The 72,089-nt window shown below is 44.3% G+C and overlaps 1 long non-coding RNA gene and 1 pseudogene across 1 annotated transcript; one reads left to right on the forward strand and one right to left on the reverse strand.

Annotated features, from left to right (window-relative positions):
- Window positions 1-35,796: 35,796 nt before the first annotated feature.
- LOC125546779 lies at window positions 35,797-38,125 on the reverse strand (annotated as a pseudogene).
- A 1,436-nt stretch (window positions 38,126-39,561) lies between these two features.
- Window positions 39,562-40,635, forward strand: LOC125548272. The gene is made up of 2 exons (XR_007300967.1): window positions 39,562-39,774; window positions 40,491-40,635. It is a non-coding gene; the product is annotated as an uncharacterized LOC125548272 (long non-coding RNA).
- Window positions 40,636-72,089: the final 31,454 nt, after the last annotated feature.

Genomic DNA, 72,089 nt, shown 5'->3' on the forward strand with positions numbered 1-72,089 from the left:
CACGTGGATCAACTTGTGTCTCTAGGGGTGCCCCTGCCTCCATATATAAAGGTTCAAGGGAGGGGGGCCGGCCGGCCAAGGTGTGGCGCGCCAGGAGGAGTCCTACTCCTTCTGGGAGTAGGACTCCCCCCTTTCCTAGTTGGAATAGGATTCGTGGAGGGGGGGAGAGGAGAGAGAGAGGAGGAAGGGGGGCCGGCCTCCTCTCCTTGTCCAATTCGGACCAAGGGGGGGGGGAGGGGCGTGCGGCCCATCTCTGGCCACCTCTCCTCTCTTCCACTAAGGCCCACTAAGGCCCATATACCTTCCGGGGGGTTCCGGTAACCTCCCGGTACTCCGGTAAAATCCCGATTTCACCCGGAACACTTCCGATATCCAAACATAGGCTTCCAATATATCAATCTTTATGTCTCGACCATTTCGAGACTTCTCATCATGTCCGTGATCACATCCGGGACTCCGAACAACCTTCGGTACATCAAAATGCATAAACTCATAATATAACTGTCATCGTAACCTTAAGCATGCGGACCCTACGGGTTCGAGAACAATGTAGACATAACCGAGACACGTCTCCGGTCAATAACCAATAGCAGAACCTGGATGCTCATATTGGCTCCTACATATTCTACGAAGATCTTTTATCGGTCAGACCGCATAACAACATACGTTGTTCCCTTTGTCATCGGTATGTTACTTGCGCGAGATTCGATCATCGGTGTCCTATACCTAGTTCAATCTCGTTACCGGCAAGTCTCTTTAATCGTTCTGTAATACATCATCCCGCAACTAACTCATTAGTTGCAATGCTTGCAAGGCTTAAGTGATGTGCATTACCGAGAGGGCCTAGAGATACGTCTCCGACAATCGGAGTGACAAATCCTAATCTCGAAATATGCCAACCCAACATGTACCTTTGGAGACACCTGTAGAGCACCTTTATAATCACCCAGTTACGTTGTGACGTTTGGTAGCACACAAAGTGTTCCTCTGGCAAACGGGAGTTGCATAATCTCATAGTCATAGGAACATGTATAAGTCATGAAGAAAGCAATAGCAACATACTAAACGATCGGGTGCTAAGCTAATGGAATGGGTCATGTCAATCAGATCATTCAACTAATGATGTGATCCCGTTAATCAAATAACAACTCTTTGTCCATGGTTAGGAAACATAACCATCTTTGATTAACAAGCTAGTCAAGTAGAGGCATACTAGTGACACTCTGTTTGTCTATGTATTCACACATGTATTATGTTTCCGGTTAATACAATTCTAGCATGAATAATAAACTTTTATCATGATATAAGGAAATAAATAATAACTTTATTATTGCCTCTAGGGCATATTTCCTTCAAGGGGTCCCACCGTCACCACCCGTGAGGACCGGAGGGGTCGGGGCCGGGGGGGAGGGTGGTTCCAGATCCGATGGAGAGGAGCGGCGAGCGGAGTCGGCGGACGGAGAACGGGGCGATGAGGGGGGCACGACGAGCAGACCAACACTCAAGATGTCACTGGCCGACTCCGAGGCAGGGGGAGAGGGCGCCACTGGGGGTGCGACCAGCTGAAGAGCCACCGCGAGGTCAGCGGCAGACACTCGAGCGCGGCCCTGCCCGGAGCCGCCACGACCCGAGGGGGGGTTGGCAGGCTCACGAGACGGGGAGCGGGAGCGCTCAGAGATGTCGTCGTCCTCCTCGTGGTCGTCGAAGCGGGAGTGGCGGGGGCGCCGGTGGTGGGAGCCATCGGCATCCGCGGGCCCGCCCCCCTGGAGGCTGTCGGCGAAGAGGCAGGGGCGGCCGATGTGGTTCGGCGGCTCGGGGTAGATGGTGAGGTCGTATCCGTCGTCGTTGAAGAAGACCCGAAGAGTGGTGTGGAGCTTGGAGGCGTCCAGGCATTTCACCTTGACCCGGACCTCCTCCTCCTTGCGCAGAGAGAGCTCGTCGACCACCACCACCTTGCCCAGGATCTTGGACATACTGCGAATGACCCGCTCAGACCGGGCCATGTCTGGGAGGCCGGCGATGAGGATCCAAGTAGTGTCGAGGAACGCCACGGCCTTGGGATCCTACCTCGTCTCGGAGATGTTCACCACAATCCCGTTGAGGGCCAAGGTGATGCTATCGCTACGGGTGCAGAGGCCCATGCTCAGGGCGTCGGGGAAGATCACCGAGAAGGCGTTGGGCGCGGTGGAGGTCACCTGCCAATCCCACTTGCATCGGCAGAGGTGGTTGAGCTCGGCCTCGATCAGCTCTGGAGTGGCGACGCCCTCCCCCACGACCGTCACAAGGGCCAGGAGCGAGGGGGAGGGAGGCGGGAGCTCCGGCACCTCAATGTGGAAGAAGCCCATGTCCTCGATGCCGTGGCCGTACATCATGATCTCCTCCGTGACCGGGCGCTCCGGACAAAGAACCGCAGGGTGCCCGGCTTCCTTGCCGAGGTAGCAGGTCGGTGGGTTGGGGCAAGCCACCTGGAAGTGGCCGGGCAGGCCGCAGTTGAAGCACGGCGGACCCTCGGGGGCGGCGACGGCACCCGAGGCTGGGGTCACCACGGCGACGGAGGAGGCAGCAGGTGGAGGGTGAGGCGGCCCCTTCTTCTTCTTCTTCTTCTTAGTGCCCGGGCGCCCACGGTTCCCGTTGCCACCGTTAGATGGCGGAAAAGCGGCTTGGGCGCGTGGGGGCTGGTAATGCCGGTTCTCAGGGGCGGTGGACCCGGAGGCGGGAGGATCCTGACGCGGAGGGGAAGGCCGGCGGGAGCCACGGCCGTCACGGGCCGGCGAGCGCCGGGTCGGTGACCGGCCTCGGGCAGGGGAGCGCCGGGCAGGCGAGTTGGCCCGGTCCCGAGAGTCCTCCCGAGGCGGATCCCGGCGGGCTGGCGAGTGTGAACGGCGGTCATCCCGCGCCGGGGAGCGGCGTGATTGGCGGGGAGGGGAGCGGCGGGGGTCGCGGGAGTCGCGAGTAGGGGAACGGCGAGCCGGGCGGGAGGTGAGCTGGTTCCGAACAAGGAATTAATCATGTTCTCTGCATACGTGTGTCATTCATTATATACGTATATTATACATATCTAATGCAATATAAGAAATCTTTAGAATCTTGACAAGAACTTTGTTCCAGAAAGGACCATGCTTCTTTCTCCTATATCTTATAGGTTGATTTTGTCAACTATGTAAATTAAATCTTCATGCCCTATGCCTCGGGTTTTATACTGTTCTATCCATTTCGAGAAAATCTGTGGAAATCCTAATGTTCAGACCTAGCTATGACAAATAGTTCATGTACTACTATTTCTGTAGTCATACTTCACTAAGAGGACACAAATCTATACTCTGCCAAATTGTAATAATCCTCATAAGCGTACGACACTATATGTCATCTTTGCATATTCATTATAATACGTCTTTAATAATTTATTTTTTTGTCATTACCACAACTAGAGGTTGCTTAGCTTCTCCAACATACTATTTTTGATGTGATCAAACATTTCATGCCGTACATGCCATCTAATGTAACTTCATACAACATGTTTTGCTTCTTCAGCACCCATCTGCTCTTGCTGTTTGTGGAATGGAATTGTATTTGGTTCAAAATAAGAAATTATCACATGTGAGAAGAATAGTGCAGAGCAAATAAAATCACACTACCTTTTGCTTGATGGTTCACCGTTATAACTAAATATGACAAGGCAAAACTATACACATATTTGTTTTTGTTTTGTAAGTACAATTGTACGTGTTATATCTCACATTAATATATCTGTACATGGATTTCATTTATGGCTATATGTATTTGTAGTGATCGTAGAAGAAATCAAAAGCCTTGAGGTTGTGATGGTTTTAAATAATATTCATATATTTACATATTGTTAATTATAAATTTGAAAACATATCTGCAGGAGCAAAGTGGTAATAAGTTCTAACACTTATGAAAATTATTTGTTTATCGGCCAATACTTAACTTTTAGTATTGTATTTTAGGATCCAAATTTTCATATATTTCTATCAACGTCAAATCAGTAAGTTGTCAAGTTGTAGTTTGTCATAAATACTAAAGTGTAACAGCTATTTCTGTCAATTTGTGCATAGTACAATGTAATTCAAAGGTCACCAAGTTACGCTATATAATGTCGGTAATAAGGAACTTCGTGAAAGACTATAGTCATTTTGTCCCATGGAAAGTACTTGATAACTTAATATGTCTCTATAATAAATGTTTGAATATATTTTCCTATATTCTTACGTAAAAACATTTGTAAAAAGGAACATACTTGAAGTGTAACTATTATGCATCTTTTTTAATGCTCCCTTCTCCTGTCTTGCTCTATATAGGTGCACTATGAACTTCAAGTTATTTGTGGTGTGAATCCTCAGTGCGGTCAAGGGTGGAACTGCTGATCTTTTTAAGAAAAAGGGCAAATTTGAATACTCCCACATCACCTTTTGGGCAACACGTGAGGGATCAAATTCTGCTGCCACAGATCCAGTACTGTTCTTCGCTGAATGCAGCAATGATGATGAAGATGACAAGGAAACACCTCCCCTGTGCGTCCCAGTATTTAGTTCTTGGATATCTGATGGTATGCTCTCAGCTCTCTTTCACACAGTAGGTATCTTGTATTCTGTGATTTGCATAGTTAGTTGAAATAGAAGTGGTAAAACAAGAGTGCTTGGCTTGTGAGAATTAGAAGAACCTCCTTACTTTGTAGTGCAATTCTGTTTATGCTCTACATGCATATTCCAGAATTGTGTATAGCCTATGTACTCAAAGCTTCCCTCTTTGCGTACTAACAGAAACTGGTTATAGTTAGCATGATTAAGCCTCATACTTTTTTTAAGTCTCTTAAGGTTTAAAGATGGGCATCTCAAATATTAGAAATTGAAAACGTGAAAGTATTAGACCACTTAAGCATTTTCCTTAATCATTTAGCGATCTGAACTTCTGAACATGTACTAGAAGGATGCCCCCTGTGTTGCTGTGGAAATTTGTAGTTAAAACACTGGTAAACTACAATTAGTGTAGCTGGCATTGTAGAAGCATGAATTATTAGAAATGCCATTTTCCAAATATGTTTGTATAAGATATATAGATTACCCAAAATCTGTGGTGGCTCCTCCGAGAAAATTACATCCAGTCATTGAATTGTTGGTCCAATGAAATCAATGAATCAGAATTAATGAAGCTTTGCTCAATTCTTTTCCGAACACTGGGCCAAACACAGTGATATTTCCACATCCTCGACAGTGATGGCATGTTTGCCTGGTGCAATTTTTAGTCCCACCATAACTATTTTGGTGGATAGTAATGTGTCCCTAGGCAGCTTACGTACTCTAAATTTCCGTATCAATGGGTTCTCTTCATTGGCTTTTAGATCCATCTTTTGCACTTAGCTTTGTGTTTTTCCTTTTTTATGAGAAGTCTGATAATATAATTACTTTTGTTTGGACGAAAGTTCGTTGCTTCCACTGTGAGTTTCTAGGGAAAAAAATTGTTCACCCATATCATGAATCATATTATGGGCGTTACGAGGACTTTGTTGGAATGGCTCATGGAGACCATAGCATTTGTAATGAAGAAATTATCAGTGCATGCGACTTCCATGCTGATATGATGTGCACATTAAAAGAGGATTGGATCTTTTTTGATCCCAACATGGATGCTATGATTGCTCGAGCGAATCCCATTAAGAATTGGGCTACGGAGATGCTGAAATGGGAGAACAGAATCTTTTGACAGGTATGTCTCTTGCCTAACTTGGAAATTTTAGTTTTGTGGTTGCATCGAGGAGGAAATATTTCTCTCAGCGTGTTTCAATAAAACTAGAGATAGCCCTATCAGGATATGGTTTGCACCAATAATTAAATATGTATTAGTTTATCCCATTTTTGTATGATATAACATACTTTGTTCTACTTTGCAGTCATGCTCGATCTTTTTTTTTCTGAGATAGATCAGATGGACTCTTGAAATTGAGATTCTTGAAGAGCTTTCCTGGGAGCACGCGTACAAGCTTAGTTAACATTTGCTAGAACTGTTTATTATATTCTTCCGTTGAAGTGTATCTCAACTTCTTAAGTGTGGTGTTAGTTTGTCAACCATGATGCAAATTATCCTTGATGCTACTCGAGTATGTGGATATCTAATGTCAGGTTTCCATGTGGGCACTTCATCACAAAGCTATACAGAACAACAACAATTTACATGTTGGGCGTTCAGTTCTATTTCCTGGTGCTGCTGGTGGCGGCAGTAGTGGTCGTTCGTCCTGCAGCACCTGTTAGTCACTATATAGGGATATAATGATATGAAGCAGACGTACAACAATGGTCACCAGGTGATTGCCTAGCAGTAGCAGTGTGTTTGATAGCGCGAAAGCAAGGGAATGGGAATTTGCAAGAGATTAAGATAGTCCCAATCTCATGTTTGGTGTGTGATGGGAATTCTAGTCGTGGGAATCTGAAAAGATGTTTCATCCCACCAAAATTAACAATGGGACTAAGAAAGAGATATGTGGGAATTAGCCTCCTTAATTTATTTTTCGTCAACTTTTTTGCACCCACCCCCCGAAATCAAAGGAAACACTTTATATTTATAGTTCGATAGTCCGATAGGAGACCATTGCCAGACCACTTGCTGGCCGTCGATTCTATATCGAAAAAGTCTTTCATCTCGCTTTATATATAAAGCAACATAGCCGAACCGCTACAAGGTGATGAAAAATCAAAGGTAAAGCAAGATTACAACCCTAAGACGAAACACCCGAGGCTACTGACAAGAAGAGACCCCCCCCCCCCCCCCCATGTCCTCTCGCTCCGGGCCGTGGAGCGCTGATCCTGCATGCAGACACCGAGGACCGAGAGCGATGAGATCGACGTCATGTGTAAAAGATAAGAAGCTGCTAGGAACACCTCTTGCCAGATTCGAGGGGGCATAGAGAGAGAGAGAGAGGATCCGAGCTCGCTCGTCGATGTCGAAGAGACGTAATCGAAGGGTGCCTGAGCTCTATGGCGACGTCCCCAAGGGGGTGACGATGCCACACGCCACCGTCGCCGCGGCCGAAATACGATCGAGGGTTTTCACCTGAAGCCCTGACACGGAGAGGGGGACCACAACGATGCCCCCAAGAGGGACGCGACACCCACATGCATCGCCTCCACTGGCACCAAAGCACGAAGCTTTCGCCCAGAGTCTCACCCACTGAAGGAAATATGCCCTAGAGGCAATAATAAAGTTATTATTTATTTCCTTATATCATGATAAATGTTTATTATTCATGCTAGAATTGTATTAACCGGAAACTTAGTACATGTGTGAATACATAGACAAACTAAGTGTCACTAGTATGCCTCTACTTGACCAGCTCGTTAATCAAAGATGGTTAAGTTTCTAGCCATGGACAAGAGTTGTCATTTGATGAACGGGATCACATCATTAGAGAATGATGTGATTGACTTGACCCATCCGTTAGCTTAGCACGATGATCGTTTAGTTTGTTGCTATTGCTTTCTTCATAACTTATACATGTTCCTATGACTATGAGATTATGCAACTCCCGGATACCGGAGGAACACTTTGTGTGCTACCAAACGTCACAACGTAACTGGGTGATTATAAAGGTGCCCTATAGGTGTCTCCAATGGTGTTTGTTGAGTTGGCATAGATCAAGATTATGATTTGTCACTCCAAGTATCGGAGAGGTATCTCTGGGTCCTCTCGGTAATGCACATCACTATAAGCCTTGCAAGCATTGTGACTAATGAGTTAGTTGCGGGATGATGCATTATGAAAAGAGTAAAGAGACTTGCCGGTAACGAGATTGAACTAGGTATTGAGATACCGACGATCAAATCTCGGGCAAGTAACATACCGATGACAAAGGGAACAACGTATGTTGTTATGCAGTTTGATCGATAAAGATCTTCGTAGAATATGTAGGAACCAATATGAGCATCCAGGTTCCTCTATTGGTTATTGACCGGAAGTGAGTCTCGGTCATGTCTACATAGTTCTCGAACCCGTAGGGTCCGCACGCTTAACGTTCGCTGACGATCGGTATTATGAGTTTATGTGTTTTGATGAACCGAAGGTTGTTCGGAGTCCCGGATGTGATCACGGGCATGACGAGGAGTCTCAAAAAGGTCGAGACATAAAGACTGATATATTGGAAGCCTATATTTGGACATCAGAATGGTTCCGAGCAGTTCGGGCATTTTTCCGGAGTATCGGGAGGTTACCAGAACCCCCCAGAGAAGTTATGGGCCTTATGGGCCATAAGAAGGAAGCACACCAGCCCACAAGGGGCTGGTGCACCCCCTTGGGCAGGAGACCGAATTGGAATAGGTTTGGGGGGGTTGTCGGTGTCAAAACCGGCGGATCTCGGGTAGGGGTCCCGAACTATGCGTCTAAGGTCGATGGTAACAGGAGACAGGGGACACGATGTTTACCCAGGTTCGGGCCCTCTCTATGGAGGTAATACCCTACTTCCTGCTTGATTGATCTTGATGGATATGAGTATTAGAAGAGTTGATCTACCACGAGATCGTAATGGCTAAACCCTATAAGTCTAGCCTGTATGACTATGGTAATGAGTCTCTCTCTATTTCTGGACTAAGTCCTCTGGTTTATATAGACACCGGGGGGTCTAGGGTTACACAAGGTCGGTTACAAAGAAAGGAATCTACATATTCGGCCGCCAAGCTTGCCTTCCACGCCAAGGAGAGTCCCATCCGGACACGGGTGCAGTCTTCGGTCTTCGTATCTTCACAGCCCATCAGTCCGGCCCATGGCTAACAGGCCGGATGCCCAAGGACCCCTTAATCTAGGACTCCCTCAGTAGCCCCCGAACCAGGCTTCAATGACGAGGTGTTCGGCGCGCAGATTGTCTTTGGCATTGCAAGGCGGGTTCCCCCTCCGACGACTTCCAAGTAACGTATTCGGCTTTTAATCCCATGTCGCGTCCCTCGGCTTCTGTGTATCTATGACTTCATCTTCCATGTGTCAGGCGAATGCGGACGGTCAGGGTATTTTTTGCAAATAACACCCTAGCCATGCAAGAAAGAGCGTCTATTTAAAGAGATTGGATCTCAGATCCTTTCGGCACCACGCGGAGAAAATCCTCAGAGACTGCCAGGAAAGACCATTCCAAGATGGCTAACATTCCCAGCTCCTCTTCCCATTCCAACCTAGAGAGAGGTGAGTGGGAGAGGTGCTCTGTGTCCCACAACCAATTGGAGAAGTTGCAAACGATGGGATTTCTTCCTCCTGCAGAATTGGTCCCTGTTCGAGCAGGATTGGCCTCCTTCAACAGCAAAACCAAGGCGGAGGATTTCCCCAATCCGTCTGCGGGATAACGAGTGTGCTTCGTCCCCTATCTGCTGAGGGGCATGGGATTTCCAATTCACCCATTCTTCCGAGGGCTTCTGGAGTATTATGCCCTCCTGCTGCACAATTTTACCCCAGCCTCCGTCCTGCACATTGCGGGTTATGTTGCTTTATGTGAACTATTCCTGGGTTGTGAGGCCCATTTTGCTCTGTGGAGAAAGTTGTTTTGCCTTGTCCCGCGCAACCACGAGGGATCGATATTTGAAGTGGGCGGGGCCGAAATATGGCGTATTGCTGAGACTGGATACCTATCCGACACACCGAAGAAAACTTCTAAAGAGTGGACCTCTGAGTGGTTCTACATTGATGACGTCGTACTTCCAGATCCAGTCCGGAGAGGTCTCCCTGAGTTTGCGAGTGTTCCTCTGAAGAAACACCACAACTGGCGCCCTCGGAGCCTCGAGGAGGAAGATAGTGCGGAAGTTCACCAACTCCTGAGCAAGATCATGACGCTTGCCCAGTCCGGGTATATGATAGTCGAAGTGATGGCGACCTCCATAGTACGGGGAGTTCAGCCACTCCAATACAGAGGACTTACCATGTGGAATTACAATGGGGAAGATGACACCTCCCGCTGCGGCAGGAAAGGTCCATACACCCCTGCCGCCCTAGTCAAAATATTGGTCGAACTGTTCAAGGGTGAGGAAGAGGAGTTCACGCGCATCACACACACAGAAGGATGTTCCGTGTACAATCCTCCTAGCTGGGTGAGCCCCCAACCTTTTTTCTCCACTCATTCCCCTCCCTGAGCTTTGTTCACTGAAATATTAACCCGTCCATTTATAACAACACTGGCGAAAGATTTCCGAGGGGCTTTACAGCCCCGCCCCACAGCCCGAGGGCCACAATCAGGACCTTGACCCCGGATTCGAAGAGGATCCAGATATATTTGTGGTGCTAGAGAATGGGACATTTTACCAAACGAGTTATGACGGCACAGAGGTGGCCATCGTCGCCGCCTATCCCGGTCTTCTCCCTGCTTCTCATGTAAGTAATTAGGAGACACTTTGTCTGAGAGGGTTTCCGCATTCTTTCTTGCTCACCGCGGCATCCTGTGCTCAGAAGGGGAGGCATTCAGTGCGTCGGGCCGCCACAGGGGCATCTCCGAAGAGAGAGGCTCCCGCGCCGGGCATGCCTTCGAAGAGGAAGGCAAAAGGAGACACGGTCGGGCCTTCCTTGAAAAGGTATGGGTTTGCAACTATGCTTCTTTTTAGCAGTCGCGTCTAACCATGACTCATATATTCATTTTGTATCAGAAAAAAGGTTCGACAGACTATGTCTGGGGACCTGGCTAGTCGTGCTTCTAATAACCAAGATTCGGTCCCGGCCGAAGAGAAGGGGCCCGATATGGGAGTGGCGTCGGACTGTCCTTCTGCCGAGGGTTCGGAAAATATGTCCATCACCAATTCGGAGGTGGAGAGCACCATGGACCACCGGCGCCGGAAGGCCGTTTTACGAAATCCCCGCTTCTCAAAAGAGGTGTTCGGTGCCTTCAGCTCGGCTGATGCATACATCCGAGCTGCTCGAGACGGGCTTAAGAGAGCCACCGAGCAGCATTTGAAAGATGTGCAAGTAAGTTTACCTTGCCCGAATTTGATAACCATGAGCCAGTAGCCCCCGAGATTTGAAGCAATTGGGAGAAATGTTTTAAGGATCATTGTGTAACCAGGTTCTTATGGAGAAGAACGACTTGCTAGCCCAAGAGCTGGAGCAGTGCCGGACACAGCTAACTGCTGCTGCCACTGAACTGGAGAAGTTCAAGAAGGCATCCTCTGGTAATATTTCCCTGCATCGAGAAACAAAAATTTATACGCCAACTATATTAAAACTGTTGCTTGTCACATAAAATGGTCATCGGACCAACTGGAAGAGGAACTGAAGGCCGCGCAGACGAGCGAAAGAGAGGTGAAGAGACAATGTGCCGCAGGCGAGCGCGTCCTGACCAAAGTCATAGAGGAGAAAAACAAACTCCAAGATTCAAACACCAAACTGGGCGAAGAACTGAAAGATGTACGAGCCCAGCTAGCCGACTGTAACGCCCCGAGACCGTTGCGCCAGGTGTCTTCCAGTTATTCGCTGTCATTGCCATGTCTTTTGCTTGCGTGTTGCATTTCATCATGTCATCATGTGTATTGAATCATCATGTTTTCAAAACTTGCATCCGTCCGGGTTCCCCCAGTTCTCTCCGTTGTCCGTTCTGAGCCCAGACACACTTGCACTAGCCCGCGACACCTCTGAATAATTATTTTATAAGTGGCCGGAAAATGTTCTCGGAATGGGATGAAAGTTGGCATGCAGTGTTGTTATGTTGTCAGTAGGTCGCCTGCCAAGTTTCATCGCATTCAGAGTCCGTTTGACGCCCCAACGGATAACTATAGCGGCAATATAGTCAGTCTAACGTCGGACGTTTTCGGTCTCCGAAAACTGCCCTCGGGTCTCTCTCTTTTCTCTCCTCTCAGCCCGAGGCCTTATGCACAACCCACAAGTTCCAACCGACCCCTCACGTGCACGTCCGAAACTTCCCTGGACCCGACCCGAGCAGTCGTCACCGTTGGATTCGGATCATCCCCAAACATCTATAAAAACATCACCGTTTTCTTATTTGGACTTCCTAGTCTATTTTTCTCGACCACTCAATTTTAATTGGAGGGTCGAATTAGCCCCTAAACCTAGCCTCTTTCCAATAAATAGACCCCCAATCCTAAATTTTAGGATCAATGTCCCATCCATCCGTGTCCGCCGCCACCACTGTTTTCTCGGGATCCATCCCGCATCCACCTCGCCTTTAGCCTCCCACCAACCAGAGCAACGCCCGACCTCCCAGTCCCATCCATCCCATCGATCCATCTCCAGCCAACGGCCAACAAAGCTCAAATCCCGCGAGAGACAGGGCTCCTCCACACACGCGCCCATCCCCGAGCTCCCGCTGCTCCACCCTCCCAAGTGTGCCCGAGCTCCTCCTGCTCGACCTCGCCGTCCTCGGCGCCCTAGCTGGACCTCGCCGGAGCCGCAGGCTAATGAGGATGACCCTGCGCCCCTGTCTTCCTTCTTCCCCTGCTCATGTTCCTCCTTCCCTCTCATGCCTCTCTCTCTGACTTGCCACAGCAGGGAACCGCCGCCGCCCGAAGCTTCCTCGACCCCGTCGCTGACCAGATCCGCGGCTGCCCTGCGCCGCCTTGCCTTCCTGGCCTGCCTCCAGCGCCAAGACCCCTCGCCGCCCTGCTGCCATGTCCCACCACTGCCGCTGCAAGTCCTGCCGTCTTCGTCAGAACACGAGCGACGCGTTGACCCTTCCGATCGAACCAAGCAGGCCGGCCCAGCGCGCCCCTGCCGGTCTCTCCCTCTCCACCGACTTGGGTTTGGCCCAGTGGTGAGCAGCCGCCCACCTCCCCCTGTGAAGTTGGGCCTGCCATTTTTGGCCCATAGTGTTTTTTTCCTGCTACTGCGTTTTTCTCATTTATTTCAGAGACTGCAGTTTTTCAGAAAACCCCTTAATGTTCATGCATATAATAACTTCAGAACCGTGCATCGGATTAAAATAAGTTATATACGAAAAATGCTTAGAATTGTGTCTAGATTCATAATATCCAACTTTCATGCCTGTTTGAAATGTTTAAATTGCTGTTTGTTTAAATTTGTTCATATGCCATGTTAAAATGATTTAATTCATAACTAAATAACCGTAGCTCGGTTTTAAATAAAATTTATATGTAAATGGGGTAGAAAAATGCCTAGGTTAACATGGTGGCTTTACTTCGCATGTTTAATAACTCTAAAATTGTGTATAGGGCAGAACATTACCAACTTTGAAATGTGCATATGGGGATTTACCGGAATTGTTGTTCGTTGTTTCCGGCCTCATTTAAACTTGCCTAGATAGGTAGTTTTATTGTGCTTCACCCTTTTCCATGTTTAATAACATTTAATATTGTTGGGTACATAAACGAGATCGAACTAAATAACTTGCATGTGATGTTTCGTCAATATGCAACTCGTTGCATATTGAGCTCCATTTAATTTGTAGTTTTGTTTGTGCACTTTGCCATGCCATGCCTCATTAAACTGGACATGCATCATACTTGGTTGTGCATCATGCCATGTTTATGTGATGGTTGTTTACTATGTTGTTTGCTTCTTTCTGGGTTACCTCTCATGTTAGCTTCGGTTCCATTCCGGAGTTGTGAGGATTCGTTCGACTACGTCCGTTTTCCTTCTTCATGGACTTGTTCTTCTTGCGGGATCTCAGACAAGATGACCATACCCTCGAAATCACTTCTATCTTTGCTTTGCTAGTTGTTCGTTCTATCACTATGTTGCGCTACCTACCACTTGCTATATCATGGCTCCCATATTGCCATGTCATGCCTCTAACCCACCTTCCTAGCAAACCATGCATTGTTTGGCTATGTTACCATTTTTTCTTAGCCCCTCTTATAGCGTTGCTAGTTGCAGGTGAAGCTGAAGTTTGTTCCATGTTGGAACATGGATTTGTTGGGATATCACAATATCTCTTATTTAATTAATGCATCTCTATACTTGGTAGAGGGCGGAAGGCTCGGCCTTATTCCTGTTGTTTTGTTCCACTCTTGCCGCCCTAGCACTACTAGGAAAAGGGCTACTAATGGCGCACCAGTTTTGCCTACTAATGGCGCACTACTGGTGCGTCATTAGTATCACACCACTAGTATTTCTTACTAATGGCGCACCGCCGGTGCGCCATTAGTATCTGGTATACTAATGGCGCACCGCGCATTGCACCATTAGTATAGAACACCATGCACCATTAGTATCTGGCATACTAATGGCGCACTGTTGGGTGATGCGCCATTAGTATAAATATTAGGTTTTTTTACTTTTCAGAATTTTGCATAGGTTACAAAATATATTATTGGACAGAATATAGACATCACCCCACAGCAAGAGCAGATTCATCGAATACAATAGAAGATTAGTCTCCGAATACAATTCATCATATTAGTCTCCGAATTCAAAAGACCGAACAAAGACAGAACATTACAAGTCTCGAGACCGTGAGTAGCGAGTTTGTTGGAAGTAATACTAATCCTAACAAGTCCTACTAATCATCATCATACAACTTCTACTCATTATTAATAACAAGTCATACGATCATCATCTACCCTACTTAATTGTTCTTAGCACATGATCATCAGTATTAGGCAGGACCTAAATACTCTATTTAAGGTAAAATAGCATAAAACAATATAGACCCTGACTCTCCATTATGGAGAATGGAGAACATCCTGTCTCCAATTCTTGCGCTTCGCTTCCTTTTGCTTCCAAAAACCTCCTTACGACTGTCCATACATTTTTTCCATCCTTTGATTTTCATGTCTCCACTTCTTTTAGAAATCTCGTATGGACAGTTGAGATTCATAGGATGACCTGGCTGTATGTTCAAAACATTAAGACTACCTTTCTTATACATCAAATGAGGCACACAATTCTCTGGGATTATCTGTTGAAAAACATAGTAATAACTTCATAGTTAGCAATGATGTACTAGTTTTAGAAGTATGCAAAAGATGCACAGATGTCGTAATAGTAAAAATCTTACCAGGGTATCTCCACGGTAGTTACCGTAGTTGAACACATGCACTAGTGGCACGTATTTACCATAATGTTGAGGAGTTTAATTGTGGATATCGTAATTCTCAATGTCAGTACAAAATCCGGCCAGATGATTTTTCTCCTTGTAAGTTGTTAATTCGGAGCCATCGGTGTAGTGGGTTTTGTCTACCATCTCCCGCACATTCTTTGAACAATAAAATAAGCTGCCAATGGAAATAAGCTGTCAACTATTTTGAAATAAACAATATAAATTAGCTAATAACTATGTTTGAGAAACTCACATAGCGGTAGAACTGGAGGCATATCAACAAGGACCGAAATGTCCATATTGTCTTGGTCGATGTCAGGATTACCAAGATGCATGGTGATAAGCATACCCTCATCAAAACCATACATCTTGCAAAATACTTCCCAATTTTTGCAACCAAAATGGGTTACGCTCTCAGAATTATATAGATTTACTTCAAAGTCCACATCGTGATGAGTCCTTAGGTGAATTTTCTTTGTTTCAGAAATTTCATGGTCTTCAAAATCCATCCTCTCCAAGACATAGCGTCTTGCATGGCATGGGATAAGCTATACTCGAATTGTAAAAGATGAAAATTACACGTTGAAATAGTTGAAGTCATGCTTAATTATGAAAATAACACTTGTCGTCGTTGTGTACCGTTTCAACTTCGAAGGTCTCCTCGAGCTTAATGCTGAAGCGCCGATCATCGTCCAGGTGAGGCATGTCGCACAGACCTCGATCATCGTGGCACCAGTAGCACTCCCCCGGGAGACTTTCGTCGTCCGATGATGATGATGACATATCCTACGTTCATAATTCAAAACTACATCATTTAGGGTTTGTCGACACCGAGGCATCCTAAAAGCTAAGCTTTTATCATTTAGGGTTCATCGACGCTGAGGCACCCTAAAAGCCTAAGCTTTCATCATTTAGGTTCTTATCGACACCGAGGCACCCTAAAAGCCAAGGTTTTATCATTTAGGGTTTGTCGATGTCGAAGCACCCTAAAAGCCTAAGCTTTCATCATTTAGGTTTTGTCGACGCCGAGGCACCCTAAAAGCCTAAGCGTACATCATTTAGGTTCTCATCGACACTGAGGCACCCTATAGAAGCCAAGTTAAGTTTTCATCATTTAGGGTTTATCGATGCCGAGGCACCCTAGGTTGGGCCTAATCACTTGGCACTAATCACTTGGCTCTGTTGCCACCTATGTTGGGTTTATCATCTAGGGTTTATCGATGCTAAGGAGAATTCTAAGTTGGGCCTAATCACTTGGCTCTATTGCCACCTATGGTTTAATGCAGCAAGAATGGCGGGGCATTTGATCCTACTTAACTAAGTACTAAGATACCCCGGCCCATGCATTAGTCCCAAGTACCCCATGTGTCCTATTTTTAGCAAAGTCATGCTAAAATTCATGGAAAATTTCGTCATGACCTTTGCTGAAAATAGGACCTATGGAGTACCCAAATTTGCCACTTCCGGCAAACTCAAGGGCCTCTCGGGGTACCTGCAAATTCATCACGACACATTGGTCAGAGACAAAACCTAGCAAACTAGCAAGATGATCATCATCTTTGCAAGTCATTACTTGTCAAATACACAAGAAGGAACAATTTATTTGTGACATAGTTGGCCCATACAGAAGAAGCAACACCCTGCACTAGCCTAAAAATAAGTGAAGTTTCACCCATATAAGAACAACTTTATAAAATTAGAGAAGTTGCTATGTTTTTTCTACTGCTAGGAAAAACATCACTCGCTGGAAATGAAAATCTCAGTACCGGCATTTTGAACTTTGAAATGAAATACAATAGTAGTATTAGTAGTATATGGAGTAGTATCTTGTCTAGTAGTAGTATTAGTTGTATATGGAGTAGCAAGTTTTGCCTCAGAGACCGCAAAAGCTATGTTTTTTCTCAATTCAGATAGCTAAGTGGAAAACCACGTCAAGTTCTGTTTTAATACTCTATTTCTCAATGCATGCAATTGGTTTCATAGCTTCGTGTTACTGTACAGACCTATTTAACCCTAGGCACTTTGCATATACAAGCTATATAGTCTGAAATCAAATGCATACAGCTGAGACAAGCATCGACCATAGCACTCCACAGCCATGAACTTGTACAGAGGGGGAGAGAGGCGAGACAAGTGGTCACCTTGGTGACAGGGGAACCAAATCCAAACAAGTCGAACCCACAGCAGCAGCTTCTCTGTATCCAAGTTGAACCAAGTCCTTCCTTCACACAACACAACAACACAACACAGCTATAGATGAGAACGCGTCAGAGATTGGAGGAGATGAAGAAGAAAATCAGCAAGAGACAACCGGAAAAGGGATTCGTACCCTGTTCTCCTGCTGGACGACGGGGAGGTCGCGGGCCTCCTCTCCTGCTGGACGTTGGGCCTCCTCTCCTGGTGGACGTGGGGCGGCTCCGAGGTTTCTAGGGTTTCGAGGGGGGAGGGGAGGCGGGGCTTGGGGGGAGGCGGCGCTCGAGGAGGAGGAAGGGGAGAGGGAGGCGGCGGGGGCGCGTGGGCGGCTGCGGCGCAGTGGGTCGGGGCAGCGGCGGCGGCGGCGCGGTGGAGGGAGGGACGAGGGAGGGAGCGGCGCGGTGGAGGGAGAGGGACGAATCGAAGTAGTCTGGCGAGAGGGAGGGGGGAAGGAGCGGCGCGGTGGTGTATGGATGGGGGAAGATTACTAATGGAGCACCCCCAGGCGGTGCGCCATTAGAATGTTTTTTTCATAGCAATGGCGCACCAGCGCGACAGTGCGCCATAAGTATTCTTTTTTTTAGATAGCAATGGCGCACCAGCCACCCGTGCGCCATAAGTAAGAATTTTTTTAAAAAAATGAATATGAATATGAAACTGTAATATTTTTTTATTAAAACAGTAATAATTGTTGTTTAACAACAATTGTAGTCTACACTTTTTTTAAAAAATGAATATGAACATGAAATAGTAATATATTTTTTATAAAAACAGTAATAATTTTTTTAAAAAATATCATCAAATTTGTTATTTGAAAATATCATCGGCGGCGGCGGTGGAGCGGGGGAGGGTGCGGGGGGTGCTCGTCGGCGGCGGTGGTACTACATATGTACGTGGCGACCGAGAAGCACCACATATACCCTCTCCCAGCTGTGAGGGTCAACCTGGAACATGATCCCTTGGATCTGTTGGTGAAGGCCTTCGAGATGAGCGGGCGGTTATGCCTCGCCGTAAAAGTGCCCGGCTTCCCTCCGACTCTTCAGTTATGGGTTATGTCTCTACCACCGCAGGACCAGTGGGCTGACAATGACGACAAAAAGTTGTGCTGGGATTTGCACTACAGCTTCACCGCATACTACACCAAAATAATGTACCGTCTAGCGTTTGGTTTGACAATGGCGAGAAGACATTGTGCGTCAGGCAAGGGGATGTCTTGTTCAAGCATGGCACGAGAGGACGCTCGCCGGAGCCGTCTCGATATTCTTATTGTCCAGAATGCGACCAACGACTCGAGCTGCCGCCAACACCGTCGAACTACATATGGAACATTTTGGGGGGCTATCGCCCCAGCTTGCAAAGCAAATATATATATATATACTAATGGCGCACCATGGCAGAGTGCGCCATTACTAGTTTAAACTAGTAATGGCGCACTTTGCAACGGTGCGCCATTAGTAGTTTTGCAAAAAACAGAATAAAAAAAATATAGTAGTGGCGCACTCCATGACTGGTACGCCATTACTAGTTAGAACTACTAATGGCGCACTTTGCCCGGATGCGCCATTAGTATGTTTGTAAAAATGAATTTTTTTTTGTTACTTCTGGAGCACCTTGTGCCCGGTGCGCCATTAGTGTCTTCCACACTAATGGCGCATCGCCACATGGTGCGCCATTAGTATATAGTAGTGGCGCACCACTTCTCTGGTGCGCCATTAGTGTCAATTTCATCTATAGCCCTTTTCCTAGTAGTGTAGTTTCCGTTATACCGGTGTTATGTTCCTTGATTTTGCGTTCCTTACGCGGTTGGGTGTTATGGGAACCCCTTGACAGTTTGCTTTGAATAAAACTCCTCCAGCAAGGCCCAACCTTGGTTTTACATTTTCCTAACAACCTATAACCTTCCCTTGGGTTTTCGCGAGCCCGAGGGTCATCTTTATTTTAACCCCGCCCCTCCCCCCGGGCCAGTGCTCCCCTGAGTGTTGGCCCGAACCGAGTAGACTGCGGGGCCACCTCGGGGAAACTTGAGGGTTGGTTTTACTCGTAGGATGTCCCATCCGGTGTTGCCCTGAGAACGAGATACATGCTACTCCTATCGGAATTTGTCGGCACATCGGGCGTCTTTGCTGGTCTTGTTTTACCATTGTCGAAATGTCTTGTAACCGGGATTCTGAGACTCATCGGGTCTTCTCGGGAGAAGGAATATCCTTCATTAACCGTGAGAGCTTGTGATGGGCTAAGTTGGGACAACCCTGTAGGGTTTGAACTTTCGAAAGCCGTGCCCGCGGTTATGTGGCAGATGGGAATTTGTTAATGTCCGGTTGTAGAGAACATGACACTTAACTTAATTAAAATACATCAACCGCGTGTGTAGCCATGATGGTCTCTTTTCGGCGGAGTCCGGGAAGTGAACACGGTCTTGTGTTATGCTTGAACGTAAGTAGTTTCAGGATCACTTCTTAATCACTTGTAGCTTCACGACCGCCCCGTTGCTTCTCTTCTCGCTCTTATTTGCGTATGTTAGCCACCATATATGCTAGTGCTTGCTGCAGCTCCACCTCACTACCTCATCCTACCCATAAGCTTAAGTAGTCTTGATTTCATGGGGGTGAGATTGTTGAGTCCTTGTGATTCACAGATACTTCCAAACAGTTGCAGGTGCTGACGATACCAGTGCAGGTGACGCAAACCATCTCAAGTGGGAGCTCGATGAAGATCTTGATCGTTGTTTTGTTTCATTTCCTGTTGATCAGTAGTGGAGCCCATTTGGGATGATCGGGGATCTAGCATTTGGGGTTGTCTTCTTTTATTTTGGTTCCATAGTCAGACCTTGATTGTACTCTGGATGATGTATGTTTAACTTGTATTTGTGTGAAGTGGCGATTGTAAGCCAACTCTTTATCCCTTTCTTATTTAGTACATAGGATGTGTGAAGATTACCCCTCTTGTGACAAGCCTACCATGCGGCTATGCCTCTAAGTTGTGCCCCGACACGTGGGAGATATAGCTGCATTGTGGGTGTTACAAGTTGGTAATCAGAGCCATCCCCGACTTAGGAGCCCCCCGCTTGATCGAATCACTGACGCTGTTGAGTCTAGAACAAAATGTTTTGAGTCTTAGGATTATATATATTGGAGAGTAGGATTCTTTTTACTTCTCAGTCCCTTCGTTGCTCTAGTGAGCTCTCCTGACTTAGAAGTTTTGACTCTTCTCTCCTCAAATTTCACTAAAAAATTTTAGGATCACGCGGGTATCTTGGAATTGTTCCGATGGTCTTGTGACGAGAACCTTGTTCTTGGTGCCTCCTGACATTTAGGGGTTGTGGCAGTGTCCCGGGGAGTTAAGCTCTGAGGTGTTGTTGTTACAATTTTATCGTTGCAGTTCTGGAATACCCGAGTTTCGCCGACATCGAAAATCTCTTTTATGTAGTTGTTGGTGAGATAACCTCGACGCCACCCAGTACTGGGGCGGGAGTTCGGGAGTATTGCCATAACTCGTATAACGGATGCTTTTCGAAGGTTGAGGTACATGATTTCCGAAGGTTTCTTGGTTATGTGTTGAAGGATGGATACAGATGGATGTAGGAATTGTTAGTTTGGGTGAGATATTATGCTTCCCCCGTATCCCCAACACCGGATTTCATAACCAGAAAGTTTCGGGAGTTTATAAGTGGGAATTTAAGTATCACGTAGGATATCCTTCCAACAGACACATGATACGATATGGGGTCTATCATATGTTTGTTTCCAGCTCATTTTCTAAGCCAATCCTTTGTTTTGTTTTGAGTTGTGGTATTCGAGTTGCTTCAATGTAAGTGTGGATTCCATACCTTTCCTGAGCGGTGTTCTCATATTCCTATGTGAACACTAATCCTTCTTATTTATCGAGATTATCATCCCAATTCTATTTCCAACTGGTGCACTTCTCTTCAAGATGATCGCATCATTTTTCCCATCCACAAGATCAACTCAAAGTCTTCTCAATGTTATTTGTTTCATCCGTCCCAAGTTGCCTTTGTTTTCCCTCCCTCCCACCCTTTTTCTTCGAGGACTCAGATTTCTTAATCAAATATCCATCTTAGTGATGGGAAGTCTCTCCATTATTTTCCGTCAATGTTCTTATCCGGTGATTCTCAAGAAGATACTAACGGAGCTTCAAGTTCATCATTCTTTGTTCTCTTTCTTCTCTGGTGGATTCAATTCAAGCCTTGTCGATCATGTCTTTTCCTCGGTTCAAATGCTTTCTCATGTCGGTGCACCTATTAATCATCCACTTCTCGCTATTCAATTGTTCCGGAGTGCTCAAGATATCTCAAATATTCGTGTTTCCACTCTGCATTCTCTCAAGTTCTTTCGAGGATGTTATCTCATTCAAGCCATTTAATTCAACCGGCGCATTATCTCTTTTAAATCGTTCAACAGTATTTCTTTTGAGTGGGCCCTAACCCACAGGTCTTTTACCAGGATCTTACCTAACTCTTCTAATTTTCTCGGAGTTACTCTCAAATTCTTCTCCAAGTTTGACGTAAGAATGAATTATCATCAGTCAAATGTCTTTCTCCAAAATCTTTCAAATTCTTTTCATTGTTGATTCAAACTTTATATTCTGCTTTATTTTGGAGTGCCTCAACAATTCATGGTGGTGTTTCTCGTCATCATTCTCGGATTTGAAGACCGAAGAAGATTTTTCTCTGAATCTTGTCCACTCTCTTGAAGATTCATGGTTCTAGCTTTATGCCATCCTCTCATAATTGTTTTTTTGATTGTGAGAATTATTTTCAACCATCCAGAGCAATTCAGGAGTCTTTTCAGTTTGATTCTCCCGAGCCCATCATCTCAGAAGTATTCATTCCAGCTTCCAGCTCTCGTTCTTGAAATCTTACCAGTGCATCATTCAAGTATTCTCTAATCAGCTCGTGATCTCTTCGTTCTCATGTATCTAATGTCCCTCAAGTATCTTCATTCATTCTCTAATTCTTCCCGGTGTTTCTTTATCTTTTCTTCGTTTTTTTTCAATTCTTATGGTGGTTTGTTCAAGATTCTTCTTCCTTCGTTTTCGTATTAATTTATTCGTTGTTTCGAAATCCTACCGGTGATTCGTTGAAGACCTTACCAAGTTGGCGCTATATCTCTCTTAATCCTTTCTATGAGAATAAGTAGTATGCTAAATCCGTTGCTTGTCATCAATTTAAATTGGTGAAGGATACACATAGTTTAATTCTTATTCTTGTTTCATCCAAGTGATTAATTCCTTATTCCGGAGGTTCATCAAATTCTCGGTTTCAATTGTTTCATCTTTTCTTTTCCCGGAGTTCCAAGCTCTCTCAGTTATATCATCACAAAGATCCATCTAAATCATTGCAAGTCTTCACCTCGTGTTTTCAACTTCTCTTTCTTTTTGTTATCCTTTTATTTACCGGAGTTCTTCGATAGTTTTCTTCATGGTGGTTTGTCAAGGGTTCTTTTCATTCTTCAATTGTCCTCAAGATTTCTCTCGAGGTTATGATCCGCCAAGCTTTACTCTAAAATAAACATGGTGATCAACACATGCTTTGTTTTGTGGAGTTCAAGCCTTCTTCATCTTGCATTTCAAAGTGCAGTTTTTCCTATCTTATCTTTTGAGTGGTGTTATGTCATTTTTGACAATTTCACTTCGTGTTTCATGATTCAACAGTTGTCAAGAATGAGATAGTTAAACCCATCAATTTCTTCGAGCATGAGTTCTTCTCAATCCATTAATCTCTTCATTGGAGTTATCTTGGGTTATATTTCACCTAAAGCCTTCTCTAAGGAATGTTGCTATTGTGGTGCTTATCAATGATCCAAGTTATCTCTCTATCATCTTGGTGGAAGAAGTTTTTCATCTCGTTGGTATTATGAATTATTTCATTTGTTTCCATAATGGCAGAATTACACCTCAATTTTGAGATGTTTTCCATAAGCCCACTACAAGCGTTTTCGCTTTATTGTTGGTTTTCCAACAACTCCATTTTAACCTTCTTCGAAGGGTGCTTTCCTAGTTCATCGGTGACAGAAGCTGACTTTTCTTCTCCATTCTGTTATTCCAATGATCTATCTTCTATTCCTTCTTTCGGAGGCTTTGTTATGTTGCTATCTTCACTCATCATCTCGAATTGTGAGGATCGTGTTCTTTTCGTGCTTATCCTTTTAACCGGAGTGTTGTGTCCTCTTTTCAAGTATCCTCTCATCTTGTCAAGATCATGTTCAATTCCTTCCATTTACATCGGAGTGCTATCCAAATTATATCATTCTTATTCCTTCTCTATCTTGTTTTAACCGGAGTGTTGTGTCCATCATTTATCTTCTAACCGGAGTCTCATCCAAGTGCTTTCATTTTGCCAAGTTCACATTATTGCCTTCCATTTCCAACCCGAGTGTTTTCAACCTTGTTCATCTTCATTATATTCTTTTCTCGAAATTGTTTGACCTCGCAAGGTTCTTTGGTTTCACTCATTGGTCAAAGAAGCAACTTAGTTTTACCTCTTCCATTTCCCTCCGGTGCCATCCTAGATCTTGGGACGAGATCCTCTTGTAGTGGTGGAGTGTTGTAATGCCCCGAGACTGTTGCGCCAGGTGTCTTTCAGTTATTCGCTGTCGTTGCCATATCTTTTGCTTGCGTGTTGCATTTCATCATGTCATCATGTGCATTGCATCATCATGTTTTCAAAACTTGCATCCGTCCGGGTTCCCCCAGTTCTCTCCGTTGTCCGTTCTGAGCCCAGACACACTTGCACGCGCCCACGGCACCTCCGAAATATTATTTTATAAGTGGCCAGAAAATGTTCTCAGAATGGGATGAAAGTTAGCGTGTGGCGTTGTTATGTTGTCAGTAGGTTGCCTGCCAAGTTTCATCGCATTCGGAGTCCGTTTGACGCCCAACGGATAACTATAGCGGCAATATAGTCGGTCTAACTTCGGACGTTTTCGGTCTCCGAAAACTGCCGTCGGGTCTCTCTCTCTTTTCTCTCCTCTCAGCCCGAGGCCTTCTGGACCTCGCCGGAGCCTCCGGCTAACGAGGATGACCCCGCGCCCCTGTCTTCCTTCTTCCCCTGCTCCTATTCCTCCTTCCCTCACATGCCTCTCTCTCTGACTTGCCACAACAGGGAACCGCAGCCGCCCGAAGCTTCCTCGACCCCGTCGCCGACCAGATCCACGGCTGCCCTGCGCCGCCTTGCCTTCATGGCCTGCCTCCAGTGCCAAGACCCCTCGCCACCCTGTTGCCATGTCCCGCCACTGTCGCAGCAAGTCCCGTCGGCTTCGTCAGAACATGAGCGACACGTTGACCCTTCCGATCGAACCAAGCAGGCCGACCCAGCGCGCCCCTGCCGGTCTCTCCCTCTCCACCGACTTGGGCTTGACCCAGTGGTGAGCAGCCGTCCACCTCCCCCTGTGCAGTTGGTCCTGCCAGTTTCGACCCATAGTGTTTTTTTCCTGCTGCTATGATTTTCTCATTTATTTCCGAGACTACAGTTTTTCAGAAAACCCCTTAATGTTCATGCATATAATAACTTCAAAACCGTGCATCGGATTAAAATAAGTTATATATGAAAAATGCTTAGAATTGTGTCTAGATTCATAATATCCAACATTCATGCATGTTTGAAATGTTTAAATTGTTGTTTGTTTAAATTTGTTCATATGCCATGTTAAAATGATTTAATTCATAACTAAATAACCGTAGCTCGGTTTTAAATAAACTTTATATGTAAATGGGGTAGAAAAATGCCTAGGTTAACATGGTGTCTTTACTTTGCATGTTTAATAACTCTAAAATTGTGTATAGGGAAGAACAATACCAAATTTGAAATGTGCATATGGGGATTTACCGAAATTGTTGTTCGTTGTTTCCGGCCTCATTTAAACTTGCCTAGATAGGTAGTTTTGTTGTGCTTCACCCTTTGACATGTTTAATAACATTTAATATTGTTGGGTACATAAACAAGATCGAACTAAATAACTTGCATGTGGTGTAATTTGTAGTTTTGTTTGTGCACTTTGCCATGCCATGCCTCATTAAACTGGACATGCATCATACTTGGTTGTGCATCATGCCATGTTTATGTGATGGTTGTTTACTATGTTGTTTGCTTCTTTCCGGGTTGCTTCTCGCGTTAGCTTCGGTTCCGTTCCGGAGTTGTGAGGATTCGTTCGACTACGTCCGTTTGCCTTCTTCATGGACTCGTTCTTCTTCCTTGCGGGATCTCAGGCAAGATGACCATACCCTCGAAATCACTTCTATCTTTGCTTTTCTAGTTGTTCGTGCTATCGCTATGTTGCGCTACCTACCACTTGCTATATCATGCCTCCTATATTGCCATGTCAAGCCTCTAACCCACCTTCCTAGCAAACCATTGTTTGGCTATGTTACCGCTTTTGCTTAGCCCCTCTTATAGAGTTTCTAGTTGCAGGTGAAGCTGAAGTTTGTTCCATGTTGGAACATGGATTTATTGGGATATCACAATATCTCTTATTTAATTAATGCATCTATATACTTGGTAGAGGGTGGAAGGCTCGACCTTATGCCTGGTGTTTTGTTCCACTCTTGCCGCCCTAGTTTCCGTCATACCGGTGTTATGTTCCTTGATTTTGCGTTCCTTACACGGTTGGGTGTTATGGGAACCCCTTGACAGTTCGCTTTGAATAAAACTCCTCCAGCAAGGCCCAACCTTGGTTTTACATTTGCCTAACAACCTATAACCTTCCCTTGGGTTTTCGCGAGCCCGAGGGTCATCTTTATTTTAACCCCCCCGGGCCAGTGCTCCCCTGAGTGTTGGTCCGAACCGAGTAGACTGCGGGGCCACCTTGGGGAAACTTGAGGTTGGTTTTACTCGTAGGATGTCGCATCCGGTGTTGCCTTGAGAACGAGATACGTGCGACTCCTATCAGGATTTGTCGGCACATCGGGCGGCTTTGCTGGTCTTGTTTTACCATTTTCGAAATGTCTTGTAACTGGGATTCCGAGACTGATCGGGTCTTCTCGGGAGAAAGAATATCCTTCGTTGACCATGAGAGCTTGTGATGGGCTAAGTTGGGACACCCCTGCAGGGTTTGAACTTCCGAAAGTCGTGCCCGCGGTTATGTGGCAGATGGGAATTTGTTCATGTCCGGTTGTAGAGAACTTGACACTTAACTTAATTAAAATACATCAACCGTGTGTGTAGCCGTGATGGTCTCTTTTTGGCGGAGTCCGGGAAGTGAACACGGTCTTGTGTTATGTTTGAACGTAAGTAGTTTCAGGATCACTTCTTGATCACTTGTAGCTTCACGATCGTGCTTTGCTTCTCTTCTCGCTCTTATTTGCGTATGTTAGCCACCATATATGCTAGTGCTTGCTGCAGCTCCATCTCACTACCTCATCCTACCCATAAGCTTAGATAGTCTTGATCTCGCGGGTGTGAGATTGCTGAGTCCTCGTGACTCACAGATACTTCCAAACAGTTGCAGGTGCCGACGATACCAGTGCAGGTGACGCAACCCAGCTCAAGTGGGAGCTTGATGAAGATCTTGATCATTGTTTTGTTTCGTTTCCTGTTGATCAGTAGTGGAGTGCAGTTGGGACGATCGAGGATCTAGCATTTGGGGTTGTCTTCTTTTATTTTGGTTCCATAGTAGGACCTTCATTGTACTCTGGATGATGTATGTTTAACTTGTATTTGTGTGAAGTGGCGATTGTAAGACAACTCTTTATCCCTCTCTTATTCAGTACATAGGATGTATGAAGATTACCCCTCTTGTGACAAGCCTACAATGCGGCTATGCCTCTAAGTCGTGCCCCGACACGTGGGAGATATAGCCGCATTGTGGGTGTTACACCGACTCCATGAAGGAGAACAAAAGGCTGCGAGGCCGCATATTCATTATGTGGACATATTTACCTTATAACAGTTTGGAAGTAAAAGTAGCTGATATAGCTATGATTGCAGGTATATTGACGGGCCGTCCCGAAGAGGAGGTGTCCAGATCATCAGGTGATCTTCTGCAAGGGCTATCACAGTTGCACAAGCAAGCTCGGCAGGCAATGTGGAGTGTAGCCAAGGCCTTATGGCCATCCGACTCCCCTCCAGGGAGTATGGAGAAGCTTGTAGAGCTGTTCAAGGGAGCGCGGCAGCGTATCCGACCATGGAAGATATCGGCCTGCCGAGAGGGTGCGCGAGAGGCCTGGGCCATGGTAAAAACACGATATACCAAGCTGGTTCTGAATCACATGGCCTGTGTCGGTCCGCTAGGGTCAAATGGGGAAGAATTCCCGTTAGTTTAGTATATGGCCAAGTAGAGGTGGCTGCTAGATACTCCCAACAGGATTGTAAATTAGACCGCCTGTTGGACGGATAGAGGAGGAAGTTTTTGAGTCCTAAGTGACTATGTATTTTCCTTTAGTTGGATTGTAAAACGATTGTCATGGCCGACCTTTTCTCTTCGATCTCTCGACCTGAAGGTCCGCAGTGTTTCCGAATACCTATGCGGCAAAATAAACTGGGGTATGCGTGGAAACCAGGCGTAGGGGTCATAGGTGCTTGAACAAACAAGTTGTATCCGGCTAGTTATGCTATATTACATTGAAATTGTAAGAAACATCTTCCAGAGAGAATAGTTCCGTTAAGGGTTCCTTTCCCTTGGTGTGCATGCATCTATGTGCATGTCCGGACTGTGATGAAAAAATCGCAGTGTGTATAACTTCCAGGGGTTCATAATGGAGCGAGTGCAAAAACATCTTTAGTTCACCAACCGAATATTCCCTTAAGAATGCTAGCTTTTGGCTTCACCCAGTCTGAGGTACACATCCGGATGACCCGGCAGTAACAATCGCAGAGGTGCTCCCTTTATGCCCTAGCCGAACTAACGGGAATGTAGGGCATAAGCATAGGAGCCAGGCAACCCATCTTGGCCAAAACTTAAGTCATATCGATGCATATAATGGCAAAGAAAAGGTACATATGGGAGAAAAGGCATATGTGATGAGATTTATGCTCGGAAAATAGAAATAGCAAGCTTCTGTCCAAGAAGCCCCCAGGTATGATAGATGTACATACTTGAAGATGTATGCATCGGGTGTACACGGTCTAACCGTACGAAAGCCTTTAAGGCTAAAGAGAAAAAAATGAAAAGAGAGAAAAAATGATGAAAACAATAAGAGGAAGGAGACGAACAAAGAGTTCGGCGCTAGGCAGAGAATCTTCGGAGTCTGGCCATGTTCCAGGGATTCGGCCCTAGTCGATTGTCTGACGCATCACGCAAGCGGTATGCTCCTCCGGTGAGAACTTCGTCGATGATGAAGGGACCCTCCCACTTGGGCTTGAGTTTTTCCTTTTTCTTCTCCGACAGGCGTAGAACGAGTTCGCCGACGTTGTAAGTTTTGGCCCGCACTTCTCTGCTGTGATACCTGTGAGCCTGCTATTGATAAAATGCAGAACGAGCTTTTGCGACATTGCACTCCTCCTGCAGGGCGTCTAAGCTATCCTGACGATCGAGCTCGGCCTCTCTCTCTTCGTACATGCGCACTCGAGGTGAATCATGAATAATGTCGCAGGGTAGTACTGTCTCTGCATCGTACACCATGAAAAAGGGTGTGTATCTGGTAGTGCGATTGGGAGTGGTCCACAGCCCCCAGAGTACGGAGTCGAGCTCCTCAACCCGGTGCTTGTCTGATTCCTTCAAAGACCGCACTATTCTAGGCTTAATACCGCTCATAATAAGACCATTGGCTCGTTCGACTTGGCCGTTTGTCTGTGGATGATAGATAGAGGCGTAATCGAGCTTGATGCCCAGATTAGCGCACCAGGTTTTCACTTCGTTAGTTATGAAATTGGAGCCGTTATCAGTGATGATGCTATGCGGAACACCATAACGGTGTACGATGCTGGATATAAAGTCTATTACTGGCCCGGACTGGGCTGTTTTAACTGGTTTGGCCTCTATCCACTTGGTGAATTTATCCACCATGACTAGCAAATATTTTTCTTATGGCTTCCTCCTTTAAGGGGTCCAACCATATCCTGTCCCCAGACCGCAAAAGGCCAAGTGATGGGGATTTCTTGTAGGGCAGTGGGGGGCATGTGGCTTTGGTTGGCGAAGAGTTGGCATCCAACACAATGTTGGACAAGGTCCTGTGCATCCGCTCGGGCCGTCAGCCAATAAAACCCTGTATGGAAGGCCTTGCTAACAAGGTCTCGAGCTGCAGCGTGGTGCCCGCCGAGACCGGCATGGATCTCAGCCAGGAGCTGCCGCCCTCCTCCTCGGAGATACATCTTTGAAGGACTCCGGTAGCACTTTTCTTATAGAGCTCTCCGTCGTGAACCTTGTAGGCCTTCGAACGCCGGACAATGCAGCGGGCCTCATTCTGGTCCTCGGGAAGCTCCTTCCTGTTAAGGTAGGCCAGGAAGGGTTCGGTCCATGGGGCAATGACTGCCATGATGAGATGCGCCGACGGTGTTATTTCGGTGGCTGAGCCTCCGATGATGTCGGTGTTTTCGGAATCTGGGGTTGTGTTCGGATCCGGACTAGTGTTGCCGTTTCCCCTTGCCACACCACAGATGGCTTAAAAAGCCTTTCCAGAAAGATATTAGGTGGGACAGGGTCGCGCTTGGCGCCGATACGAGCAAGAACGTCCGCCGCTTGATTACTTTCTCGAGCCACATGATGGAACTCGAGCCCCTCGAACCGGGCCAACATTTTTATGATGACATTATGATAAGTTGCCATCTTCGGATCTTTGGCGTCGAAGTCTCCATTTATTTGAGATATTGCAAGGTTTGAGTCCCCACGCACTTCTAGGCGTTGTATGCCCATGGAGACAGCCATCCGGAGACCATGCAATAAGGCCTCATATTCGGCTGCATTGTTGGAGTCTGTGTATAGTATTTGGAGTACGTTCTGAATGACGTCTCCAGTAGGTGACGTTAAAACGACGCCCGCCCCTAGCCCTGCCAGCATTTTGGAGCCATCGAAATACATAACCCAATTTGAATATGTGCCATACTCTTTAGAGAGTTCGACCTCTGTCCATTCGGCGACGAAGTCAGCCAGTACTTTGGATTTAATAGCTCGATGTGGTTTGTATGTAATATCAAATTGAAGGAGCTCAATGGCCCATTTGGCAATCCGGCCCGTGGCATCGCGGTTGTTTATAATGCATTGAGTGGTACTTCGGAAGCCACCGTGATCGAACACTCCTGGAAGTAGTGATGGAGCTTTCGAGATGCCATGAAGACCTATCTTTTGATAATGGGGGTACCAGGATTTGCATGGTGTAAGGACAGTGGATACGTAGTATATTGTCTTCTGAAGCGGGAATTTGTGTCCGTCCTGTTCTCATTCAACGATGAGCACGGCGCTCACCACCTGATGTGTTGCCGATATGTATAATAACATCGGTTCACCAATGTTTGGCACAACCAGGATTGGGTTGCTCGCAAGAAGGGTTTTTATTTCCTCCAGGACGGCTGTTGCCGTGTCCGTCCACTCGAAGTGATCGGTTCGCCGTAGAAGGCGATAGAGTGGCAGTGCCTTTTCTCCCAATCTAGAGATAAAGCGGCTTAGAGCTGCCACACAACCCGCGAGCTTTTGGACTTGTTTAAGGTCTGTTGGCATAGCCAATTGTGACAGAGCTCGGATTTTGGCTGGATTTGCTTCAATTCCTCTGTTGGAAACGATGAAGCCCAGCAGTTTTCCAGCGGGGACGCCGAAAACGCACTTTTCCGGATTGAGCTTAATGTCATACGCACGGAGGTTATCAAATGTGAGACGTAAATCGTCTATTAGTGTTTTGACGCGCCTAGTTTCTGGATTGACTATTTCTTCTGCCGGTTTGAAGGAGGTGCATTTGGGTCGTTTGTCTAAGATCACATCGTCCATATCCACCATGGAGTGCAGCGCGATTAATTCTTCGGCCGCGAGGGCTTCAGTTAATGCCTCAAGGGCCAGGGATGCAGTTTTGTTTTCGGCACGGAGTGCTATGTCCGGATCACTAACAAGAGTGATTATGCCGTTTGGTCCGGGCATTTTGAGCTTCATATACCCATAATGAGGTATAGCTTGGAAGCGTGTAAAAGCATCCTGCCCCAACAGGGCGTGGTATCTGCTGCTGAAAGGAGCCACTTGGAAGGTGATTTCTTCAGACCGATAATTCTCCGGCGTGCCGGATACCACATCAAGTGTGATTTTTCCTGCACACCGCGCCTCCCGACTGGGAATGATTCGTCGGAAGTTCGTGCTGCTTTGCTTGATGCGGCTCCTGTCTATTTCCATTTTGTGGAGTGTATCCTCATAGATGAGGTTTAGTCCGCAGCCACCGTCCATGAGGACCTTAGTGTGTCGAAAGCCGTCCATGATGGGACTGAGGACTAAAGCGGCTGGTTCTCGGACTATCTTGTATTTTGGTTCGTCGCCGGCATTAAAGGTTATAGCCGTGTGGTTCCAAGGGTTTACTATGGCGATTTGACAGACTTCGGCGAGGCCGAGAAGTGCCCTTTTGCTCTTATTGTTTGAAGCGAATGTCTCAAAGACCGTCAGTACTCTGGGGTCGTCGTCTTCTGGAGGGTGTTGCTTTGGGGTGTTTTTGGTAAGGATGTCCTCGCCGCTTTTGGCTACTTGCCGGAGTATCCAACATGCTCTAAGGCTGTGGGTTGGTATGGTATCCGGTGTTGTGTGTATTTTGCATGGGCCATCGAGCCATCCCTCCAGAATGGTTCCGTGCCGCGTAATGGGTTTGTGTTTCTTGCCTATTGGACTAGGCGCGTTAGGGGATGCGCCCTTTTTGCCTGGACCAGTGGTTGAGTTGGGACCGATGGCTCCCAACAAGCTGCCTGATCCCTCCAGGCGCTTTCCATTATGTTGTAATTCTGTATGATAGTTGCCAGGTCAGCGAGGTGTAGTATGCGGTGGCGATTAATGGCGTTGAGGATTCCTTCATTCGTGCAATTGTTGTGGAACACTGATATCACATCCTCGTCGCGGCAATCTTTAACTTTGTCCTTGACAAGGAGGAATCTGGCCCAGAAGTGGTGGACCGTTTCCTGAGACTGCTGTTGTATGCTCGTGAGAGCGCTTATGTCTGGGTGGGTGGGTGGAATTGGATCTAGACCCTTACCTGATCTATGATCCGGAGTCTGAAGTTTTTCCAGACTTAACAGTCCGGGCTCCGGAGTATCTTCTGGTTGCCTTTACCCGCCATCCGATTCTATGTTCAGAAGGCCCACTACAAGAAATATGTCAACTAGTGACCTTCTCTCAGCAACCCTGGAAGAATTGGTCATAGATCTATGACCATTTCAGATCAATTGGTCAAAAGCTGTTCGGGGGGCTCCAAACCCTAAACTATAACGACCATTTTGGTCAGAAAGGTCGTAATTTCCTTCCACGAAATGGTCATAAAGCAGATAGCACTGGTCCGCTGCCTTATTTCTAGCTGATCACGACCAATATAGATGGTCATAACCTTGTAAAATGTGGTGGGTTGCTATGACGAGGCGCCACCTCATCGGTTTTGCCTATGTGTCATGTCCATGTGGCATTTTTTGCCCCAGGTTGTGAAGCAACCTATATTTCTGTCATTCCCAAAATTTCCAAAAAAATCTCATAAATTTTTTGGGTCATATCTTTGTCAAATATGTAAAAAACCTTCCTTGCCTAGGTCAAAAATAATTCAACAATATTCATTTTCCTATTATGTTCAGAACAACACTTTGTGAAGGAAGTACCACTTTGGCATGTCCAAATAGTATCTATTTTCTACAGTGCTTTCCTATGCCCAAATAACTATCCTCCACCAAATTCCAGCTCAATCCAGTTATTATTTTGAGCCCAGCTTCAACATTCGTATTTATGTCCAGTGTGGTACTTTGCAAAGCAAGTGCCACCTAGGCTCCTCCTTTTGAGCTGAAAATTTGTGAAGACGGTTCTCAGTAACTGATCATCCTCAGCTAGAACTCACGCCCATTAGCCATGTACATTTTCCGTACCGCTAATCAAACACTTGGCTGCTAATTCATGTTTGAGCATCGACCGGTCTCCTCATGAGAATCTTTTATTGTAATTTTCTTCCTAGCACCTACCTGGGGAGTGCCCAACCCACTAGACATGCCTAGAACACCCAAAACACATGGAAACGCCACAGTCAGGCGGTGACCACGCGACGGGCATGCAAGTTTACGCGCTCTAGAGTTGGGGCCCTCGGCCACCGCCCAAACCTCGATGTATCGCCACCAAACCATGTATTTATGGTTAAATAGGTACTTATGTAACTATAAATGATTTTTGGAAAAAATAAATAGCGAGCTATGAGGCAGCCGCAGTTCAAATTTGACCCGCTTCCAACTAAATCGACGGAAATTTGTCTTTTTCATGAGAGGTGGATCAAAACTTTTTACACCTAACCATTTTGTCAATTGTGCATTAAATATGTCCTAGTATTTTATAAAATTGATTTGGTCCAATTTTGCAACAATTATTTGGGAGGTTCTTCACAAAAAAACCTCCTTTTGGGCACTCGGAAAATGGAAAATGGTTTTTTCGTCCAAAGAAAATGAAAACTTCCTTAGGCAACATTGTTTTCCATTCCAATATGCACCCTTGTGTACAATATGAGATCATTTGAACAAACTATGCCATGAATGTGGCCATAAGATCGATCATTTGGGTTGAAAGCCATGAATCTTCACACATGATAGCTCATTTCTGAGAACACTTTTTAAAAAGAATTGCCGTATTACAAGTTTATTATTTTTCCGGGTAACTTTGCCACATATAATGACATAGTGCGAAGGTTTTCCAATTTTTTGATTTTTTTGAATTTTGTATGCCCGTTTCAAAATGCGGTCTAAACGGCGGGAATGACCGTTCCTAGCTAGTGGTTGAATCTTGGAATTTTTTTGGTGTTTCTCTGATTAAATAGATACTTATGTACCTAGAAATGATTTTTGAAAAAAATAAATAGCAAACTATGAGGCAGCTACAGTTCAAGTTTGACCCACTTCCAACTGAATCGGCAAAAATTTGTCTTTTCACGAGAGGTGGATCAAAACTTTTTACACCCAACCATTTGGTCAATTGTGCATCAAATATGTCCTAGTATTTTAGAAAATTGATTTGGTCCAATTTTGCAACAATTATTTGGGAGGTCCTTCACAAAAAAACCTCCTTTTGGGCACTCGGAAAATGGAAAATGGTTTTTTCGTCCAAAGAAAATGAAAACTTCCTTAGGCAACATTGTTTGCCATTCCAATATGCACCCTTGTGCACAATATGAGATCATTTGAACAAACTATGCCATGAATGTGGCCATAATATTGAGCATTTGGGTTGAAAGCCATGAATCTTCATACATGATAGCTCATTTCTGAGAACATTTTTTAATATAATTTCCATATAACAAGTTTATTATTTTTCCTGGTAACTTGATCACATATAATGACACAATGCAAAGATTTTCCAATTTTTTGATTTTTTTGAATTTTTTATGCCCGTTTCAAAATGCGGTCAAAACGGCGGGCATGACCGTTCCTAGCTAGTGGTTGAATCTTGGAAAACTTTTGGTGTTTCTCTAATTAAATAGATACTTTTGTACCTAAAAATGATTTTTGGGAAAAATAAAGAGCAAACTATGAGGCAGCTGCAGTTTAAATTTGACCCGCTTCCAACTGAATCGGCAGAAATTTGTCTTTTTCACGAGAGGTGGACCATAGCTTTGGACACCCAACCATTTGGTTAATTGTGCATTAAATATATCCTAATATTTTAGAAAATTGATTTGGTCCAATTTTACAACAATTATTTGGTAGATTCTTCACAAAAAAACTCATTTTGGGCACTCAAAAAATGGAAAATGATTTTTTCATCCAAAGAAAATGAAAACTTCCTTAGGCAACATTGTTTGTCATTCCAATACGCACCGTTTCTTTCTTGTCACATATGATGACACAATGCAAAGGTTTTTCATCTCGAGGAGGTGCTAGAAGTGGCGAATGCTACAACTAAAGCACGTATGGGTGATGCCGGCGGTGAGGCGGTAAACTGCGGTTGTGCGCGACAGCGCAACGACGGGAGGGTCAACGATGTGTTCTATTTGAGGGAGAACAAGGAAGATGGGGAAGAAAGTATAACGTGGGAGGTGAATCAAATGGTTAGAGATGAAAAAATCGTAGGGTCACGAGGCGATCGACCAAAATTTAGGCCAATTGATCGACACCTATCAGCCGCCTTTTGGAAAATGGCATGATCCAAATTTGCAACACAGATTTGTAGGCATTTAAAAAACCCGGAGATTTTTGAGTCCAAATTTTGGATATTCGAGCGCGAGACAGCCGGCCAATGAGAAGCGAGGAACCACCTCCACGCGGATCACCAAGCTGGACACGATCTGAGCCGTCCACCACGCACCCATCCAACTGTGGATCTTTTGAAATACCAAAACCCTAATCCACCTACCCACCCACCCTTTCTTTCTCCAGATCGGATCGAGGCCGCCCCGCCTACTCTCGCTCGTCTCCGCCATCCCCATCCACCACCGCCGCCACCATCCCGATCCACCACCGCCGGCACCAACCCCATCCACCACCACTGCCCCCACCCACCGACGACCTCGTCTCCGTCACCCCCCTCATCTCGTCTTCATGGCGCGACCATGGCACCCCCTCCTTCTCTGCTAGGGTTAGGATTTCCGCCTAGCCGTCCCCAGATCTGGCAGCCGTCGGCTGCTCCGGTCGCTTTGCTGCTCCTCCTCCACGCCCACCTCGTCCGCGTCCTCCCGCCGATGGTGGCGATCTCCGTGCGGACCGCCCTGGCACTGATGGAGTGCACGGCGCGCCCCAGCTCAGACATGAGCCTCGGGCGGTCGGCGCAACACACCGACGCCCTGACGCGCTTGGCGCCCCAGCGCTCCTCCTCCACGCCCACCTCGTCGCTCTCCCCCGGCACGACCACGTCCGCCACCACACAACTGATACGTCCATTTTGCATCATGCTTTCATATCGATATTTATTGCATTATGGGCTGTTATTCCACTTTATGTCACAATACTTATGGCTATTCTCTCTTATTTTACAAGGTTTACATAAGGAGGGAGAATGCCGGCAGCTGGAATTCTGGGCTGGAAAAGGAGCAAAAATTAGAGACCTATTCTGCGCAACTCCAGAAGTCCTGAAACTCCACGAAACATCTTAAAATAAATAAAGAAAAATCCTCCCCAAAGATGAAGGCCAGGGGGCCCACACCCTGCTCGGGAGGGTGGGGGGCGCGCCCCCCTCCTAGGGCGCGCCCCCTACCTCGTGGGCCCCCTGGTGGCTCTCCGACGTCTATCTTCTCCTATATGAAGTCTTTCGATGAGAAAAAAATAAGGAGGAACTTTTCGGGACGAGACTCCGCCGCCACGAGGCGGAACCTTGGTGGATCCAATCTAGAGCTCCGGCAGAGCTGTTTTGCCGGGGATACTTCCCTCCCGGAGGGGGAAATCATCACCATCGTCATCACCAACGCTCCTCTCATCGGGAGAGGCCAATCTCCATCAACATCTTCACCAGCACCATCTCATCTCTAAACCCTAGTTCATCTCTTGTATCCAATTCTAGTCTCAAAGTCTGGGATTGGTGCTAGTAGGTTGCTAGTAGTGTTGATTACTCCTTGTAGTTGATGCTAGTTGGTTTATTTGGTGGAAGATCATGTGTTCAGATCCTATATGCATATTATTACCCCTCTGATTATGAACATGAGTATGCTTTGTGAGTAATTACGTTTGTTCCTGAGGACCAGGGAGAAGTCTTGCTATTAGTAGTCATGTGAATTTGGTATTCGTTTGATATTTTGATAAGATGTATGTTGTCTAGCCTCTAGTGGTGTTATGAACGTCGACTACATAACACTTCACCATTATTTGGGCCTAGAGGAAGGCATTGGGAAGTAATAAGTAGATGATGGGTTGCTAGAGTGACAGAAGCTTAAACCCTAGTTTATGCGTTGCTTCGTAAGGGGCTGATTTGGATCCATATGTTTTATGCTATGGTTAGGTTTACCTTAACACTTTTGTTGTAGTTGCGGATGCTTGCAATAGAGGTTAATCATAAGTGGGATGCTTGTTCAAGTAAGAACAACACCCAAGCACCGGTCCACCCACATATCAAATTATCAAAGTATCGAACGCGAATCATATGAACGTGATGAAAACTAGCTTGACGATATTCCCATGTGTCCTCGGGAGCGCTTTTCCTATTATAAGAGTTTGTTCCGGCTTGTCCTTTGCTACAAAAAGGATTGGGCCACCTTGCTACACTTTATTTACTTTTGTTACTTGTTGCTTGTTACAATTTATCTTATCACAAAACTATCTGTTACCACTTATTTCAGTACTTGCAGAGAATACCTGGCTGAAAACCGCTTATCATTTCCTTCTGCTCCTCGTTGGGTTGGACACTCTTACTTATCGAAAGGACTACGATAGATCCCCTATACTTGTGGGTCATCAACAGCCGTCCGCATCTTCCCGCAGCACCCGCACATGCCGCACCACCTCGCCGAGCTCACCTGGGAGGCCGACGGGAGGAGGCTGCGCAGCGTGGCGAGGTGGGTGTTGATGCGCTGCCACTGCTTGCACTCCGCCTCGCTATGGCTCCACCACCGGCACAACCTTCCCCTCTGCGGCCGCCGCGGCGCCGTCCTCCCGAGATCCCGACCATGATGAGCCTCCCCCTCATGCCTCTCCCCCTACCCCCTCCAGATTTCTCTCTTAATTTCTGTGTCTCTCTGCAGGTACCCCGGACGCGAGGGTGGAGCGTTGACCGGAGTTAGGAGATGTGGTTGGACAAGCACGACGAGGATCGGCAGTAGGTCAGCAAATACCGCTCCTACTATATATGCTAAGCTGCTGCCAATGTTTGTGCGATGGTGCCGGCTTAGAGCATCATATCCAATAGCTGCTGCCTGTAGATGTGCTTGTTGTGGTGTCATGTGCTTCTCCTGAACCTGTTGTACGCTTAGCTGATTAAACGTGCAGTTTTTTTAGTATTTTGGTCTGAAGGCTTTAATGTTTCTTTTTTTTGGCTCAAGTGCTTAACTGATGAGCTTATGTTGAACTTTAGTTTCCTCTTGTCCGAGATGTGCATGTCTTTGGCTCATGTGTGGATAGTAATTTATCAATGAGCTCGAGACCATAACAGTGTAGACTGGCGCTGGTTTTGTTTAATCTGGACAGTGTTGTGTTTAAGACTGTTAGTCCAGGGTCTGTGTAGTTGTAGAATGGAGCTATTTGATGTCAGAACATTTCATTTACAAGGTCAAATTTATACTCTCTGTATGCCGATCAGTTTGTTACTTAATGTTCGTGTAGGATCGGCGACAACAAGAAGGCCTGGAAGACCGAACACTGCAGGTATGTGCAGTCGCTGCCAAGCTTTCTGATATTATTAGCCTACCAGATAATTTCTGATATTGCCTTTTGGTGATTACAGGGCACTGAAGATAAAGCTTACAGAAAGAAATAAAGATGGCCATATTCTCACATACTCCTGGATTTCATTTACATCAACTTCTCAAGAGAGGAGTACTCCTTTTTAGTAGTCTCAGTTTAAAGTAAATTAAATGAAAGGAAAAGGAGTACTCCTTTTCAGTTGTCTCAGTTTAAAGTAAATGAAAGGAGTACTTGATCCCTGTACTAGTTACTTCTACTACTTATTTTTAGCTGTTTAGTACTACTCTGTAGATCTGTGATACTAGTCTAGTCGCTTGTATAATTTTGTTTATTAGTGTAACCTGAACCATGGAGTAGTACCCTGTTCGCATATGTGTGATTATGTGTGTTCTGTAGTCTCTAGCTCCAGTACATGTGAACTATATGTTGTGGTGTAAATCATTTTCATTCTATCTTATAAACGTGTTTCTTCAATAGCTATTTCTATTCAAGTCTTGTTGTCACTGATGTTAGCATTTAGTTTGTCTCAAGTAAAAAAATACTGAAAATACAATGTACAAATCAGCCCAAATATGTGAGCCTCGGTTCTAAAAACTAAAGAGTTCATATATTGGTAGATAGACTATGATTTAGGATATGCTAAACAGAAAGCTTTATAAGATGGAACTCTCAATATCATGACTTCACTTTGTCCTTTAATTTAATATGGTTAGAACTACCATGGTTTTTTAAGTAGTTGGGGCATTAAGAAACAATATGCTGGATGTTTGGCCTTGCATCCATCCTTCCATGAATTCATGCTTGTGCATTGCTAGTTATTGCTTTTTTGCAGGTCTTCTTCTTCCTCGATCTGGTGCAGCAGCAACAATTCAAGGTCATGGTCATGGAGCAGCAACCATATATTTTTCTTCTTCTTATTCTTCCCTGAGATGACATGAGATGAGGTTTGTTTTTCTCAAGGTCAAGGTACAGCAGCTTGATTTGATTTGATGTGATTGGATTCAGTTTCCTCATGCCTCTCTGTTTGCATTGCAGGCTCTGTTGGTCGGTCTTCAATTCTTCATGCTGCTGCCGCTACTGCTACATGAGGACCCTCTTCAATTCTGCATCCGTTGCGGCCGCCGCAGCTTCCACCTCCAGAAGAGCACCTGCTCCTCGTGCGGTTACCCTGCCGCCCGCATCCGCAAGTGTAAGCTCCCCCTCCCTCCGTCCTAGATCTCTAGGTCTGCTGCTGTCATGCGCCATGTTCTTGATGTTGCTCGACCTCATGTGGATGCCATGAAAGGCGCTGCTCCTGCGTGCAGATTTGATTCGCCGCATTAGTATGCGGTTGTTGTCTCGCCGTGGTTGTTCAAACTGAGATGCACCCAGTTGATTCATCATCTCGGGTCGTAAATTTTTCTGCATTCCCTGTTGCTGTAGCTTGTTGGATGCATAGTTTGATCTCCCAATGGGAATTATTAGTGAATGGTGATGTCTGTGGTCACGAGAATGGTGATGTAGTAGCTGGTATGCTTGATGCGTGTATGTCCATCTCTTTACTGTTTTGCTAGAACCATAAATCCTGATGCGCATGATGATCATGGTCTGGTTTGTTAGATCTATTCTGCTGGTGCTTAAAATTTGACATGCCTGGATTCTAAAACTCGTTCTTACAGTTTTCATTTCTATGATCAATTTAGAGAGTTGGACATGTCAGTATATTATATACCAAAAAAATTCCTAGCTAGTGAGAACATTTTAGTCACTCCATGAACGCATACTGGTTAGTGTTAGTCATATTATTTATGTACATGGCATTTGCTGTCAATTCTTGATTATAAGTTATTGGATCCCTCATTGGCTACTATTTGATGTTCTGTACCTGTTCTTATTCTTATATGTTCATTCTTATTTTTTGCACAGGTGAAGTGCGAATCCATGTCCGAAGCTGTGAAGCATATCAGCAAAGAGTAGCATATTATGTGTTGTAGTTGTAGGCAGTAGTAGGCATATCTGGGTTGTAATATACTGTAACGATTGTAATAGATTAATGCAGTATTGTTTTGGACCAATTTCATTTGCTCTCTGGTCTGTTTGAAACAATGATTGTGTATGTTCTTTGAATACCCGTGAAATGGAAACCTGACAAGTTATAATGGTTGTTTGACAGATTTTGAAATTTTTGATCTGTGGGATCAATTTTGTGATAAGCATGACAAGTGGGACCAATCTGATTGGTGGGACTAGTGGCAAAAAAAGGACGAAAATAAAAAACCAATGACCTTTCAGTGACCAATAGTCAAGGTCACAAGTTGACATATTTCTTGTAGTGGCCGATCACCTCCTTTTGCGGGTGGGTATCCGGCTCTGTAGGGTCAGCGATTCGGACGTAGTCCGTCTTCAGTATAGGGGAAGGGTCGCCGTCTTGCTCCTCGACTACCACTATCTGGTGGGTTGCTACCTCTTGAGCACTGCGTTGCATTTCCCCGAAGAGGAAGGGATGATGCAACAAAGTAGTGTAAGTATTTCCCTCAGTTTTTGAGAACCAAGGTATCAATCCAGTAGGAGGCTACGCTCGAGTCCCTCGTACCTACACAAAAACAATAGCTCAACGCAACCAACGCGCTTAGGGGTTGTCAATCCCTTCACGGTCACTTACGAAAGTGAGATCTGATAGAGATGATAAATAATATTTTTGGTATTTTTGGTATAGAGATGCAAAGTAAATAAAGTAAAAGCAAAGTAAAAGCAAAGCAATAATAAAGTAATGGAGATTGATATGATGAGAAAGAGAACCAGGGGCCATAGGTTTCACTAGTGGCTTCTCTCAAGAGCATAAGTATTCTACGATGGATGAACAAATTACTGTTGATCAATTGACAGAATTGAGCATAGTTATGAGAATATCTAAGTATGATCATGTATATAGGCATCACATCCGAGACAAGTAGACCGAAACGATTCTGCATCTACTACTATTACTCCACTCATCGACCGCTATCCAGCATGCATCTAGAGTATTAAGTTAAAAACAGAGTAACGCCTTAAGCAAGATGACATGATGTAGAGGGATAATTTCATGCAATATGATAAAAAACCCATCTTGTTATCCTCGATGGCAACAATACAATATGTGCCTTGCTGCCCCTTCTTTCACTGGGAAAGGACACCGCAAGATTGAACCCAAAGCTAAGCACTTCTCCCATGGCAAGAACAACCAATCTAGTAGGCCAAACCAAACTGATAATTCGAAGAGACTTGCAAAGATAACCAATCATACATAAAAGAATTCAGAGAAGATTCAAATATTATTCATAGATAGACTGGATCATAAACCCATAATTCATTGGTCTCAACAAACACACCGCAAAAAGAAGATTACATCGAATATATCTCCACGAGAGAGGGGGAGAACATTGTATTGAGATCCAAAAATAGAGAAGAAGCCATCTAGCTACTAGCTATGGACCCGTAGGTCTGAAATAAACTACTCACACTTCATCGGAGGGGCTTGGATGATGATGTAGAAGCCCTCCGTGATCGATGCTGTAACGCCCCGTGACCGATGTGCCAGGTGTCGTCCAGTTATTCGTTGTTGTTGCCTTGTCATTGCTTGCGTGTCATGCATTGCATATCATGTCATCATGTGCATTTCATTTGCATACATGTTCGTCTCATGCATCCGAGCATTTTTCCCGTTGTCCGTTTTGCATTCCGGCGCTCCGTTCTCCTCCGGTGGTCATTTCTACCTTCTTCTCATGTGTGGGGGTTAAACATTTCCGGATTGGACCGAGACTTGCCAAGCGGCCTTGGTTTACTACCGGTAGACCGCTTGTTAAGTTTCGTACCATTTGGACTTCGTTTGATGCTCCAACGGTTAACCGAGGGACCGAAAAGGCCTCGTGTGTGTTGCAGCCCAACACCCTTCCATTTTAGCCCAAAACCCACCTAAACCTGCTCCATCATCTAGAGCGTTCGATCACGATCGCGTGGCCGAAAACCACATCTCATTTGGACTCTCCTAGCTCCCTCTACCTATAAATAAGTGATCCCCTCCGAAATTTCGCGGTCTAACCCTAGCCCCCTCCCTCTCCTCGCGCGCCGGACACATATCCCGCCGACGGACATGTCCGCTCCGTCGTCCACCGCCACATGGCATCCACTGATTCGCCGCCGCCCGCGCCCACTTCACCGCGGCGCCGCGGCCCGCCCGGCCCACGGCCGGCCCGCCCGAGCCGCGTCCGGGCCCGAGCGCCCGAGCCTCCGCGCGCCGCCCGCCTGTGCCTTCGCCGCCCCGCCGCCGTCCACCACTCGTCGCCGGCGTTCTTCACCTCCACCTCGCCGGTGCAACTTCGCCGGAGCTGCACTCCGCTCTGGCCCTCCTCCGCACAACGTGCTTGCCCTCATCCCGCGCGCCGCCGCCGCAGCGCAGCGCCATGCCCGAATCCGGCCGCGGCAGCTTCTTCGGAGAGCGCCGCCCTGCTCCCACGCCGGCAATGGCGCTGCCGCCCTCTTGCTCATTGCCGGAGAGGCGAGCTTCGCCAGATCCTATCCGGCCCAGGTGGATCAGATCCATCGGGTGCCCAAACCAAACGCTTGGACCCCGCGCCTGGATCTCGTCGTCCCGCACAACCTCGTCCGCCCGTTGACTTTCTCGGAGAGGTCCAATTTCTACTAAGTCCCCGAAGATTTCCATGTTTCATATGTCCATGTTCATCATGTCGTAACTTTGCATCCGTAGCTCCATTTTGCACGTTTAGCATATCAAAATGTTCGTCTCAAAGAGTACATCATTTCATCTCACTGCATCATTTCCATTTGGGTTCATCTTGATGCCCGAAATGCTGTTGGAAGAGTGCTATTTGAGTTAATTGTCAGATCTGCTGCTCCATTTAGCTATTTGTCATTTTTGCCATGATTATTGTGTGCATGATATGCCCCTGTGCTCTACATGAGTTTTGTTATATATTTTGCCATCTATCCAGAGGTGCAACCCATGTATTTTTGTGATGTGTGTGGTGACTAGCACAAGCTTGCAAAGTGGAGCATTCATTAATGCTGATTTCAGGGACTTAGCATTTCCACTAAGTCCTTGATCTGTTTATTTCAATATGCCATATGTTCATGTTGTTTCCTAGTGATCCGTGCCTCTTTTGAGGATGATCAGTAAGGATGTTTTCTTAATCTTATAGTGCTCTATCCATCCATGTCTTTGTTTGCAATTATGGAGCACCCTAGCTTGAGTCAATCGAGCTCTACTTTTGCTACTTCGTATATCTGGGCAGATTGTCTACTTGTTAGCGATTTTGCCGAGGATGTTGTAGTTGATCCGTGCATGCCATGGTATTGTTCTTGCCATGTCTAGCTTGTATTTTGTGTATTCTTGATGGGTGTATGCTTAGATTGTCATGCCTTGCTCTGTAGTGAGTGCATCGAGCTCGTAAACATGCCTACTTGATATCTGTTTCAGCATGCTCCAGTTTTCACTAAGTCTGAGAACTGATTATGTTTTTACCATGTTCACATGCTTGCAATTGTATTTTCTGATCCATTTTGGCTCAAGGTCACTAAGGGAATTTTGCTAAGCTCTTTGAGTAGCTCCATGCCATGCTTTACTTTGCCATGTTCAGGTCCTGTAGCATATTGTTTTCATGCTCCGAAGTGTGCTACCTGATCTGAAATTCCAGGCTTGTGTTAATTTCACCAAGTCTGAAATCTGTTTACCAAATGCATTTTTGCCATGCTTGTTTGGACCTGTTAATGGATGAATTGGCCGTAGCTCAGTGCTAGTCTTTTGTTAAGCATTGTGAATGGATTCTTGCCATGTATTTTGATGCCATGTTTGGGTGCTGTAGGATGTTCATCTTGTTGCATTTAGATGGTCACTTGCTGTATATCGCAGACCGGTGCCATATTTGTTTTGCTCGCCATTTCCAAACCGTGACTCCGATTCCGGCGTTCTCTATATCATTTTCAAGCGATTTCATCTCACCTTTCCAGTGGCACACTTGGATTTCCAATTTGAGTCCAGGTTCATTAATTCCCTTGCAAATCATGCATATGCATCGCATACCGCATCCCGCATATCATATCATGTTCATGTGTGGTTTGTTTACTTTGCTGTGTGCTTCTTTCCGGTGTTGCTTCTTCGGGTTGGTACCGATTACGTCGCGTTTGTGAGGACCCGTTCGTCTACGCCCGTTTGTCTTCTTCATGGACTCGTTCTTCTTCCTTGCGGGGTTTCAGGCAAGATGACCATACCCTCGAAATCACTTCTATCTTTGCTTGCTAGTTGCTCGCTCTTTTGCTATGCCTATGCTGCGATACCTACCACTTGCTTATCATGCCTCCCATATTGTTGAACCAAGCCTCTAACCCAACTTGTCCTAGCAAACCATTGTTTGTCTATGTTACCGCTCTGCTTAGCCCCTCTTATAGCGTTGTTAGTTGCAGGTGAAGATTGAAGTTTGTTCCTTGTTGGAACATGGAGAGGTTGTTCCTTGTTGGAACATGTTTACTTGTTGGGATATCATAATATATCTTATTTAATTAATGCATCTATATACTTGGTAAAGGGTGGAAGGCTCGGCCTTATGCCTGGTGTTTTGTTCCACTCTTGCCGCCCTAGTTTCCGTCATATCGATGTTATGTTCCCGGATTTTGCGTTCCTTACGCGGTTGGGTTATAATGGGAACCCCTTGACAGTTCGCTTTGAATAAAACTCCTCCAGCAAGGCCCAACATTGGTTTTACCATTTGCCACCTAGCCTCTTTTCCCTTGGGTTAGGCCAGCCCAAGGGTCATCTTATTTTAACCCCCCCGGGCCAGTGCTTGTCTAAGTGTTGGTCCAACCCAGAGCATCATGCGGGGCCGTCCCTTGGCAACTTGGGTTACGTTGGCTCCTGTACGCTTAGCTTTTATCCGGTGTGCCCTGAGAACGAGATATGTGCAGCTCCTATCGGGATTGTCGGCACAGCGGGTGGTCTTGCTGGACTTGTTTTACCATTGTCGAGGATGTCTTGTAGAACCGGGATACCGAGCCTGATCGGAATGTCTCGGGAGGAGGTCTATTCCTTCGTTGACCGTGAGAGCTTGTGATGGGCTAAGTTGGGACACCCTTGTAGGGTTTTGAACTTTCGAAAGCCGTGCCCGCGGTTATGGGCAGATGAGAATTTGTTAATGTCCGGTTGTAGAAAACCTGAAGTTGACCTTAAATTAAAATGCATCAACCGCGTGTGTAACCGTGATGGTCTCTTTCCGGCGGAGTCCGGGAAGTGAACACGGTGTTTGTCGGGGATATACCCCGTGGCGTAAACCGGCCGGAAGTATAAACCGGCCGGACTGGATGACTCACTGGTAACCCGCCCGGAGCTTGGCGATTCACGGGCTACCCGTCCGGTCTTGGCGGTTCATTAGTAACCCGGCGGGCGGGTCAGATGGATGACAAGGCCCATGGCCCAGAAGGCCGGTTCACGTTTAAAGGTGGGCCGGTTTAAGAGAAAGGCAGGAATATTTACCTTACAAGGAGTTAAGACCATGACTCGTATCCGGTTTGTATTAGAGATAGACTAAACCTAATCTTAGTAGGACTCCACATGTAAACCGCCCCTTCAACATATATAAGGAGGGGCAGGGCTCCCCAAGGAGGGAGAGGCGACAAGCAAGAAGAAACAATCTTAGGGCTAGACACAAAGAGCCGGTTTACCGGCGACTCTCTCATGATCATAATGAGACCTAGCCTCAAACAGCATGTAGGGTTGTTACCGGACGATGTTTTCCGGGGCCCGAAGCTGTCTAAATCCTTGTCTTGTGTTGTGTCTCTCGATTCCGCTCAACCCCTCTCAAGTTACCACATAGATGCGTTGGCCTCGTGACTAAGTCCTGACATTAAGGACATCTGCTGTGACAAAACCACGACAGTTGGCGCCCACCATGGGGCCTGCGCACGATGGTGTTGAGTTCTTGGAGGGATCTCCCCAAGAATCGAGAAGTTCGTGATATACCGGAAAAAGAAGAGAACTCGCGGAAGGATCTGCGGGCTCGACGAACAGTCATATTGGCATGTACGAAATTGAGATCAAGAGTTAGGGTTGCATCTGTGATCCGTTTAATCCGACATCAATTGATTTTCGCTGCTACGCAACCTACGAAGCCGCCAGTGTCACGCGCGCCTGACCGCTGCTGCATATTCCAAGAGTAATCTGCTGGATCAGATACCGAGGTGTGTGGGTCCTGAAGCAACAAGGATTCACCGCAATGAGTATTACCGCTACTTCACGTCAATTGATTCAAGCGGGAGTACTTCTCATGTGAAGACAAGGACAGGGTTATTGATTGGACTTTATGGCTATTGCTTATGTGAAGGACAGAAGACCCGTACTAGATAAGCATTAGATCGGATTTGTTTTTCTACATCCAGCCAAAGCATATTACCAGCGGTTGAAAGTTACTACGAATAGCAACTGGAAGGATTGATCTCCGCCTTGGTTTTTGTTTTCGAGCCGGTCGCAAGTCACCTAGCCCTGACCCTCCTTCTGCCACTGGATTTCTCGGCCTCCACTGCTGCTGAGCCGCCGCGATCGACAATGGTCTTTGCCACCACAAACCGCCCGCGGGCCGAGCCGGCCGTCGCGCGACCTTGTCTCGCCCTGAATGTGAGCCGCCGCCACCGCGGCTTTACTTCGCTTCCACCTACGTCGGGCTCCGCTTCGGTTTCCGCCACCTCCTGCTCCGAGTCAGCCGCAAGACAGCACACAGCCGAGCCGTACTCCGTTCGCTGGTTCAAATGCCTGAGCATCCGCTCGCCCGCACGGCCTTGGCTTCGGCCGGCCCTGGCCGCAGCCGCGAGCCCTGGCCGCCCTCCGCTCCACTCCGGCCGGTTCCCGCGCCATCTTCGAGCCGCCGCGACCGGCGTTGAGCCGCCCGGCCACGCGGACGCCTCAGCTGTTGCCTTGCGCCTTGAGCCGTGGTGCGGGAGACGCTGGGGAGCGGTTCTATTTACAATCACATCAAGCATGCATATTCGCTTTCAAGAAAAGCTTGCAAGGTATTATTACCATATAGTAATTTCTTTTTAATACTAACTATTTGGTTGTGTTTGCATCGCACTATCGACAGTGAGCAGGGCAAGGCGGTGCTGGTCGTCCGAGGCTGAGTGGGCTGTACTACCATCGCTAAGCCGCCTTCACGGATCTACCTCGCTGCTCCGACCGTGCAGCTGAGCTGCCCCCGCCTCTGTTGCGTGGCCGCAACTCTATCTCTGCTCCGGGTCGCTGAACGCCCCGAGTAGTCTCTGCCAGAGTCGCCTCTGTCGCGATAAACGGATCATCCGTTGTCCAAACCAATCAGGTGATGTCCATCCAATTTTGATTTATTAGCACATGTTGTTTTTGTCAAAAAACAAGTTTATCTTTGCTTTGGTCTGCAATATTATTTATGTAGGGCGACAAAAAGTGATATTATACCGCGGAGATGGAGGCACGCCAACAGGTGGTAGTCGTTATTTAACAAACAACCGCACCGGCCTACAACGTCGTGGCCATCTCTCGCGACCGCACCGGTTTACAACGCCACGACTGACTCGCCCGTCCGTGCCGGTTTATGACACCGGTGCTGATTTTCCCCGTCCGCGCCGGTTTACAATGTTACGGCCAAATCATCTATCTGAGTCGCCTCTGATGTTGCGGTTGTCTTGGCGTCCGTCTCTCACGGCTTGGTCTACATCAACATACCGGGCCGCACCTGTCTGCAGGAACTGTTTGAGCAAGTCACAGCTTGGATAGCCCGGTTTTCTTTCAACAAATTGGAGGGAAATTATTATATACTATCAACTGCCTTCTGCACTGTCGGTTCAATGGACATGCACACAAATTGCTGCCACTACAGTTTGGTCAACTTCAAATAGCCAGTTGGAAGGAACCATTGGCCGAGTTGCTGACACGGCTCATACGGGATCATTTATAGCCCGCCGCAGTCACCTCAACCTTCTGTGGATTCATATCACGTTATCAACACCAATGATATACAAGTTATGCTGGTTTATATCATGGTCAAATCTGGAGAATCTCAAGCCAACTCCTCGAGTCACCTTGAGACTTGGGGGCTACAATGATATGACTTAGCAAACGTTGCCGGTTTTTAGTGAATTCAAGAACCCCAATACGTTGGAGGGAAAGATAACCCGGTCCCGGATTCACATCGTGCTGTCAGAAGATTTCCGGATTAGAAAGTATATGACAGTTACAAAATCACGGCTCAATGAAGAAGTTCCGGGTCATCAGAAAAGGATTCCGGTTTACAATCCGGTACAAGGGAAATTTGTTCTGCGACAAAGCTCTGAAGCTCTCAAATCCGGTTTAAGAATTTCTGGTTCAAAAAGGAATTAACTTCTCGCAAGTTTGAGTTTAAAGGCCGTCAGAAAATTTCCGGCTAAAAATGAAGATTCCGGTTTAAAATCCGGTTCAAGGGAAAGATGTCTCCCACAAAGCTTTGAAGATCTCAATATCCGGTTCAAGATCCTGGTTCAAGAAGAATTTATCTCTTGCAAAAAAAAGTTAAAAGTTTCCAAAGAGGACCTGCTGCCATGATGCGCGGTCCAAACATGGGTATCCCGCCTTACTGGCCTGACATATTATCGATCACATGGAGGCTTCTGCTTCATAAAGCGGGGTCTCTGTTCTTTTACATCATGTGAGGTTACACGGAGTTGCTCTAAAGCGGCCTCCGGTTTACCCCTTGAGTTCGCTTTGCTAAAAGCATCGTATTATATCACTTGGAGGATTGGTCGTGTCCGAACCAATACCATGCCTCTTAATAGGCGAAAGCCACCAGATCACTTGGGGACTTGGTCATGTCTGAACCAGTCATGCCTCTTGGTCGGCCTAAGGCCACAGAATCAGTTGGGGGCTTGGTCGAACCCGAACCATGACCACGCCATTTGGTCGGCATAAATGCCACAAGAATCACTTGGGGACCTGGCTAACTAGAACCATAGTTACACCTAACGGGAGCTTGGTCGTGTTTGGCCATGGTTACGCCATTTGATCAGCTTAAATAATTTTTTTGGCAAACGTTTTTGTCGTTGCTTTTGCTTCACACTTTTCTTTGAAGGGTTTTTTTGCTTTTCATTATGTTTTTTAAACCGACAAAGTTTTTAACCAATCAATTGACGGAACACAGTTCACGTCAATCCGGAGACTATTTGCCCGGTTTGATCCTTGTTGTTAACATCCTCTTATGGAGTAACACGGTGTTTATCACAACCCGACACGGTTTTATTATAAACCGGCACAATATGGAAGGAGTTATCAGTACTCAAGATTTGGGTTATCACCCTTACTAAAAGAAGTTGGTAAACCAACGATGTGATTCAATGTCACAGGTATGATATATTTCATATTTGATTATTCTAAATGCAGCCTTGGTTATAAACCCAGGTTATATGTTGGGCATTATGTAAACCGCCAGGACACTTTAAACTTGTTGTATGCAGAAACAGGTTGAATAAAGCATGATTATAAATCACCGGTGTTTATTAAACCGGCCTGGCTTAGGACTATAAGTCGCCAGTATATATTTGGATTGCGCCATTGGAATCATGCGCTTATAAATCATTGGGTTATATTATTCAAATAGCCAAACTTGGCTGAAATTTCATTATGATGTTGAATGAATAAGGTTTTCATACCGGATTATATTATCTTGAATAGCCAACATGGCTGGATTTTTATTATTAAGGTTTTCAAAGTCGCTATAGCGCAATGTCTACTCTTTTATCAAAGGATATGATTTATTCTACAATGGAAGGAATAGTCCCGAGTCGCTGCAGGCTTACAACCCGGCACTTGGGGACTACATTATTCAAATTGAGATTACATGCAAGTATCATGTCGCTGCAAGCATGCACCATGACACTTGGGGGCTAATGCAAAGTCATTTTTACTAGTCTTATTGAAGACCCGACTCATCATATTATAATGAGCCGGCCCTTGGGGGCTACATGTTGCTGTTCAAAGTTTACAAGATTATACTTACAAAGTCCCTGCTCATTATTGCATAATGACCCGGCCCTTGGGGGCTACACTGGTTGAAGTTTTTATGAGCATCAAGTAATTACATGTCCCAGGTTGCTGCAAGCATGACAACCCGGCACTTGGGGGCTACATAAATGGAGTATTCAGTTTTGAGATGAACAAACCGGATTTCTTCAAGGTTGAAACACTTATTGGAGCAAGTCTTAAGTTATCATTATGTTCTCCTCTTAAGACTTGGGGGCTACAGATATTATGCATATAAAGGAGGAACATCATCATTTTATTAGTTTTGAGCAAATCAGGAAGATCAATTACATGACCCGGTGTCGACAACAATTATGACCCGGCGCCATCAATATTTATAAACCGGCCATTTTGGTAATATTAAACCGACAAGTTTTACATCTTCAAACCGGCTGAATATCAGATAAGTATTTTCAGACCCATATTTCTTAAACCGGCGGAGCTGAATCAAAGGAGTTATTCTTCACAATATTTCTCGGTGACAAGCCAATGTCGGCAAATTGATTATGAAGCTGGTCTGTTGACCCGGATTTCCCAGAAGGAGGAAATAACAAGTACTTAAGGATGATCAGGTACCGGTTTACAAAAATTCTTAAACCAAAGCATAACCTATCAAATTTACTCTTGAGTTTATGTTGAAGATCAGTTTAACATGGATAAATCCAAATTAAACTGGGGGCTAATGTCGGGGATATACCCCATGGCATAAACCAGCCGGAAGTATAAACCGGCCGGACTGGATGACTCACTGGTAACCCGCCCGGAGCTTGGCGATTCACGGGCTACCCGTCCGGTGTTGGCGGTTCATTAGTAACCCGGCGGGCGGGTCAGATGGATGACAAGGCCCATGGCCCAGAAGGCCGGTTCACATTTAATGGTGGGCCGGTTTAAGAGAAAGGCATGAGGAATATTTACCTTACAAGGAGTTAAGACCAGGACTCGTATCCGGTTTGTATTAGAGATAGACTAAACCTAATCTTAGTAGGACTCCACATGTAAACCGCCCCTTCAACATATATAAGGAGGGGCAGGGCTCCCCAAGGAGGGAGAGGCGACAAGCAAGAAGAAACAATCTTAGGGCTAGACACAAAGAGCCGGTTTACCGGCGACTCTCTCGTGATCATAATGAGACCTAGCCTCAAACATCATGTAGGGTTGTTACCAGACGATGTTTCCCGGGGCCCGAAGCTGTGTAAATCCTTGTCTTGTGTTGCATCTCTTGATTCCGCTCAACCCCTCTCAAGCTACCACATAGATGCGTTGGCCTCGCGACTAAGTCCTGACATTAAGGACATCTGCCGTGACAAAACCACGACAGTGTTGGAGTAATGCTTGACGTAGGTTGTTCTAGGATCACTTCTTGATCATAGTTGTTCGACCATGCTTTTGCCTTCTCTTCTCACTCTCATTTGCGTACGTTAACCACCATATATGCTAGTCGCTTGCTGCAGCTCCACCTCATGCCTTTACCTTACCCATAAGCTTAAATAGTCTTGATCGCAAGGGTGCGAGATTGCTGAATCCCCGTGGCTCACAGATACTTCCAAAACCAGTTTGCATTTGCCGTTCAGTCCGTGCAGATGACGCAACCAAGCTCAGGAGGAGCTCGATGAAGATCTTGTCCGTTTTGTTGTTCCATTCTAGTTGATCAGTAGTGGAGCCCAGTTGGGGTCGATCGGAGACCTTGTCGCTTTTGGGGTTCTTCTTTTATTTTGGTTCCGTAGTCGGACCTTGATTGTAGTTGGATGTTGTAATGCTTTATTCATGTAATTGTGTGAAGTGGCGATTGTAAGCCAACTATGTATCTCTTTCCCTTATGTATTACATGGGTTGTGTGAAGATTACCTCACTTGCGACATTGCTTTCAATGCGGTTATGCCTCTAAGTCATGCTTCGACACGTGGGAGATATAGCCGCATCAAGGGCGTTACAGATGCCCCCTCCGATGGAGCTCCAGAACAAGCCTCAAGATGGGATCTCGTGGATACAGAAAGTTGCAGCGGTGGAATTAGGTTTTTGGCTCCGTCCCCGATCGTTTGGGGGTACGTGGATATATATAGGAGGAAGAAGCACGTCGGTGGAGCTTCGAGGTGCCCACGAGGCAGGGGGCGCGCCCTAGTGGGGGGGGGGGGCTCCCCCTACCCTCATGACCACCTCGTGGCTTTCTTGACGGAGGGTCCAAGTCTCCTAGATCTTATCTGATGAGAAAATCACGTTTCCGAAGGTTTCATTCCGTTTGGACTCCGTTTGATATTCCTTTTCTTCGAAACCCTAAAACAGGCAAAAACAACAATTCTGGGCTCGGCCTCCGGTTAATAGGTTAGTCCCAAAAATAATATAAAAGTGGAAAATAAAGCCCAATAATGTCTAAAACAGTAGATAATATAGCATGGAGCAATCAAAAATTATAGATACGTTGGAGACGTATCAAGCATCCCCAAGCTTAATTCCTGCTCGTCCACGAGTAGGTAAATGATAAAAACAAATTTTTTGATGCAGAGTGCTACTTGGCATAATTTTAATTTAATTCTTCTTAATTGTGGTATGAATATTCAGATCCGAAAGATTCAAGACAAAAGTTCATATTGACATAAAAATGATAATACTTCAAGCATACTAACTAAACAATTATGTCTTCTCAAAATAACATGGCCAAAGAAAGTTCATCCCTACAAAATCATATAGTTTAGTCATGTTTCATTTTTATCACACAAGAATGCTATCATCATGCACAACCCCGATGACAAGCCAAGCAATTGTTTCATACTTTAGTAATCTCAAACCTAGAAACTTTCATGCAATATATGAGCGTGAGCCATGGACATAGCACTATGGGTGGAATAGAATATAATGAGGGGGTTATGTGGAGAAGACAAAAAGGAGAAAGTCTGACATCAACGAGGCTAATCAATGGGCTATGGAGATGCCCACCGTTTGATGTTAATGCAAGGAGTAGGTATTGCCATGCAACGGATGCACTAGAGCTACAAATGTATGAAAGCTCAACAAAATAAACTAGTGGGTGTGCATCCAACTTGATTGCTCACGAAGACCTAGGGCACTTGAGGAGGCCCATTGTTGGAATATACAAGCCAAGTTCTATAATGAAAAATTCCCACTAGTATATGAAAGTGATAACATGAGAGACTCTCTACTATGAAGATCATGGTGCTACTTTGAAGAACAAGTGTGGTAAAAGGATAGTAACATTGTCCCTTCTCTCTTTTTCTCTCATTTTTGGGGCCTTTTTTTGTATGGCCTTTCTCTTTTTTGCGTCCTTCTCTTTTTTATGGCCTTTTTTATTTATTCCTCACTTGGGATAATGCTCTAATAATGATGATCATCACACTTCTATTTATTTACAACTCAATGATTACAACTCGATAGTATAACAAAGATGACTCTATGTGAATGCCTCCGGCAGTGTACCGGGATATGCAATGAACCAAGAGTGACATGTATGAAAGAATTATGAATGGTGGCTTTGCCACAACTACTATGTCAACTACATGATCATGCTAAGCAATATGATAATGATGAATGTGTCATGATGAACGGAATGATGAAAAGTTGCATGTCAATATATCTCGGAATGGCTATGGAAATGCCATAATAGGTAGGTATGGTGGCTGTTTTGAGGAAGATATAAGGAGGTTTATGTGTGAAAGAGCGTATCATATCACGGGGTTTGGATGCACCAGCGAAGTTTGTGCCAACTCTCAATGTGAGAAAGGGCAATGCACGGTACCGAAGAGGCTAGCAAGGATGGAAGGGTGAGAGTGTGTATAATCCATGGACTCAACATTATTCATAAAGAACTCACATACTTATTGCAAAAATCTACAAGTCATCAAACACCTCGGCACTACGCGCATGCTCCTAGGGGGATAGATTGGTAGGAAAAGACCATCGCTCGTCCCCGACCGCCACTCATAAGGAAGACAATCAAATAACACCTCATGTTTCAAATTTGTTGCATAACGTTTACCATACGTGCATGCTATGGGACTTGCAAATCTCAACACAAGTATTTCTCAATTTCACAACTACTCAACTAGCATGACTTTGATATTATTACCTCCATATCTCAAAACAATCATCAAGCATCAAACTTTTCTTAGTATTCAACACACTCATAAGAAAGTTTTATTATTAATTTTGCATACCAAGCATATTAGGATTGTAATAAAATTACCATGCTATTAAGAATCTCAAAATAATCTAAGTGAAGCATGAGAGATCAATAGTTTCTATAAAACAAATCCACCACCATGCTCTAAAAGATATAAGTGAAGCACTAGAGGAAAACTATAAAGCTAGAAAGATATAAGTGAAGCACATAGAGTATTCTATCAATTTCCAAATCATGTATGGCTCTCTCAAAAGGTGTGTACATAAAGGATGATTGTGGTATACTAACAAGCAAAGACTCAAATCATAAAATACGCTCCAAGCAAAACACATATCATGTGGTGAATAAAAATATAGCTCCAAGTAAAGTTACCGATAGAAGTAGACGAAAGAGGGGATGCCTTCCGGGGCATCCCCAAGCTTTGGATTTTAGGTGTCCTTAGATTATCTTGGGGGTGCCATGGGCATCCCCAAGCTTAGGTTCTTGCCACTTCTTGTTCCATAATCCATCAAATCTTTACCCAAAACTTGAAAACTTCACAACACAAAACTTAAAGTAGAAAACTCGTGAGCTCCGTTAGAGAAAGAAAACAAAAGACCACTTCAAGGTACTGTAATGAACTCATTCTTTATTTATATGTGTGTTATACCTACCGTATTCCAACTTCTCTATGGATTATAAACTATTTTACTAGCCATAGATTCATCAAAATAACCAAACAACACACGAAAAACAGAATCTGTCAAAAACAGAACAGTCTGTAGTAATCTGTAGCTAGCGCAAGATCTGGAACCCCAAAAATTCTAAAATAAATTTATGGACTTGAGTAATTTATCTATTAATCATCTTCAAAAATAATTAACTAAGTAGCACTTTCCAAATAAAAATTACAGCAGTTCTCGTGAGCGCTAAAGTTTCTGTTTTTTTACAGCAAGTTCAACAAGACTTTCCTCAAGTCTTCCCAACGGTTCTACTTGGCACAAACAATAATTAAACACAAAAAACACAACCAAAATAGAGGCTAAATAATTTATTTATTACTAAACAGGAGCAAAACGTGAGGAATAAAAATAAAATTGGGTTGCCTCCCAACAAGCGCTATCGTTTAACGCCCCTAGCTAGGCATAACAAGCAAGAATAGATCTAGGTATTGCCATCTTTGGTAGGCAATTCTTAAATGATGCATCTATTTCCCTTAGGAATTTCTTTCTTTCTAGTGATTATCAAACTCTTAGGCACAAGATCGAAAAATTCATTTGTAGCAATTGGTTCCTTAATGATAGCAAAAAGATTGGGATGAATACTTATAGATTTAAGATCCACAGTTTCCTTACTAGATGATTCACCCTTATTTTTAGGAACATACATAAGCTTGGCAATTTGAGTAGGAGGACTTGGAGCATTCTTTACGGAAGAAAAGGCGGTTCCCAAGTTTGTAATGATACCCTCAAGTTTATCAATTCTAGTAGAATCTAAGTTTATCTTCTCATTAACTATGGGTTCCTTTTCCTTAATATTTTTCAAAGTCATTCCTACCTTAGATCCATATTGACTAATTTGATTGTGGACCTTTTTGTCTAGATTTTCAATCAATTCAATAGTAGCAACTTTATTTTCAATAATTTCAAGTCTTTGCATAACATGCTCCAAAGTTAACATAGTTCCATTAACCAAAAGAGGTAATGAGCCAAATAAATCTAACATAGCATTATAAGAATCAAAAGTATGGCTACCCAAGAAATTCCCTCTGGTAATGGTATCAAGGATATATCTATACCAAGGATTAACACCTACATAAAAATTGCGGAGAAGAACTGAAGTAGATTGCTTCGTGGTAGATCTATTTTGAGCATTGCAAATTCTATACCAAGCATCTTTTAGATTTTCTCCCTCCCTTTGCTTAAAATTTAGAACTTCATTATCGGGAGACAATGGAGAAGATATGAGACTAGCCATGACGACAAGCAAATAAACTAACACACGAGCAAACAAAGAGCAACGGGAAAAAGAGGCAAATAGAGAGCGAGGAAAAAACAATTGCTTGGCTTGTCATCGGGGTTGTGCATGATTTAAATATTTTGTGTGGTGAAGATAGAGCATAGCCAGACTATATGATTTTGTAGGGATAACTTTCTTTAGCCATATTATTTTGAGAAGACACAATTGCTTTGTTAGTATGCTTGAAGTATTATTATTTTCTATGTCAATATGAACTTTTGTCTTGAATCTTTCGGATCTGAATATTCATACCACAATTAAGAAGAATTACATTAAAATTATGCCAAGTAGCACTCCGCATCAAAAATTCTATTTTTATCATTTACCTACTCGAGGACGAGCAGGAATTAAGCTTGGGGATGCTTGATACGTCTCCAACATATCTATAATTTTTGATTGCTCCATGCTATATTATCTACTATTTTGGACAATATTGGGCTTTATTATCCACTTTTATATTATTTTTGGGACTAACCTATTAACCGGAGGCCCAGCCGAAAATTGCTGTTTTTTTTGCCTGTTTTAGGGTTTCGAACAAAAGGAATATCAAACGGAGTCCAAATGGAATGAAACCTTCGGGAACGTGATTTTCTCACCGAATACAACTCATGAGACTTGGACCCTACGTCAAGGCATGTAACAGGAGGCCACGAGGTAGGGGGGCGCGCCCTACCCTACCAGGCGCGCCCCCACCCTCGTGGGCCCCTCGTTGCTCCACCGACGTACTTCTTCCTCCTATATATACCCACGTACTCCCAAACGGTCATATACGGAGACAAAACCCTAATTCCACCACTGTAACTTTCCGTATCCACGAGATCCCATCTTGGGGCCTGTTCCGGAGCTCCGCCGGAGGGGGCATCGATCACGGAGGGCTTCTACATCAACACCATAGCCCCTTCGATGAAGTGTGAGTAGTTTACTTCAGACCTACGAGTCCATATTTACTAGCTAGATGGTTTCTTCTCTCTTTTTGGATCTCAATACAATGTTCTCCCCCTCTCTTGTGGAGATCTATTCGATGTAATCTTCTTTTTATGGTGTGTTTGTCGAGACCGATGAATTGTGGGTTTATGATCAAGTCTATCTGTGAATAATATTTGAATCTTCTCTGAATTCTTTTATGTATGATTGGTTATCTTTGCAAGTCTCTTCGAATTATCAGTTTGGTTTGGCCTACTAGATTGATCTTTCTTGCAATGGGAGAAGTGCTTAACTTTGGGTTCAATCTTGTGGTGTCCTTTCCCGGTGACAGTAAGGGCAGCAAGGCACGTATTGTATTGTTGCCATCGAGGATAACAAGATGGGGTTTTCTTGATATTGCATGAGTCTATCCCTCTACATCATGTCATCTTGCTTAAGGCGTTACTTTGTTGTTAACTTAATACTCTAGATGCATGCTGGATAGCGGTCGATGAGTGGAGTAATAGTAGTAGATGCAGGAAGGAGTCGGTCTACTTGTATCGGACGTGATGCCTATATACATGATCATACCTAGATATTCTCATAATTATGTTCAATTCTGTCAATTGCTCAACAGTAATTTGTTAACCCACCGTAGAATACTTATGCTCTCGAGAGAAGCCACTAGTGAAACCTATGGCCCCTAGGTCTATCTTTATCATATCAATCTCCTACTACTTAGTTATTTACTTTGCTATTTACTTTGCCTTTATTTTACTTTGCATCTTTATCATAAAAATACCAAAAATATTATCTTTATCATATCTATCAGATCTCACTCTCGTAAGTGGCCCTATAGGGATTGACAACCCCTATTTGCGTTGGTTGCGAGGATTTATTTGTTTGTGCAGGTACGAGGGACTTGCGTGTAGCCTCCTACTGGATTGATACCTTGGTTCTCAAAAACTGAGGGAAATACTTACGCTACTTTGCTACATCATCCCTTCCTCTTCGGGGAAAACCAACGCAGTGCTAAAAGAGGTAGCAAGAAGGATTTCTGGCGCCGTTGTCGGGGAGGTCTACGCAAAAGTCAACATACCAAGTACCCATCACATACCCTCATCTCCCGCATTACATTATTTGCCATTTGCCTCTCGCTTTCCTCTCCCCCCAATTCACCCTTGCCGTTTTATTCGCCCTCTCTCTCTATTTTCCCTTTTTGTCCGCTTGCTTTTTGTTTGCTTGTGTGTAAGTTTGCTTGCTTGCCGTTATGGCTAGTCCCTTATCTTCTCCGTTGTCTCCCGAGAATGAAATTCTAAATTTTAAGCAAAGGGAGGGTGAAAATCTAAAAGATGCTTGGTATAGAATTTGCAATGCTCAAAATAAATCTGCTAGGAAGCAATCTACTACCATTCTCCTTCGCAATTTTTATGTAGGCTTTACTCCTTGGCACCGTTATGTTCTTGATACTATTACCGGAGGGATTTTTTTGGGTAGCCATAATTTTGATTCTTATAATGCTGTGTTAGATTTATTTGGCTCCCCCCTCTTTTGGTTAATGGAACTATATTAACTTTGGAGCATGTAATGCAAAGGCTTGAAATTATTGAAAATAATGTTGCTACCGTAGAGTTAATTGAAAATTTGGATAAAAAGATCCACAGCCGTATCTCTCAATATGGATCTAAAGTAGGAGTTACTTTGAAAGATATTAAAGAAAAGGAACCCATAGTTAATGAGAAAATAAATCACGATTCCGTTAGGATCGATAAACTTGAGAATATTATTACCAACTTGGGAACCGCTTTTTCTTCCGTAAAGAATACTCCAAGTCCTTCTACTAAAGTTGCCAAGCTTATGTACGTTCCTAAAAATAAGGGTGAATCATCTAGTAAGGAAAATGCGGATCTCAAATCTATAAGTGTTCATCCCAATCTTTTTGCTATCATTATGGAACCATTTGTTACAAATGAATTTTTGGATCTTGTGCCTAAAAGTTTGATAATTAATAAAAAGAAAGAAATTCTTAAAGATGGTAGATGCCTCATTGAAGAATTTCCTACCAAAGATGGCAATACCTAGATCTATTCTTGCTTGTTATGCCTAGCTAGGGGCGTTAAACAATAGCGCTTGTTGGGAGGCAACCCAATTTTATTTTTATTCCTTGCTTTTTTCTCCTGTTTAGTAATAAATAAATTATCTAGCCTCTGTTTTGGTTGTGTTTTTGTGTTTAATTAGTGTTTGTGCCAATTAGAACCGTTGGGAAGACTTGGGGAAAGTCTTGTTGAACTTGCTGTAAAAAACAGAAACTTTAGCGCTCATGAGAACTGCTGTCATTTTTATTTGGAAAGTGCTATTTAGTAAATTATTTTTGCAGATGATTAATAGATAAATTCCTCAAGTCCAGAAATTTATTTTAGAATTTTTGCGGTTACAGATCCTGCGCTAGCTACAGATTACTACAGACTGTTCTGTTTTTGACAGATTCTGTTTTTCGTGTGTTGTTTTCTTATTTTGAGGAATCTATGGCTAGTAAATTAGTTTATAAACCATAGAGAAGTTGGAATACAGTAGGTATAACACCCATATAAATAAAGAATGAGTTCATTACAGTACCTTGAAGTGGTGTTTTGTTTTCTTTCGCTAACGGAGCTCACGAGATTTTCTACTTTAAGTTTTGTGTTGTGAAGTTTTCAAGTTTTGGGTAAAGATTTGATGGATTATGGAACAAGGAGTGGCAAGAGCCTATGCTTGGGGATGCCCATGGCACCACCAAGATAATCTAAGGACACCTAAAATCCAAATCTTGGGGATGCCCCGGAAGGCATCCCCTCTTTCGTCTACTTCTATCGGTAACTTTACTTGGAGCTATATTTTTTATTTACCACATGATATGTGTTTTGCTTGGAGCGTCTTGTATTATTTGAGTCTTTATTTGTTAGTTTACCACAATCATCCTTGCTGTACACACCTTTTGAGAGAGCCATATATGATTTGGAATTTGTTAGAATACTCTATGTGCTTCGCTTATATCTTTTGAGTTATAGAATTTTACTCTAGTGCTTCACTTATATATTTTAAAGCACGGTGGTGGATTTGTTTTATAGAAACTATTGATATATCATGCTTCACTTAGATTATTTTGAGAGTTTTAAATAGCATGGTAATTTGCTTAAAATCCTAATATGCTTGGTATGCAAGATTAATAATAAAAATTCTCTTATGAGTGTGTTGAATACTATGATAAGTTTGATACTTGATAATAGTTTTGAGACATGGAGATGGTGATATTAAAGTCATGCAAGTTGAGTAGTTGTGAATTTGAGAAATACTTGTGTTGAAGCTTGTGATTCCCGTAGCATGCACGTACGGTGAACTGTTATGTGATGAAGTCGGAGCACGATTTATTTATTGATTGTCTTCCTTATGACTGGCGGTCGGGGACGAGTGATGGTATTTTCCTACCAATCTATCCCCCTAGGAGCATGCGCGTAGTACTTTGCTTCGATAACTTGTAGATTTTTGCAATAAGTATATCAGTTCTTTATGACTAATGTTGAGTCCATGGATTATATGCACTCTCACCCTTCCACCTTTGCTAGCCTCTCTAATACCGCGCACTTTCGCCGGTATCATACACCCACCATATACCTTCCTCAAAACAGCCACCATACCGACCTATTATGGCATTTCCATAGCCATTCTGAGATATATTGCCATGCAACTTTCCACCGTTCCGTTTATGACACACTCCATCATTGTCATATTGCTTAGCATGATCATGTAGTTGACATAGTATTTGTGGCAAAGCCACCGTTCATAATTCTTTCATACTTGTCACTCATGAATCATTGCATATCCCGATACACCGCCGGAGCATTCATATAGAGTCATATCTTGTTCTAAGTATCGAGTTGTAATTATTGAGTTGTAATAAAAATAAAAGTGTGATGATCATCATTATTAGAGCATTGTCCCAAGTGAGGAAAGGATGATGGAGACTATGATTCCCCCACAAGTCGGGATGAGACTCCGGACAAAAAATAAAAAAAAGAGAAAGAAAAGAGGCCAAAAAAGGCCCAAATAAAAAAAGAGAAAAAGAGAAAGGAAAAAATGAGAGAAAAAGAGAGAAGGGACAATGTTACTATCCTTTTACCACACTTGTGCTTCAAAGTAGCACCATGATCTTCATAGTAGAGAGTCTCTCATGTTATCACTTTCATATACTAGTGGGAATTTTTCATTATAGAACTTGGCTTGTATATTCCAATGATGGGCTTCCTCAAAATTGCCCTAGGTCTTCATGAGAAAGCAAGTTGGATGCACACCCACTTAGTTGTTTTTGAGCTTTCATATACTTATAGCTCTAGTGCATCCGTTGCATGGCAATCCCTACTTAGTCACATTGATATCTATTGATGGGCATCTCCATAGCCCGTTGATATGCCTAGTTGATGTGAGACTATCTTCCCCTTTTTTTGTCTTCTCCACAACCACCACTCTATTCCACTTATAGTGCTATATCCATGGCTCACGCTCATGTATTGCGTGAAGATTGAAAAAGTTTTGAGAATGTCAAAAGTATGAAACAATTTCTTGGCTTGTCATCGGGGTTGTGCATGATTTAAATATTTTGTGTGGTGAAGATAGAGCATAGCCAGACTATATGATTTTGTAGGGATAACTTTCTTTAGCCATATTATTTTGAGAAGACACAATTGCTTTGTTAGTATGCTTGAAGTATTATTATTTTCTATGTCAATATGAACTTTTTTCTTGAATCTTTCGGATCTGAATATTCATACCACAATTAAGAGGAATTACATTAAAATTATGCCAAGTAGCACTCCGCATCAAAAATTCCGTTTTTATCATTTACCTACTCGAGGACGAGCAGGAATTAAGCTTGGGGATGCTTGATACGTCTCCAACGTATCTATAATTTTTGATTGCTCCATGCTATATTATCTACCGTTTTGGAGAATATTGGGCTTTATTATCCACTTTTATATTATTTTTGGGACTAACCTATTAATCGGAGGCCCAGCCCAGAATTGTTGTTTTTTTGCCTGTTTTAGGGTTTCGAAGAAAAGGAATATCAAACGGAGTCCAAACGGAATGAAACCTTCGAGAACGTGATTTTCTCACCGAATACAACTCATGAGACTTGGAACCTATGTCAAGGCACGTAACAGGAGGCCACGAGGTAGGGGGGCGCGCCCCCACCCTCGTGGGCCCCCTGTTGCTCCATCGACGTACTTCTTCCTCCTATATATACCCACGTACCCCCAAACGATCAGATACGGAGCCAAAACCCTAATTCCACCGCCATAACTTTCTGTATCCACGAGATCCCATCTTGGGGCCTGTTCCGGAACTCCGCTGGAGGGGGCATCGATCACGGAGGGCTTCTACATCAACACCATAGCCCCTCCGATGAAGTGTGAGTAGTTTACTTCAGACCTACTGGTCCATAGTTAGTAGCTAGATGGCTTCTTCTCTCTTTTTGGATCTCAATACAAGGTTCTCCCCCTCTCTTGTGGAGATCTATTCGATGTAATCTTCTTTTTGCGGTGTGTTTGTTGAGACCGGTGAAGTATGGGTTTATGATCAAGTCTATCTATGAATAATATTTGAATCTTCTTTGAATTCTTTTATGTATGATTGGTTATCTTTGAAAGTCTCTTCGAATTATCAGTTTGGTTTGGCCTACTAGATTGATCTTTCTTGCAATGGGAGAAGTGCTTAGCTTTGGGTTCAATCTTGCGGTGTCCTTTCCCGGTGACAGTAAGGGCAGCAAGGCACGTATTGTATTGTTGCCATCGAGGATAACAAGATGGGGTTTTCTTCATATTGCATGAGTCTATCCCTCTACATCATGTCATCTTGCTTAAGGCGCCACTCTGTTTTTAACTTAATACACTAGATGCATGCTGGATAGCGGTCGATGAGTGGAGTAATAGTAGTAGATGCAGGCAGGAGTCGGTCTACTTGTCTCGGACGTGATGCCTATATACATGATCATACCTAGATATTCTCATAACTATGCTCAATTCTGTCAATTGCTCAACAGTAATTTGGTCACCCATCGTAGAATACTTATGCTCTTGAGAGAAGCCACTAGTGAAACCTATGGCCCCCGGGTCTATCTTTATCATATCAATCTCCTACTACTTAGTTATTTACTTTTCTATTTACTTTGCCTTTATTTTACTTTGCATCTTTATCATAAAAATAGCAAAAATATTATCTTTATCTTATCTATCAGATCTCACTCTCATAAGTGGCCCTATAGGGATTGACAACCCCTATTTGCGTTGGTTGCGAGGATTTATTTGTTTGTGCAGGTACGAGGGACTTGCGTGTAGCCTCCTACTGGATTGATACCTTGGTTCTCAAAAACTGAGGGAAATACTTATGCTACTTTGCTGCATCATCCCTTCCTCTTAGGGGAAAACCAACGCAGTGCTAAAAGAGGTAGCAGGCCGTCCCCTCCCCTCCTCCACTCCTTTATATACGGGGGAGGGGGCACCCCATGGACACACAAGTTGATCATTGATCTTTAGCCGTGTGCGGTGCCCCCCTCCACCATAATCCACCTCGGTAATATCGTAGCGGTGCTTAGGCGAAGCACTGTTCCGGTAGCAACATCATCACCGTCATCACACCGTCGTGCTGACGAAGCTCTCCCTCGAAGCTCTACTGGATCATGAGTTCGCGGGACGTCACCGAGCCGAACGTGTGCAGATCACGGAGGTGCCATACCTTCGGTGCTAGATCGGTCGATCGTGAAGACGTGCGACTACATCAAACGCGTTGTCATAATGCTTCTGCTTACGGTCTACAAGGGTACATAGACGATACTCTCCCCTCTCATTGCTATGCATCACCATGATTTTGCGTGTGCGTAGGATTTTTCTTGAAATTACTATGTTCCCCAATAGTGGCATCCGAGCCAGGTTTATGCGTAGATGTTATATGCACGAGTAGAACACAAAGGAGTTGTGGGCGTGGGTATATACATATTTCTTGCCGTCACTAGTTGATTCTTGATTCGGCGGTGTTGTTGGATGAAGTGGCTCAGACCGACATTACGCATACGCTTACGCGAGACTGGTTCTACCGCCGTGCTTCGCACACAGGTGGCTAGTGGGTGTCTATTTCTCTAACTTTAATTGAATCGGTTTCAATGAACAGGGTTCTTTCTGAAGATCAAAAAGCAATCACTATACTACGTTGTGGTTTTTGATGCGTAGGTAAGAATGGTTCTTGCTCAGCCCGTAGCAGCCACGTAAAACTTGCAACAACAAAGTAGATGACGTCTAACTTGTTTTTGCAGGGCATGTTGTGATGTGATATGGTAAAGATGTGATGAGATATAAGTTGTTGTATAAGATGATCATGTTTTGTTGACGTTATCGTCAACTGGCTGAAGCCTTATGATTGTCTCTTTATTGCATAAGATGCAAGTGCCAAATAATTGCTTTACTTTATCGCTATGCAATAGCAATAGTTGGCGAGACGACCATGTGACGACACGTTAATAGAGATCAAGATGATGGAGATCATGCTGTCACACCGGTAACAATAGAGATCATGACGGTACTTTGGAGATGGAGATCAAAGGCACAAGATGATGGCCATATCATGTCACATTTTTTGATTGTATGTGATGTTTATCCTTTATGCATCTTATTTTTCTTAGTTCGATGGTAGCATTATAAGATGACCTCTCACTAAATTTCAAGGTATAAGTGTTCTCCCTGAGTATGCACCGTTGCGACAGTTCGTCGTGCCGAGACACCATGTGATGATCGGGTGTGATAAGCTCTACGTTCACATACAACGGGTGCAAGCCAGTTTTGCACACGCGGAATACTCGGGTTAAACTTGACGAGCCTAGCATATGCAGATATGGCCTCGGAACACTGGATACCAAAAGGTCGAGCGTGAATCATATAGTAGATATGATCAACATAGTGATGTTCACCATTGAAAACTACTCCATCTCACGTGATGATCGGACATGGTTTAGTTGATATGGATCACGTGATCACTTAGATGATTAGAGATATGTCTATCTAAGTGGGAGTTCTTAAGTAATTTGATTAATTGAACTTTAATTTATCATGAACTTAGTCCTGATAGTATTTGCATATCTATGTTGTAGATCAATAGCTTGCGATGAAGCTCCCCGTTTATTTTTTGATATGTTCCTAGAGAAAAATAAGTTGAAAGATGTTAGTAGCAATGATGTGGACTAGCTCCGTGATCTGAGGGTTATCCTCAATGCTGCACAGAAGTATTATGTCCTTGATGCACCACCAGGTGACAGAACTGTTACAGGAGCAGATGCAGACGTTATGAACGTTTAACAAGGTCGGTATGATGACTACTTGATAGGTTAGTGCACCATGCTTTACGGCTTAGAACCGGGACTTCAAAAATGTTCTGAACGACATGGAGAATATGAGATGTTCCAAGAGTTGAAATTGGTTTTTCATGCTCATGCCCGTGTCGAGAGGTATGAGACCTCTGACAGTACTTTGCCTACAAGATGGAGGAGAATAGCTCAACCAGTGAGCATGTTCTCAGATTGTCTGCGTACTACAATTGCTTGAATCAACTGGGAGTTAATCTTCCAGATAAAATAGTGATTGAAAGAGTTCTCTAGTCACTATCACCAAGTTACTGGAACTTTGTGATGAACTAACATATGCAAGGGATGACGAAAGTAATTCTCAAGCTCTTCACGATGCTGAAATCAGCGAAGGTAGAAATCAAGAAAAACGTCAAGTGTTGATGGTTGAAAAGACCACTAGTTTCAAGTCAACGGGCAAGGGAAAGAAAGGGAACTTCAAGAAGAATGGCAAGCAAGTTGCCACTCCCATGAAGAAGCCCAAAGCTAGAGCCAAGCCTAAAACTGAGTGCTTCTACAACAAAGGAAATGGTCACTGGAAGTGGAACTACCCTAGATACTTGGCGGATAAGAAGGATGGCATACTGAACAAAGGTATATTGGATATACATGTTATTGATGCGTACTTTACTAGTGTTTATAGCAACCCTTGGTATTTGATACTGGTTCAGTTGCTAAGAGTAGTAACTCGACACGGGAGTTGCAAAATAAATAGAGACTAGGTAAGGACGAGGTGATGATGTGTGTTGGAAGTGATTCCAAGGTTGATAAGATCACCATCGCACACTCCCTTTACCTTCGGGATTAGTGTTGAACCTAAAATAAATGTTATTTGGTGTTTGCGTTGAGCATGAATATGATTGGATCATGTTTATTGCAATACGGTTATTCATTTAAGTCAAAGAATAATTGTTGTTCTATTTACATGAATAAAACCTTCTATGGTCATACCCTCAGTATAAATGGTTTATAGAATCTCGATCGTAGTGATACACATATTCATAATATTGAAGCCAAAAGATGCAACGTTAATAATGATAGTGCAACTTATTTTTGGCACTGCTGTTTAGGTCATATTGGTGTAAAGCGCATGAAGAAACTCCATGCTGATGGGCTTTTGGAATCACTTGATTATGAATCACTTGATGCTTGTGAACCATGCCTCATGGGCAAGATGACTAAGACTCTGTTCTCCGGAACAATGGAGCGAGCAACTGACTGATTGGAAATAATACATACTGATGTATGCGGTCCGATGAGTGTTGAGGCTCATGGCGGGTATCATTATTTTCTGACCTTCACAGATGATTTGAGAAGATATGGGTATATCTACTTGATGAAACATAAGTCTGAAACATTTGAAAAGTTCAAAGAATTCTAGAGTGAAGTGGAAAATCATCGTAACAAGAAAATAAAGTTTCTACGGTCTGATTGTGGAGAAGAATATTTGAGTTATGAGTTTGGCCTTCAACTAAAACAGTGTGGAATAGTTTCACAAATTCATGCCACCTGGAACTAAAAGCACAAGTGCTCCCCGGGTGATTTTGGTAATTAATGTCAATATATCTCTTGTTGGACTAATATTTTCATCTAGCATATTTTAGATAAGTCCAACAGTGGAGTGGCATGGACTAGAGGATGTGGAACCCCTTCAAGATGTTGAGAACAAAGGATTGGCTCATGCTCAAAGCACAAGACTCTACATTTTTCATTTTAGTGATCCAAGATCACATTGAGTCCATAGGAAATCCAATACTATTAAGAGGGGGTGAGGTGTTGCTTAATGGCTTGCTTGCTCAAAGTGCTTAGTGATATGCTCCACAACCCTCAACTACTTCCTCACATCCAAATATATCCCAAACCAAAAGTCAAACTCGGCCCCACCGATTTTATCTATCTGGCGCCACCGAGTTCACTTGACATAAGCCACTGCCAGAAACCCTAGTCAATTCGGTCTCACTGATGGGATCTCGGTCTCACCGAAATGGGCTTGCAAACTCTCTGTTGCCTATTACATCAATTTCGGTCTCACCGAAATATGTAATCGGCTCCACCGAGTTTGCCTGGCCAACTCTCTGTTTGGCTTATTACCAAAATCGGTTCCACCGAGTTTGTGTAATCGGTACAACCGAGATGAGGCTTTACCCTAACCCTAGCACATCGGTCCCACTGAGTTGATCAAGTCGGTCCCACCAAAAACCCTAACGGTCACATTATGAACTAAATCGGTCTGACCTAGTTGTATGATTCGGTCCCACAGAGTTTGGTGATTTGTGTGTAATGGTTAGATTTTGTGTGGAGGCTATATATATCCCTCCACCCACTCTTAATTCGTGGAGAGAGCCATCAGAACATGCCTACACTTCCAACATACATTTTCTGAGAGAGGACCACCTACACTTGTGCTGAGGTCAATATATTCCATTCCAACCACACAAATCTTGATCTCTAGCCTTCCCCAAGTTGCTTTCCACTCAAATCATCTTTCTACCAAACCCAATCCTATGAGAGAGAGCTGAGTGTTGGGGAGACTATCATTTGAAGCACAAGATCAAGGAGTTCATCATCAACACACCATTTGTTACCTCTTGGAGAGTGGTGTCTCCTAGATTGGTTAGGTGTCACTTGGGAGCCTCCGTCAAGATTGTGGAGTTGAACCAAGGAGTTTGTATGGGCAAGGAGATCGCCTACTTCGTGAAGATCTACCCTAGTGAGGAAGTCCTTCGTGGGCGACGGCCATGGTGGGATAGACAAGGATGCTTCTTCGTGGACCCTTCGTGGATGGAGCCCTCCGTGGACTCGCCAACCGTTACCCTTCGTGGGTTGAAGTATCCATCAACGTGGATTTACGATAGCACCACCTATCGGAACCACGCCAAAAATCTCCGTGTCTCCATTTGCGTTTGCACACTCTAATCCCATGCCTTTACATTCTTGCAACTTGCATGATTTACTTTCCGCTTCTCATATACTCTTGACATGCTTGCTTGATATGTATCGTGAATGTTCAAACTTGTGCCAAAACTCCACTTCAACTTAAAGAAATTAAAAAAATGCAACTTTTCTTGCTAAGAGTCTATTCACCCCCCTCTAGACACCTCTTCTTGATCCTACAGGAACACCACATCATAATGGTGTGTCCAAACATCATAACCGTACTTTATTGGATATAGTACAATCTATGATGTCTCTTGCCGATTTACCACTATCGTTTTGGGGTTATGCATTAGAGACAGCTACATTCACGTTAAATAGGGAACCGTCTAATCCGTTGAGACGACACCTATGAACTATGGTTTAGCAAGAAACCTAAGCTGTCATTTCTTATAGTTTGGGGTTGCAATGCTTATATGAAAAAGTTTCATCCTGATAAGCTCAAACCCAAATCGGAGAAGTGCGTCTTCATAGGATACCCAAAAGTAACTGTTGGGCACACATTCTATCACAAATCCGAAGGCAAGATATTCGTTGCTAAGAATGGATCCTTTCTAGGGAAGGAGTTTCTCTCGAAAGAAGTGAGTGGGAGGAAAGTTGAACTTGATGAGGTAAATGTACTTGCTCCCTTGTTGGAAAGTAGTTCATCACTGAAATCAGTTCCAGTGATTCCTACACCAGTAAGTGAGGAAGCTAATGATTATGATCATGCAACTTCTGATCAAGTTACTACCGAACCTCGTAGGTCAACCATAGTTAGATCCGCACAAGAGTGGTACGGTAATCCTGTTCTGGAAGTCATGTTACTTGACCATGACGAACCTACGAACTATGAGGAAGCGATGACGAGCCCAGATTCCGCAAAATGGTTTGAGGCCATGAAATCTGAGATGGGATCCATGTATGAGAACAAAGTATGGACTTTGATTGACTTGCTCGATGATCGGTGAGTCATTGAGAATAAATGGATCTTCAAGAGGAAGACGGACGCTGATAGTAGTGCTACTATCTACAAAGCTCGAATTGTCGCAAAATGTTTTCGACAAGTTCAAGGTGTTGACTACGATGAGATTTTCTCACTCATATCGATGCTTAAAAGTCTGTCCAAATCATGTTAACAATTGCCGCATTTTATGAAATCTGACAAATGGATGTCAAAACTGCATTCCTTAATGGATTTCTTAAAGAAGAGTTGTATATGATGCAACCAGAAGGTTTTGTCGATCCTAAAGGTGCTAACAAAGTGAGCAAGCTCCAGCGATCCATCTATGGACTGGTGCAAGCATCTCGGAGTTGGAATCTATGCTTTGATAAAGTGATCAAAGCATATGGTTTTATACAGACTTGCGGTGAAGCCTGTATTTACAAGAAAGTGAGTGGGAGCACTACAACATTTCTAATAAGTATATGTGAATGACATATTGTTGATCGAAAATAATGTAGAATTTTCTGGAAAGCATAAATGAGTGTATGAAAGGATTTTTTCAAAGGAAGACCTCGGTGAAGCTCTATACATATTGAGCATCAAGATCTATAGAGATAGATCAAGACGCTTGATATGTTTTCAATGAGTACATACCTTGACAAGATTTTGAAGTAGTTCAAAATGGAAAAGTCAAAGAGGAGTTCTTACCTGTGTTGCAAGGTGTGAAGTTGAGTAAAGACTCAAAACCCGACCACGACAGAAAATAGAAAGAGAATGAAAAGTCATTCCCTATGCCTTAGTCATAGGTTCTATAAAGTATGCTATGCTATGTACCAGACCTATTGTATACCTTAGCATGATTTGGCAAGGGAGTATAATAGTGATCTAGGAGTAGATCACTGGATAGCGGTCAAAATTATCCTTAGAGAACTAAGGAAATATTTCTCGGTTATGGAGGTGATAAAAGAGTTTGTCGTAAAGAGTTACGTCGATGCAAGCTTTTGACATCGATCTAGATGACTCTAAGTCTCAATCTAGATACCTATTGAAAGTGGGAGCAATTAGCTAGAGTAGCTCTAAGCAAAGCATTGTAGACATAGAAAATTTGCAAAATACGTACGGGTCTGAATGTGGAAGACCCGTTGACTAAATTTCTCTCACAAGAAAAATATGATCACTGTTTGGGTGTTAATCACATAGTGATGTGAACTAGATTATTGACTCTAGTAAACCCTTTGGGTGTTAGTCACATGGAGATATGAACTAATCACATAAAGATGTGAACTATTGATGTTAAATCACATGACGATGTGAACTAGATTATTGACTCTAGTGCAAGTGGGAGACTGAAGGAAATATGCCCTAGAGGCAATAATAAAGTTATTATTTATTTCCTTATATCATTATAAATGTTTATTATTCATGCTAGAATTGTATTAACCGGAAACTTAGTACATGTGTGAATACATAGAGAAACTATGTGTCACTAGTATGCCTCTAGTTGACTAGCTCGTTAATCAAAGATGGTTAAGTTTCCTAGCCATGGACAAGAGTTGTCATTTGATGAACGGGATCACATCATTAGAGAATGATGTGATTGACTTGACCCATCCGTTAGCTTAGCACGACGATCGTTTAGTTTGTTGCCATTGCTTTCTTCATAACTTATACATGTTCCTATGACTATGAGATTATGCAACTCCCGGATATCGGAGGAATACTTTGTGTGCTACCAAACATCACAACATAACTGAGTGATTATAAAGGTGCCCTACAGGTGTCTCCAGTGGTGTTTTTTGAGTTGGCATAGATCGAGATTAGGATTTGTCACTCCGAGTATCGGAGAGGTATCTCTAGGCCCTCTCGGGAATGCACCACACTATAAGGCTTGCAAGCATTGTGACTAATGAGTTAGTTGCGGGATGATGCATTACGGAACAAGCAAAGAGACTTGTCGGTAACGAGATTGAACTAGGTATTGAGATACAGACGATCGAATCTCGGGCAAGTAACATACCGATGACAAAGGGAACAAGGTATGTTGTTATGCGGTTTGACCGATAAAGATCTTCATAGAATATGTAGGAACCAATATGAGCATCCAGGTTCCGCTATTGGTTATTGACCGAAAGTGAGTCTCGGTCATGTCTACATAG

The sequence above is a fragment of the Triticum urartu genome, chromosome 3 (assembly GCF_003073215.2).
Source record: "Triticum urartu cultivar G1812 chromosome 3, Tu2.1, whole genome shotgun sequence".
In the NCBI taxonomy this organism is placed as follows: domain Eukaryota; kingdom Viridiplantae; phylum Streptophyta; class Magnoliopsida; order Poales; family Poaceae; genus Triticum; species Triticum urartu.